The sequence below is a fragment of the Canis lupus genome, chromosome 1, assembly GCF_011100685.1.
Source record: "Canis lupus familiaris isolate Mischka breed German Shepherd chromosome 1, alternate assembly UU_Cfam_GSD_1.0, whole genome shotgun sequence".
Taxonomy (NCBI): Eukaryota; Metazoa; Chordata; class Mammalia; order Carnivora; family Canidae; genus Canis; species Canis lupus.
The window spans coordinates 70,231,812-70,294,385 of record NC_049222.1 but is presented as its reverse complement, the minus strand read 5'-3'; the positions used below and the strand labels follow the sequence as shown (position 1 = coordinate 70,294,385).

The following is a 62,574-nucleotide window of genomic DNA, read 5'->3' as shown; positions in this document are numbered from 1 at the left end:
TTTAATTACTGCCTTTTCAATTGGATTCTGTGAAGTGGTGAGAGTGAGAAGGTGAATCAAGCTATTTAGAGATTAAAAATAGAAATCTTGAATAGAAATTCCAGTATTCATTGAAGTGAAAATCTTAATAGGCAAGATGGTGGAAGAGTAGGGGTCTTCAACTCACCTGGTCCCAGAAATTTACCTAGATGATTTTCAAAACATCCTAACATCCTGAACACCTACAATTTGGCCTGAGATTTAAAGAGAGAAGAGCTGGAATGCTACAGAGGGAAAAGTTTTCCTTCTAACAAGGTAGGAAGGTGGAAAAAAATATATTGAAAAGAATGAAGTGGGAGGGGGCACTGCAACTAGCAGGGCTAAAGTGGAGCAGGGAAAGCCTCCAGGACCGGAAAGCCCAGCACTGGAGAAGCAGGATCCTTAAAAATCCATGTCGGAGTTTTCCCGGATGGAAAATAGCTTAGCATGGAAATCAGGCAAAATCCCAGGAGGGGAAGTGAAGCCTCAAGATTCCTGGAATCACAAGAAGAGTAGGGGCGCCCAGGGGAAAGCTCACCACAAACCACAGGGCAATATCGGTATAGGGCTGGAGAACTGAAGCCCTCCGGTGCATTTGGGACAAGCCAGTCGGTAGGTGGCCTGGCTCCAGAGAGAGGTGGCTGAGCCCTATTCTCTGCAGGAGAGGCAGCCCCGGGAGCACAGGTCCAGCAGCACAGGACCCTGGATACCCAAGGTACCCAAGCAAAGCCTGCAATCCTGCCTTCCCCCTGGGGCAGGCAGAAGCGGGGAGGGCACAGGACAGCAAGAACTCTTCTGCCACTGGGTGCCCCCAAGCTATGCAGATCTGTACACCCGTGCCACCCCGGGAGCACTAGGCCAGTCTGGACTAGGAGACTGCATTAGTTACTAGCAGAGAGCTGACTCCAGAGCTGGAAATCTGGCCACTGCCATTATTGTTTTTCCTCCTGTTTCACCCTGTGCCTGGGAGAGACAGGCTGCCAGGGAACACAGGCCTCACGGGGTAAACAGCTCCCACTGAGCTCAGCAGCTGGCAGGGACAGGGCATTTTCCCCAACCAGCAGGGGTGGGGCAGCTCCGTCCAGTCACACACACCTGAGAATCAGCACAGCAGGCCCTTCCCCCAAACAAACTGCTGGAAGAACAAGGGAAGAACAAGTTTTGGACCAAACAGCTCTGGAAAGCTCCAGGACCCAGGGAAAATTGAGGGAAAATAGGATAATAGAACTAGAGGGTCCCCCACCTTTTTCCCCCTTTTCCATTACAATTGATTTTTATACCAGACTAAATAGTTTCCCATTTTTTCTCTTTTCTCACCATAACTACAATATTTTACCAGCTCTTCATTTTTAAGTTTTTTCCTTTCTGACTTTCGTATTTCTACACTTGCTTTCTTAGATATATTTTTCACTTCTGGATTCCCTTCAACGTATTCAATTTAATTTTGGCAGATGTATGAGATATGGGATTTTATTCTGTGTCTTTTGTTTTTTTATGCCTCATTTTTTTTCTACAATTGTGGAAGTTAGTACCTTCTAAAACATGACCAGCATGCACACAGAATCAAGTGGAACACTGTGCTGGTTCATTCTGTGAGATTATATTCTCTCTTCCTTCCCATTCTGTCCCCCTTTTATCTTGTTTATATTTTGGTGGTCAATGTTGGGGCTTTCTACAAGTATTGCTGATTTATATAAATTTGGGATTGAGCATCTTCTAACATAAAGAACAAAATACACTCACAACCAAAAGGATCAGCCTCTAGGACCACTCAGGTAGACTACATTCTCTCTCCACTACCACCTCTTCACCACCATCATCCAACCCTCCCCTTTTTTCTTATTTCCTCTTTTCTTTACTTTTTTCCCCTCTTTTTCTGTTTTCTTCTTATTTGTGGTTTTTGGCCTTTTATTTTTACTACTTTTTGTTTAAAATTTTTTTCACTTTACTGGCCCTTTTGTTTCATTTTGTTCTGATCTTTTTTCATTTTATAGTCTCTGACCTCTTCAGAATCACCTAGGGTGGATTTTATTTAGGTTGTGGTTGATATTTTTTACTCAACCTGCTCATACAGCCACTCTGCATGGACAAAATGACTAGATGGAAGAATTCACCACAAAAGAAAGAATCAGAAACAGTACTCTCTGCTTTCTTTTGAGGTCCATTTGAATGGTAAATGATTCTCCACCCCCTCATTTTCATTTCATTTAGACCTCATTTAGGTCTAAAATGAGTCTCTTGTAGACAGCAAATAGATGGGTCTTCCTTTTTTATCCAGTCCGATACCCTGTGTCTTTTGATGGAATCATTTAGCCCATTCACGTTCAGAGTAACTACTGAAAGATATGAATTTAGTGTCATCATTACCTATACAGTCCCTGTTTTTGTGTAATTGTTTCTCTGTGCTCCCTCTTTCTTTTACAGGGTCCCCCTTAATATTTCTTGCAGAGCTAGTTTGGTGGTCACATAGTCTTTCAGTTTCTGCCTATCTTGGAAGCTCTTTATCTCTCCTTCTATTCTGAATGATAGCCTTGCTGGATAACATATTCTTGGCGGCATGTTCTTCTCATTTAGTACCCTGTATATACCATGCCAACCCATTATGGCCTGCCAGGTCTCTATGGAGAGGTAGGCTGTTAATCTGATATTTCTCCCCATAAATTATGAATCTCTTGTCTCTCACTGCTTTTAGAGTTTTCTCTTTATCTTTGGAATTTGCAAGTTTCACTATTAAATGTTGAGGTTTTTATTGATTTTGGAGGGGGCCTCTCTATCTCCTGGATCTGTATGCCTGTTTCCTTCCCCAGATTTGGGATGTTCTCAGCTATGATTTGTTCAAATATATTTTGTGGTCCTCTCTCCCTCTCAGCCTCTTATGGAATCCCAATTATACATAAATTCTTCCTTCTCAAGCTATCATTTATTTCCCTAAGCCTTTCCTCATGATCTCTTGATTCCTCCTCTTTTTTCCTCAGCCTCCTTCCTTACCATCAACTTGTCTTCTATGTTGCTCACTCTTTCACAACCTCATTAACCCTAGCAATTAGAGCATCCAGTTGGGATTGCATATTATTTAATTGATTTTTAATTTTGACCTGATTAGGTCTCCATTCTGCAGTAACAAAGTCTCTAGAGTCCTTTATGCCTTTTATGAGAGCCATCAGTGGCTTTATAATTGTGCTTCTGAATTGACTTTCTGACATCGTATTGAAATCCATATTCTGTAACTCTGTGGCAGAGAGTACTGTTTCTGGTTCTTTCTTTTTTTTTTAATTTTTATTTATTTATGATAGTCACAGAGAGAGAGAGAGAGAGAGAGAGAGGCAGAGACACAGGCAGAGGGAGAAGCAGGCTCCATGCACTGGGAGCCCGATGTGGGATTCGATCCCGGGTCTCCAGGATCGCGCCCTGGGCCAAAGGCAGGTGCCAAACCGCTGCGCCACCCAGGGATCCCTGGTTCTTTCTTTTGTGGTGAGTTCTTCCTTCTAGTCATTTTGTTCAGTGCAGAGTGGCTGTATGAGCAGGCTAACCACAACCTAAGTAAAATATTAACCATGACCTAAGTAAAATCCACCCTAGATTATTTTGAAGAGGTCAGAGACCAGAAAACAAAAGAAAAAGAAGATCAACAAAATAGAACAAAATAAAACAAAAGGACCACTAAGGTGAAAATCAAAATTCTAAAACAAAGTAGTAAAAATATAAAGCCAAAAACAAAGAAGAAAAAAGAATTTAAAAAGTAAAGAAAAGAGGAAAAAGAGAAGAAAAAAAGGAGAGATGGTCATGGTGAGGAAATGGTGGTAAAGAGAGAGTGTAGTCTACCTGAGGGGTCCTAGAGGCTGATCCTCTTGGTTCTGAGTGTACTTTGTTCTTTATGTTAGAAGATGCTCAATCCCAAATTTATATAAACCAACAATACTTCAGAAATCCCCAACATTGACCACAAAAACATAAACAAGATAAAAGAGGGGGTAAGAATGGGAAGGAAGGAAGAATATAATCTCACAGAATGAACCAGCACGGTGTTTCACTTGGTTTTGGGTGTATGTTGGTTGTGTTTTAGAAGGTACTAACTTCCACCATTGTAAAACAAAATGAGGGAGAAAAAAAAACAAACAAACAAACCCTAAATCTCATATGTCTCCCAAAATTAAATTGAATATGTTGAAGGGAATCCAGAAGTGAAAAATGTATCTAAGAATGTAAGTGTAGAAATATGAAAGTTAAACTGGAAGAAACTTAAAAATGAAGAGCTTGTATAATATTGTAGTTAAGGTGGGAAAAGAGAAAAAAATTGGAACTTTTAGTCTGATATAAAAACGAGGTGTAATGGAAAAAGGAAACAAAGGGTTAAAAAAAAAAGGACTGTTTATATTTATATCCTATTTTCCCTCGATTTTCCCTGGGTCCTGGAGATTTCCAGCACTGCTTGGTGAAGAACTTGCTCTTTCCCTGTTTTTCCAGCAGTTCATCTGGAAAAATGAACTGGGGGTGGGGCCTGCTGTGCTGATTTTCAAGTGTGTGTGTGCCTGGGCAGAGCTGCCCCGCCCCCTGCCAGGTGCTGGGCTCAGTGGGAGCTGTTTACCCCATGAGGTCTTAGTTCCCTGGCAGCCCTGCCTCTCAGGCACAAGGTGAAACAAGGAGGAAAAACAACAATGGCGGCAGCCAGATTTCCAGCTCTGGAGTCAGCTTTCCGCTAGTAACTAAAGCAGTCTCCCAGTCCACACTGGTCTAGATGCTCCCAGGGCAACATGGGTGCACTGATCTGCACAGCTTGGGGTCACCCAGTGGCAGGAGAGTTCTCGCTGAATTGTGCCCTCCCTGATTCCATGTTTTTGAACTTATCTAGGTAAGTTTGTGAGACCAGGTGAATTGATGACCCCTACTCTTCCGCCATCTTCCCCTCCCCCAGTCTTAGTTGTAAAGTCTAGCTTTTCTGATGTAAGTAGTTCTACTCTGGCTTTCTTTTGACATTCAGTTGAGTGATAAATGTTTCTCCATCTCTGCATTTTCAATCTGTAGATGTCTTAAGATCTAATGAGTCCCTGGCAGGCAGCATATAGATAGGTCTTGTTTTTTATCCATTCTGACACTCTATGTCTTTTAACTCTAGTATTTAGTTCATTTTCATTCAAAGTAATTATTGTGTATATTTAGTGCCATGTTATTACTTGCCATTATTTCTGAGATTTTCTCTGATCCTTTCTTTTCTTTGTCACTTTCGGTCTCTTCTTTCAACTCAAAGAGTTCCCTGTATTATTTCTTACAGGATTGGTTTAGTGGTCATGAACTCTTTTACTTTTTTTTGTTTGTTTGTTTAGGAAACTCTTAATCTTTTCTGTTCTGTAAAATAGCCTAGCATATAGTGTGTTTTTGGCTGCAGGCTTTCCCATTGAGTACTTTGAATATATCATGCCACTCTCTTCTGACTTGTTAAATTTTCATTGAGAACTCTCCTAGCCTTATGGGTTTTCCCTAAGTTAAGAACTTCTTTTATCTTACTTCTTTTATGATTTTTCTTTACCAATATATTTTGCAAATTTAATTACAAGATGTCTTGGTGTTGGCCTGCTTTTGTTCATTTTGATGTGAGTTCTCTGTACCTCCTGGATCTAGATATTTGTTTCCTTCTTTGATTAGGGAAATTTTCAGCTATTATTATTATTATTATTATTATTATTATTATTATTATTACTTCTTCAGATAAATTTTCTGCCCCCTTTTATCTCTCTTCTTCTTCTGGGATTCCTATAAAACAAATGTTAATTACATTTGATGGAGCCACTGAGTTCTCTAAGCCTATTCTCATGTTGTATGATTCTTCTTTCTTTTTTCCAGCTTCCTTACTTGGCATTACTTTTTCTCCAAGTCATTAATTTTTTCCTCTGCCTCTTCCAGCCTGCTTTTCATTGTATCAAACATGTTTCTAGTCTCATTTACTTTACTCTCCATCTGATTTTTTAAAATTCTTATCTCTGTAGTAAGGGTTTCATTGATGCCTTCTATTCTTGTCCCAAACAAATGAGACTCTTTATGATTGTTGCTTTAAATTCTCCATCAGGTGTTACTTATATTTGTTTCACTAAGATCTCTGGCAAAACCTTATTATGGTATTTCATTTGAGATAAATTCCTGTCTTGGCATTTAGTCTACGTCTCTGCCTTCTTTGTGTTACAAAAGCCAGTTTTGTGTCTTGCTTCTGAAAGTAATGGTCTTATGGAAAAGAGATCATGTAGTGTCAGGGCTTGGTGTTTCAGGAACTGTCTCCTGTGTGTGTTGCATGTGCTCTGCTGTTGTGTTTTGGCTGCTCTATCCTTAAAGCCAATCTATAGAGGCTCTCCTTGCCTGCCTTGGGCAGTGTTTGGTCTCTGGCCTGAACTGGCAAGTTTGTTGTTGTTGTTGATGATGATGTTGTTTTTTGTTTGTATATTTTTTTATTGGAGTTTGATTTGCCAACATATAGTGTAACACCCAGTGCTCATCCCATCATGTGCCCCTCTCAGTGTCCAACACCCAGTCACTCCATCCCCCAGCCCACTTCCCCTTCCAACCCCTTGTTCATTGCCAGAGTTCAGAGTCTCTCATCTTCTGTCACCTCTCTGATTTATCCCACTCATTTTCTGTCCTTTCCCCTAGAATCCCTTTCACTATTTTTTTATATTCCCTGAATGAATGAAACCATATAACGTTTGTCCTTCTCTGATTCACTTACTTCACTCAGCATAATACCCTCCAGTACTGTCCACGTTGAAGCAAATGGGGGTATTTGTTGTTTCTAATAGCTGAGTAATATTCCATTGTAAATATATATCACATATTCTTTATCCATTCATCTTTCGATGGATACCTAGGCTCCTTCCACAGTTTGGCTATTGTAGACATTGCTGCCATGAACATTGGGGTGCAGGGTCTGCCATTTCACTGCATCTGTGTCTTTGGGGTAAATCCCCAGTAGTGCAATTGCTGGGTCATAGGTAGCTCTATTTTTTTAACTCTTTGAGGAACCTCCACACAGTTTTCCAGAGTGGCTGTACCAGTTCACATTCCCACCAACAGTGCTAGAGAGTTCCCCTTTCTCCACATCCTCTCCAACATCTGTTATTTCCTGTCTTGGTAATTTTCACCATTCTCACTGGTGTGAGGTGGTATCTCTTGTTGTTTTGATTTGTATTTCCCTGATGGCAAGTGATGCGGAGCATTTTCTCATGTGCTAATAAGCCAATAGGCCATGTGTATGTCTTCTTTGGTGAAATTCCTGTTCCAGTCCTCTGTTCATTTGATGATTGGATTGTTTGTTTCTTGGGTGTTGAGTTTAAAAAGCTCTATAGAATTTGGATACTAGCCCTTCATCAGATCTGTCATTTGCAAACATCTCCATTTCTGTAGGTTGTCTTTTAGTTTTGTTGACTGTTTCTTTTGCTGTGCATAGGCTTTTCATCTTGATTAAGTCCCAATAATTCATTTTTGCTTTTGTTTCCCTTGCCTTCATAGATGTATATTGCAGGTTGCTGTGGCCAAGTTAAAAAAGGGTGTTGCCTGTGTTCTCCTCTAGGATTATGATGGATTCTTGTCTCACATTTAGATCTTTCATCCATTTTGAGTTTATCTTTGGGTATGATATAAGAGAATGGTCTAGTTTCATGCTTCTGCACAAGGCTGTCCAATATTCTCAGGACCATGTATTGAAGAGACTGATCTTTTTCCAGTGGATAGTCTTTTCTGCTTTGTCGAATATTAGTTGACCATAAAGTTAAAGGTCCATTTATGGGTTCTCTATTCTGTTCCATTGATCTATGGGTCTGTTTTTGTGCCAGTACCACACTGTCTTGATGATCACAGCTTTGTAGTACAACTTGAAATCTGGCATTCTGATGCCCCCGGCTCTGGTTTTCTTTTTCAATATTCCCCTGGCTATTCGGAGTCTTTTCTGATTCCACACAAATCTTAAGATTATTTGTTCCAACTCTCTGAAGAAATTCCATGGTATTTTAATAGGGATTGCATTGAAAGTGTAAATTACCATGGGTAGCATACATATTTTCACCATATTAGTTCTTCCAATCCACAAGCATGGAATGTTTTTACATCTCTTTGTGTCTTCCTCAATTTCTTTCAGAAATATTCTGTAGTTTTTAAGGTATAGATCCTTTACCTCTTTGGTTAGGTTTATTCCTAGGTATCTTATGCTTTTGGGTGCAATTGTAAATGGGATGGACTCTTTAATATCTTTTTCTTCAGACTCATTGTTACTGTATAGAAATGCCACTGACTTCTAGGCATTGATTTTGTATCCTGCCACACTGCCGAATTGCTGTGGGAGTTCTACCAATCTTGGGGTGGAGTCTTTTGGGTTTTCTAAGTACAGTATCATGTCATCTGCAAAGAGGGAGAGTTTGATTTCTTCTTTGTCAATTTGAATGACTTTTACTTCTTTTTGTTGTCTGATTGCTGAGGCTAAGACTTCCAGTACCATGTTGAATAGCAGTGGTGAGAGTGAACATCCCTGTCTTGTTCCTGATCTTAGGGGAAAGGCTCCCAGTGTTTCCCCATTGAGAATGGTATTACCTGTGGACTTTTCATAGATGGCTTTTAAGATGCTGAGGAATATTCCCTCTATACCTACACTCTGAAAAAATTTGATCAGGAATGGATGCTGTATTTTGTCAAATGCTTTCTCTGCATCTATTGAGAGGCTCATATGGTTCTTATTTTTTCCTTGTTGATTAGTACTGCCATGTTGATTGCTGAGTGTTCAACCAGCTTTCCATCTTGGGGATAAATCCCACTTGGTCATGGTGAATAATCTACCTAATGTACTGTTGGATCCTATTGGCTAGTATCTTGTTGAGAATTTTGCATCTATGTTCACAGGGATATTGGTCTATAATTCTCCTTTTTGGCGGGGTCTTTGTCTGATTTTGGAAATAAGGGGATGCTGGCTTCATAGAACAAGTTTGGAAGTAATCCGTCCCTTTCTATCTTTCAGAACAGTTAGAATAGAATAGGTATTGTTTCTTCTTTAAACGTTTGATAGAATTCCCCTGGGAAGCCATCTGGCCCTGCACTTTTCTGTCTTGGGAGGATTTTGATGACTGCTTCAATTTCCTCCCTGGTTATTGGCCTGTTCAGGTTTTTTTATTTCTTCCTGTTCCACTTTTGGTAGTTTGTGGTTTTCAGATATGCATCCATTTCTTCTAGATTGCCTAATTTATTGGCGGATAGATGCTCATGTTTTTAAAATTGTTTTTATTTCCTTGGTATTGGTTGTGATCTCTCTTTTTTTCTTTTTTTTCTCTTTTTTTCATTTGTGATTTTATTAATTTAGTCTTTTTTATTTTTAATAAGGCTGGCTAATGGTTTATCTATCTTACTAATTCTTTCAAAGAACCAACTCCTGGTTTTGTTGATCTATTCTACATTTCTTCTGGTCTCCATTTCATTGAGTTCTACTCAAATCCTTATCATCTATCTTCTTCTGTTGGGTGTAGGTTTTATTTGCTGTTCTTTCTCCAGTTTCTTTAGTTCTGAGGTTAGCTTGAGTTTTTTTCCAGTTTTTGAGGGATGCTTGTATTGCGATGTATTTCCCTCTCAGGACTGCTTTTGCTGTATCCCAAAGATTTTGAACAGTTGTATCTTCATTTTCATTAGTTTCCATGAATCTTTTTAATTCTTCTCTAATTTCCTCATTGACCCTTTGATCTTTTAGCAGGATGCTCTTTAACCTCCACGTGTTTGAGTTTCTTCCAAATTTCTTCTTGTGATTGAGTTCTAGTTTCAAAGCATTACGGTCTGAAAATATGCAGGGATAATCCCAATCTTTTGGTATCAGTTGAGACCTGATTTGTGACCAAGTATGTGGTCTATTCTGGAGAAAGTTCCATGTGCACTTGAGAGGAATGTGGTTCTAGAGGGTGATCCTCTTGTTTCTGAGTATATTAAGTTCTGTATATTAGAAGATGTTCAGTCCCAAATTTATTTATATTTATATATGTATACATATACATACATATATGTATGTATACGTATATATATATAAATATAGGGCCCCAACACTGACCACCAAAAAATAAGTGAGATAAAAGACGGGGGCAGAATGGGAATGAGGAATCTCAAAGAATGAACCAGCACAGTATACCACTTGGTTCTGGGTGCATACTGGTCATGTTTTAGAAGGTATTAACTTCTGCCATTGTAGAACAAAATGAGGCACAGAAAACAAAAAGTAGAAAACAAAACAAAACATATCTTGTTTACCTCCCCCAAATGAAGTTGAGTACAGTGAAGGGAATCTAGGAGTGAAAAATATATCTAGGACCTGTAATTGTAGAAATATGAAAGTGAAAAAGGAAGAATCTTAAAAATGAAGAGGTGGTAAAATATTGTAGTTAAGGTGGGAAAAGAGAAAAAAATTGGAAATTTACAGTCTGATATAAAAACGAGTTGTACTGGAAAAAGGAAAGAAAAGAGAAAAAAGGAGGCATACCCTCTGGTACTGTAAATCTGTTGACTTCCCCTGGAGCTTTCCAGCACTGCTGGGTCAAGAGCTGGCTCTTCCCTGTTCTTCCAGCTTGTCTTCTGTAGGAGTGGTCTGCTGTGCTATTCTCAAGTGCGTGCACCTATGGATAGCTGCTCCACCCCTCCACTGGGTGCCAGGCTCAGTGGGAACTGTTTATCCTGTGAGGCCCCAGTTCCTGGAGGCCCTGCTCTGTCCCAGGTACAGGGTGACACAGGGAGGAACAACACTGGCGGGCAGGGCAGGTCTCCAGCTCTAGAGTCAGCTCCCGTAGTAACTACCGCAGAATTCCAGTCTGCACTGGCATAGGTGTTCCAGGGCTGTCAGGGGGTGCTTATCTGCACAGCTTGGGGGTGCCCAGCAGCAGAAGAGTCCTTGCTGTCCTGTGCCCTCCCCGCCTCCGCCTGTCCTAGGGGGGATCAACAGGATCCTGGGCTGTGTCCGCTGGGCTTCCCTGGGATCCAGAGCCTGTGCTGCTGGAATTGTGGTCCTGGGGCTGCGTCTCCCGAAGGCAGCAGGGCGCAGAGCCCTCTGCCCGCACCCCGTCTGACCCACCGGCTTCTCCCTGAGGCCCCACCGCCCGCACTCCAGCCCTTTGCTGAGATTGGCCCACGGTATGTGGCGCGGTCTCCCCGGGGCGGCTTCCTCTATTAGCCTCTGAGAACCTGGAGGTTCCACTGCCCCTCCTGTGATTCTGCCCAAGTTCCCTGCTAAGTGCCTTTCCATCCAGGAAGAATCCAGTGCGGATTTTTCAAGTTCCTGCTTCTCCCGGACTGGGCTTTCCTTCCCAGGAGGCTTTTGCTGCCCAGTCTTAGCCCGGTTCCTCTCGGGGGCCCCTCCCCCATTTGATTCTTTTTAGTTTTTTTTTCCACCTTCCTACCTCGTTAGAAGCAAAAACCCTTCTCTCTGTAGCATTCCAACTGTTCTCTCTTTAAATCTCAGGTCGAATTCGTAGGTTTTCAGGAAGATTTGAAAGTTATCTAGGTAAGTTGGTGGGGACAGATGACTTGGAGACCCTACTCCTCTGCCATCTTGCCCCGCCCCTACTATTATTTTTTTATTTAAAAATAGACATATTGTACTGGGTAACAGAAATTGAAATAAATGAACATTCAGTGTAAGAATTTATAACTAGGAGTTGGGCTGTGCTTAAAATTTGCTCTAACAATAGGCACCAAATGCTTCAAATTCCTGTTATACATGTGTCTCCTCTTGATACTGAGTTTCCCTAATTACTCCTCATCAGAGTCTGTTTTTGCAGCTCTTTCAGTTGTAATCCAGTTGTTATATGATGTTATAATATATATATAATATATATATGTAATATATATATTATATTATGTTGGTATACTCATCTGGTATATGAGAAAGGGAATGCTCCAAACATTCCAATTAAATCTCACTCCTTTATTGGGACTATTTCTCAGAACTGTGACCTTTACAAGTGTTTCTGACCCTTATCCAATGGTACAGCTCTCCCCCCCAACTTCACTTTTTCCCCTTGGTGAATTCTAAATCTATTTAATTAAAGCCTCAACCTCTATTGATTGTTTTTTTCCTCTTTAGGTAATATGACAAGGCTGAAGTGGACTAGAATGGAAATAATTTCCTTCCCTCAGCCAGGATAAGGCTCCCAAAAATCTTTTGTATGACTATGACTTTCTTTGGGGAAGGCTTTAGGTATATTTTATAATGATTCCACTTACTCCCCTCCTCCAGAGCCATGAGGAATATTTCTCAGATTTCCACAAGAACCTGAGGGGGTTCCTGTGAGTAAAGCTTATTAAAATGTAAAACTAAAACTGATGTCAGGACCCAGAAATTTCTCCCTCTCAAAGCAGTGCATATTCAGACTGCAGTAATTAATTAAAATTACCATTTAAGTATTCCTACCAGCTATGGCTCCTATGGCATCTACCTCAGGTAAGCAGATCTCAGCTGTATATTTCTGGAAGTGCCTGTCCCTCTATGTTTTTAGTATGATGGTTTGACCTGTGATCTCAGTTCTCTGATGGGTTCAGAAAAAAAAATCTTTGATTTTTATTTCTTTCAGCTTTTATCATTGTATGGACAGAAGTAACAACTTCTAATCTCTTTCCATGTTGGAATTGAAACAGGAAATCCTATACTAGCTTTCTAAAATTTTCTTGTCTACTAATTCCATCATCTGTTTTTTTCTCTGAGTCTTCTATGGTGATCATTTTTGTCTTCATTATAGGTCACCATTTTGTCCTTCTTTTCATTCCTGGCAATATTTGACTATATAACATATATCTTGAATTTTGGTATCTGGATATCTTATTAAACAGTCTTCATCGACACTATCACAAATAGCATCAAATATTACTGGCTCTGGAAGTAATAAAATGGATATTGACTTGTTACACTTTTGGGTTTGTCTTCAAGTGCCCAATGACTGAAGCTAATGATTCTAATATTATCAAAGGATTGGTACAGGACATATTCTATCACTTTATCCTCCTAGTTTCATTTCTTCAGGTGAAGGTACTCACTTGACTGCCTGTGCAGTCTAACAGTGGAGAAATAAACACCATATTCTCTGTTAACCTCAAAGTAACCATTTAATAAAAAACTGGAATTAGCAATTAAAATACCTGCTTCAATAAGTGGAGGGTGACAAAGGATAGAAGCACTAATCTACAAACTTACAGTATTATGTTTTGCCACTTAACATAAGGAGTCTAACAGTGAGTCTTCATTAGATAAATCACTATGTTTTAGATAGATAAAATGTGATATCTTCATGCTGTTATAACAAAATAACACAGATGTGGTGGCTTAAATAACAAATATCTCTTTCTCACAGTCCTGGAGCCTGGAAGTCTGAGATCAGATTGGCAGCATGGTGGGAGTTCTGGTAAAGGTCCTCATGCTGGTTTACAGATAGCTTCCTTTCATGCAGTATCTTCACACGAATCAGACAAGGAGGGCTCTGGTTTCCTCACCTTACAAGGACATTGACTCTTTATGTGGGTTCTATACTCATGAACTCATCTAAACATAATTACCTCCTAATGCTCCAGACCTCAATACCATCATAAAAGGGGGTTAAACCTTCAAAATATGGATTCTGGATGGAGGACATAAACATTCAGTCCATAACAAAGGAGATGAAAACTAAATTTACATAAAACTCAGCTTTACAATTTTTTTATTTTTAATGCCATATCTGGAAGGCCTTAATGGGGCTAAAATCAAGGTCCAAGAAATATTTCAAAACCAGAAACTATAGGTTAACTTGAAATGGTGAGAACTTTAAGATACTGATGGGATGGACGGTCTTCTCATTATCTTTCACATGGTCGGGCTTGACTATGCAAATGTTTTGTTGCCTAGAGAGTTGAATAGCTGTATTTCTCTGTATTTATCCAATCCAGTTCTGTATGACTAGGAATGGCCCCCCAAATAAGCCCTGGTCATCTCATCTTGTTACCATTACTATCACTGACTTCAAGGAGAAAGGTTTATTTTAAAATTAATGGTAAATGAGGGCAATGTGAGATTGTTACTGAGTGGAAAGGAGCCAACATTCGGGTGTTATAAATGGGGGGAAATCCAAGATAACTTTGGTGCCTTTTGAGAAGCTCAGACAAGTGAATAATATGCTCTTTTAGCTTAGACTCAGATGTCCCTTGGAGCAAAAGACTGCCAAAATTCCTCCACTTTCAAAGAAATGAGGGAGCGGTACAATAGCCAACATAATAAACATACTTCTAGGATTACTTTATGTCCTCCTAATCAATGAACAGATCAGAACTCAATGACTATGTAGGATAATACTAATATGGCTGTCTCTTATGGTTTCCATTTCACAGAATATTATGTCTATGAACTAGAACTGGCCTAAAGATTTAGACTTAAGTGATGACAGACTGATTGGGTTCTTAATTAGATGTATACATAAAGTGCATATAGCTATAGATCAGGCAGGCAAAAACAAAGGGCAAAAATTTAAGAAACAATTTGTGCTGCATTCTAAGATAGTTTAAATGACACAATTCCTTACTCATTATTACAACTCTTTGAAATATGTGTCAGCATTTTGATTGTTTGAATATATGCTGTTGAAAGACATTTACATGATTGCTATCAAACTAAGAGTGAATTTTGTTGTTATAAAATATTTTGACCCAAGATCAGGGTGGTAGACTTTGCTGTAAGGGTTAAATTCTGCAGACCGGGAATACTGAGCTAACATATGCGCACATCATTATCTGTTGGTTAAGGAATGAAATATATTAATAGTTTCTTTGAAACCAGCAGTCCAGGATGCTTGGGGGCAGGTTTTAACAGCTTATCAGCAGTGTTTATTAGTAACAGTGTGATTAATGATTTACATCTGTTTTCTCTGAGACCTTCAGAGTCCTCTGTTGTTAGGGGCTGGTTACATAGTAAGAATATGCTCACATATTTGAAAGGGTGTAAGAAACTCCAACAGTAAATCCATTTTGGTTTTCTGAGTGATTCTGTGCACAGTGGTTCTTTCTGACAGTGAATTATATTCATGTGATAGACAAAAATGGGAGATCATGCCTGGCCCTTTTCCCAACCCCAGTATGAAGCAGCCTTTGGCTGTGATGCAAATCCTTACTTTAATAATGTTGCTATATTTCACCTTTTTTCCTGTAATAAATTTTATATTTATCAGCATTATCATTTTAGGTCCTACGAGTTTTTTTTAGCAATTTAGTTTAGCTGTCAGTGGTTAGTACAGCACAATCTCTGGCAATGTGGCAGTTTGGCATTTTTAGGCCGTCTTCATTTCTCAAAGTATGACTTTTTTCTTTCTCCTGAGTTGTGTATCAAGATGTATAGTCTAGCTCTTTTTCCAGGTTCAGTTTATTCAATGGTCTCTTGTTTCCTTATTTTCAGTACTAATGACTTTCTCACTGTGCTTTCTGGTTTCTGATCTTTCTCTCTCAGATTTACTGCACTCTGGTCATCAACAATTTTCCCTGGCTTCCTGAGTAGTCTAACAAGTAAGATACTTGTTAGAATAAGTATATTCTTAGTATAATAAGTATAATAATAAGATATTCCTGTTTATCTCAATAGAGACATGATTACATGTACCCGCACTGTTGCATTATCTTTTATCAGAGGTATATGCCTCTGTTTGAGAACATGTTTATCAACAAAACTGTTTTCTACATGGACTCCAATCAATATAGTTCTCTCCCAGAAGTGTTGTTGTTATAAGAGTTCCTATTAGATTTTCACTTGCACTGATATCTGACAATATGGATTGTATGTGTGCAATAACATGCCCATGTGTCTTGCTTCACTAGTAACTTGCTTCCTTATAATCCTTCCATAGTTTAGCTATTAAGGTATTATCTGGGAGTGACCATCTGCCCCTACATCTTTATATATCTATGTCATTTACCTATGGATCTAGCTTGTATGTCTAAACTTAGCTTTATAATGGTAACATACCCACTCCTTTTAAGTCTTCTGACTAGTACCATTCAATTTATCAATGTTTTTTTTAAAAATCCTTTACATTTAGCTTTTTAATATTCCACCTTTTAAAATTTTACTTATTTCTCCTATTATCATAGATTTTAGTTATGATGGCTGGTCATTCTTCATATCTCCTATTGTTATCTGGGTTAACATAACAATCTAGGTTGATTAGCTCATGAAATGCAAACAAATTTACTTTCAGTCCTTTTATTATTCAAAGTCCAAACTCTAGGAATTAAATGGAATAGAAGAATTGGGCACCACTATGATGATGAAGTATGAAGATAAAATTCTGAAGCTAAATCCTTGGGGGCAAAGGACAATGATTCATTAATATTCCAATAAACATTAAAAACAAAAATTTTGGACTACATACTGGATCTGTGTGAAGTTTCTAAATTCTAGGTGTTATTTTTAACCTATCTGCATTTATACTTTTTCCAACATTAATATCAGAAACATATAAAAAGGATTCTTAGCTTATGTTTAGTGTGGTAACTTATAAAATAAATTATTACCAGTAGCATACTGCTCACTTACTCATGCTTTTGAGGGATACAAACCTAAATTTTTCATGTTGACAGCATATACCATTAATATGATGAGAATAGCATTTTATTTCTGTGGTCTTCCTACAAAACAAAAACAAAACAAATTTGTAATGCCAGTGCAATCATTAAATATGTGTGTGTGTGTGTGTGTATACATAAAACATATATAAACCCAAATTGAGGGGTATTCTATAAAATTTTTGACAAGTACTCCTCAAAACTGTCAAGGAAACTGAAATATGGAAGATTTAAGAAGTTGTTACAGACCAGTAAAAGATAAGGAGACAAGACTATTAGATGTAATGTGGTATCCTGGATGGGATCTTGAAATACAAAAATATTAGGGAAAGGTGCAACTGGGTGGTTCACTGGGTTAAGCGTTGGACTCCTGGTTTCAGCTCAAGTCTTGATCTCGCATTCATGGAATTGAGCCCAGTGTTGAGGTCTTTACTCAGTACGGAGTCTGCTTCAGATTCTCTCTCCTCCCTCCCTCTCTCTAATAAAATATATTTTTTTTAATTAGGGAAAAACCAGTGTGATCTGAAAAATGTTTACTTAATAATGTATCAGTGTCATTACTTAGGTAAGACAAATATACCAGAATAAGATGTTCGTAAGAGGAACTGGGTGAGTCTGTAAGAACTAGTGTTGGTAATTTTTATTCAAACCTAAAACTATTGTAAATTGAAGTTAATTTTTTGAAAGTACTCCGGGTTTGATAATTTCCTTTTCATACTATAGTTTTCTGAAAAATCAGGCAGGCAGAAAAAAATGTTTTTTCTATCATTTCCTTTTGAACATTGTGCACTAAGCTCAGTTGTATCAAGGTGTCAGAGGTGGAGGTGCACACTTTCTTATCTGCTGGAAGGAACCTCCTTGCTACAAAGAGTGCTGATTCAGGGGCTGGTCTACTAGCCCTGGTGGTATGATATGAAGGTACAGCCTTCATCCAATGCTGAGCTCTCACTACAGGCTCTTTTCTTTAGCAGTGATGCTGCTAAGTGGCAGCAACCTAGTGTAAAAGAAATACCTATTCTCCCATTATATGCCATCATATTCCTCACAGGATATCAGCAGAGGATTGGGAATAGAACTCAGGGAATCAATTGACTTATTGTCTTCATGCTCAATCTACCAGATCACACCTCAGAATGCAATGTGCCCAGAGTTGAGAGACATTTTGTGGTCCAGCTTTTTAAAAATGTGGGCTGCATTTACTTTCTTCTCTATGCTAAGCCATGCAGCCTCAAATGATGACAGACAGACCAATATGTTCTTGACTAAGACTATACAATACTAAATTGTTTTCTCAAAAGTTAGTCTGCCTTTCAATACCAATGTGGTACTTATGACATGAAAGGAGACTTTTTCATTCCAATTCCAAAAACTGCTGTCCAAACAGAATAAAAATAATAATGGTTTGCAATGCTCCAGTGTGAGCACACATTATGAGGTTGGAAAAAGATCCTGTACAAGACGCTTAGACCACATGGCTATGATGTCCTTTATAATTACACAGTACAAAATAAACCACTAGTAGATACAACAAAAGCCAAATAAACATTTAAGAATCATTCAGCCCACCCGCATACCCACAGATACATATACACAAGGTGTCAAAATTTCATTGCATCAACAGCATCAAGCTGAGGGAAGCCAACAGAAGAACATAGACTGGAACTCAAAAAACAAAAGTGGACAGGGTCGAGAGCAGGTTTGACTGCTGCCTTCTACTAGAACTAGTCAGTGGTAATGAATTGTTACATAAACTGATAGAGATGTACCACGTAACTCAGAGACTAGCCACAAACACGTATTGGTATTGTTCACAGAATTTGTTAACTTCCTCCATCTTTAAAACTTCACATTTCACAGTGAGTGTGTGTGTAGGAGAATATTTTACTGTATTTTTTCTATAAAACTTGATGTTACATATGAACCACAAATTTAGGTACAAATTCTAGGTGAAGATTTTATCCTCAATTCTGAAACTGATATGTTTCCTCAGGAAAAAAATTATCTGAAGCAAACTTTCAATATTTAAAAATACGATTTATTAAAATATAAGACTTTGGTCAAATCTTATTTGATGATTTTAAGTTTTTTTTTTAATTTATTTTTTAGAGACAGAGAGAGAGGCAGAGACACAGGCAGACGGAGAAGCAGGCTCCATGCAGGGAGCCTGACATGGGACTCGATCCTGAGTCTCCAGGATCACGCCCTGGGCTGAAGGTGGCGCTAAACCACTAAGCCACCAGGGCTGCCCTTATTTGATGATTAATATGTAGCAAAGGCTTTTGTGTTTTTTTCCCTGAGATTACTCTAGTTTCTAATGAAGACTTCTGATCAGTGAGGATATTGACTGTTTTCTTCCTCATGTGAAGTCTCTGATGCACAGTGACAGGCTGAATTTTATAGGTCTTCTGACATTATATTCATAGGGTTTTGTCCCACTGCAACAGAGTTAACTAAGCTATGTGCATTTAACCGACAGAACAAAATCTTTAAGAGCTCAACAGTACATTTTTAAAAGCCAACCCATGAAGATCTGTTAGAGAATTGTTTCACCCAGTTATTCATATTTCAGCTTATGCTCTAACATGCTTAATACAGAGCACCCAAGTCTAGGTGCTAGAAATCCCTCTATTCCAACATAACATAGGACAGAAAGAATGTAAGGTGATTTTTAAAGGCTAAACTTAGCTTAAATGTAACAGCGGCATATTCCATGACCAGTATCACTTAAATGAATAACAGACTAGGAAATCACTGGAAGAGGAAATATTTAAGTGAAAAAATCTGCCAATCTATGTGATATGAGCTTTTTTACTGTGTGCTATCAATTAAGGTAGGAGTCCCTTTAGGACTTCCCAAATTCACCACAATCAAGGCTTTCCTCTCTGGTGTGGATTCTGGTATGATGTACTCTAAGAGCTGCCTTACGAACAAAAGTTTTCCTGCATTCATTACATTCATAGGGTTTCTCTCCTGTGTGAATTCTCTGGTGTACTCTGAGAGTTGAATTTTGTGCAAAAGCTTTCCCACATTCATTACACTCATAGGGTTTCTCCCCTGTATGAATTCTCTGGTGTGCACTTAGATGTGACTTCTGGGAGAAACTCTTCCCACATTCATTACATTCATAGGATTTTATGCCTGTGTGAGTTCTCTGATGTACTCTGAGGGTTGAATTATGGGCAAAAGGTTTCTCCCTGTATGAATTCTCTGATGTGCAGTAACATAGGATTTCTGGGAGAAAGTTTTCCCACATTCATTACATTCATAGGGTTTCTCCCCTGTTTGAGTCCTCAGATGCTCCTGGAGGTGTGATGCCTTGGAGAAAGTTTTCCCACATTCATTACACTCATAGGGTTTCTCTCCTGTGTGCATTCTCTGATGTGCCCTGAGGGCTGAGTTATCAGCAAATGCTTTCCCACATTCCTTGCATTCATAAGGTTTCTCCCCTGTGTGAATTCTCTGATGTGCACAGAGATGTGTCCTTTGGGAGAAAGTTTTCCCACATTCACTACATTCATAGGGTTTTTCTCCTGTGTGAATTCTTTGATGGACTATGAGGGCTGCCTTACAGACAAAAGTTTTCCCACATTCATTACATTTATAAGGTTTTTTCCCTTTGTGAATTCTTTCATGTCCACTAAGGTATGATTTCTGAGAGAAGGTTTTCCCACACTCACCAATTTATAAGGTTTCTCACCTGTGTGAATTCTCTGATGTGTTCTGAGATGTGTATTCTGTGAAAAAGTCTTTCCACATTCATTACATTCATAGAGTTTCTCCCCTGTGTGAATTTTTTGATGTGCTCTGAGTGCTGAATTATGGGCAAACATTTTTGCACATTCATTACACTCATATGGTTTCTCCTCTGTATGAATTCTCTGATGTACTCTGAGAGCTGAATTATGGGCAAACACTTTTTTACAGTCACTACATTCATAGGGTTTCTCTCTGGTGTGCATTCTCTGATGTGCTCTAAGGGCTGAATTATGCACAAAAGATCTCCCACAGTCATTACACTCATAGGGTTTCTCATTTGTATGAATTTTCTGATGTGCTTTGAGAACAGATAGATGGGCAAAAGACCTCCCACATTCATTACACTCATAGGGTTTCTCCCCTGTGTGAATTTTGATGTGCTCTGAGGTTTGAATTATCAGCAAAAGTTTTCCCACATCCATTACATTTATAGGGTTTCTCCCCCATATGAATTCTCTGGTGTGCACTAAGGTGTGTCTTGTGAGAGAAAGTTTTCCCACATTTAAAACACTTGTAGGGTTTTTCACCTGTATGAATTCTCTGATGTGTTCTGAAATGTGATATCTTAGAGAAAGTTTTCCAACATTCAATACATTTGTAGTATTTCTCCCCTGTGTGAATTCTCTGATGTTCTTTTAGATTTACCATCTTGAAGAATGTTTTCCCATATACATTACTTTGACAGGGTTTCATTACTGTGTGTGTTCTTTGGTGTACTATGAGAGCAGACTTGTAAGATTTCCCACATCCACTGTTTTCATAAGATTTCTCCTTTGTGTGAATTGTTAGATTTTCACAGAGGTTTGACTTCTGACAGAAAGTTTTTCCATATTTATTACATTTATAGAGACCAACTGTCATATCAGTTCCTGGATAATGAATAAGGTGTGAATTTGAACAAAAAGATTCTCCACATTCCTCAGGTTTCTCTCCCGAATGGTTCCTCTGATAATGAATGAGTTCTGCTTTCTGGTAAAAGGATTTCCTGCATTCATGACATTCAAATGACTTCTCTCCAGTTTCACTTTGCTCATGTACACTGAGGGCTGAATTTTGATGGAAGGACCTCCCATATTTACCACACTGGTAGAGTTCTGCTTCTGTGTGAGTTCTCGAACATACTATAAGGTCTAATTTCTGGTAGAAAGCATTTATACATCTATTATTTGTACAAAATTCTTCTCTAGTTTGTGTCTTTTTTCGTACTACACAGGTTGAGCTCTGGCTCAAACTTTCGTCACATTTATTGCTTGCAAAAGCACCCTGTTCTTTAACAGTTCTCTGAGATTGAGTAAGAGATAAGATCCTGCTGAAGTTATTCTCATTTTCATCACATTCTGAGTGTGTCACAGCCATGTGAACCTTACTGTATTTCACAGTGGTGGTTCTGTCACAGGATTTCCCACATTTATTCAGATCAAAGCATTACTCTCTTACGGCAGTTCTCACATACTTAAATAAAGTTGCTTTATCACAGTTTTTCCTAAATTCATCATCCTTATAGGATTCCCCTCCTATAACACAGTCTTATCATATAAAACTTACCCAAATTCATCATATTCAAAAGATTTCTCCAGGGACTGAAGTTTCTGATGATCTTTCCTATAACTGAAAGCTTTCATGTTTTTATTATACCCATAAGACTTCTCTCCAACATGCGTTTTCTCATGCTTCATATCAAACTGCAACTTTGCGCATACATTCATGCAATCAGCCTTCTTTCTCGAAGAGTTTCGATCACAAATAATTAATTCAGAAACAACTGGCAAATTCATTCTACATGAGTCAGATCTACAGGGCAGTTTTTCAGAAGAATTTGGAGTTATGTCCAGATTAAATGGTTTTCCTAAAACTTTCTGCCCTTTATTCAATGTTTTGTTATCAGTGAGTATTACTTGCCACAGAGGTTTCTCTTCTTTTCTTTGGTTCCCCTCAATGTGAATATCAACACTAAAATATCCTAAAATGAGAAAAATTGAAAACATCTTTACCTTTTATATTCCTTATGGAGAGGAACTTATAGCCGTATGTTTGTTACATATTGTATTCTGTTACAAGTCACATTTCCAAAGTTCAATAATACACACACATAGGGAAAAAGGTATACTCTCTTTTTTTTTCTCATCCACGTTGTTTAAAGAAAACAGGTAGTATGGCCAAAATTGAGTAGCTCCTTTCTTCCCAAGTTCTCCTGCTTACAATTAACAAATCCCTGGAAAATCAATATATCTATAGTAAATAAGTAAGATGCTACAAAATGGAAAGTAAACTTTGGGACTCAAAAAATGATGTAGCAGAGGATTCCAAGGCTGTTCTGTTTCCCAGATATCTCATGTGGGGTACTAGAGTGTCGTAAAAACCTACAATCCAAAGTCAACAATATACACAAAAAGAGCTACAAGAAAAGTGTGTTCTTGATTGCCAAATGGCTGAAATGAAACAAAGGTGATCTAACAGAACAGAAAATATTTTTGACAATATCCACCCTGCTCAAGCTAAACAAAAATGGAACATTCCCCTGTGGTTCAGCCAGGTTTAGCAGGGAATGAAAGTTCCACTGTGACAGGTCCTTTATGGACTGGACACTCTTACAAAATTTCTATGAGCCAAAACTAAGAGCTCACTTGAAAGATCATGAAGAATCCTAAGAAAGTTCTATTTATAGGACATTCAGGGATGGTAACAGCAATCACTACCAAAATTCTTCCTGGAACTACATTCCTACCTACCCTATGGAATCTGCAATAGCAAAAGCAATAAATCTGTTGTCTTAGGGTATTTATGGCAACACAGCAGGTAGGGGATGGAAAGAAGGGAAAAGAGGCAGGAATACTACAATATCATAGCTAGAACGAATAGAAAGCATCTGGAATAACAATGCTCTCAAAACCCAAGAATGCAATACATTTAAAAAATCAATTTAATTTATATTATTCTCAAATGCACATGAAACATTCATCATGGAAGACGGCATTCTATACTGCAAGAAAAATCTTCACAAATGTAAAAGAACAGAAATCATATAAAGTGTAATCTCAGGCCATCAAAATTATCCCAGAAATCAATAACACAAAGTTACATGGAAAAACACAACCTATTTGTAAATTAATATAATTAACCCATTGGACAAAGAGAAAATTTCATAGGAAAATCAGATATTTAGAATTGAATGAAAACAAAAAATGTTTAGAATATAATGTAGTTTTTTTTTAATTTTTATTTATTTATGATAGTCACAGAGAGAGAGAGAGAGAGACAGGCAGAGGGAGAAGCAGGCTCCATGCACCGGGAGCCCGATGTTGGATTCGATCCCGGGTCTCCAGGATCGCATCCTGAGCCAAAGGCAGGTGCCAAACCGCTGCGCCACCCAGGGATCCCCAAAATGTTTAGAATATATAGAAATTTGTGAGATGGGGATGCTTGGGTGGCTCAATGGTTAAGCATCTGACTTCAGCTTGGATCATGATCCTGGAGTCCCAGGATCGAGTCCCACATCAGGTTCCCTGCATGGAGCCTGCTTCTCCCTCTGCTTGTGTCTCTGCCTCCCTCTCTCTGTGTCTCTCATGAATAAATAAAATAAAATCTTCAAAGAAAGAAAGAAAAAGAAAGAAAGAAAGAAAGAAAGAGAAAGAAAATAGAATTTACATCACCTCTTCTAGAAAATACAAGATCAATATCTAGAAAGAAAGAAAGAAAAGAAAGAAAGAAAGAAAGAAAGAAAGAAAGAAAGAAAGAAAGAAAGAAAGAGAAAGAAAAAAAGAAAATCAAATTTACATCACCTCTTCTAGAAAATACAAGATCAATATCTCTACAGACTAAAGATGGCGGAAGAGTAGGAGTCCTCAACCACCTGGTCTCACCAACTTACCTTTAGAACATCCTGAACGCCTACGAATTTGACCTGAGATTTAGAGAGAATGGCTGGAATGCTACAGAGAAAAGGGTTTTCGCTTCTAGCAAGGTAGGAAGGTGGCAAAAAATAAGTAAATAAAAAAGAATAATGTAGGGGAGGGGCCCCGTGAGGAGCTGGGCTAAAGTGAGAGCCTCTGGGACAGGAAAGCCCAGAGCTGGAGAAGTGGAAACTTCAAAAATCTGCACTGGCGTTTTCCCGGACGGAAAAGTGCTTAGCAGGGAAATCGGGCAGAACCTCAGGAGGGACAGTAAAGCCTCAAGATTCCTAGAGTCACAGTTAGAGGAAGTGTGCCTGAGGGAATGCTCAGCACAAACTCTGGTCCGATATCTGTAAAGGGCATTTGGGAAAAGCCAGTCGGTTAGGCAGGCCGGCTCTGGACAGACATGGCTGTGTCCCGTTGCCACCAAGAGAGGCGGTCGGTCCACAGGAGCGCAGTTCAAGCAGCACAAGACCCTGGATCCCAGGGTGCCAAAACAGACAAAGCCCACGATCCTGTGTTCTCCCTGGGACAGGAGGAAGCTCCTGCTGCTGAGCGCCCTCAAGCTGTGCAGATTAGTGCACTCACGCCAGGGTGGGGGGGGGGGAGGGGCCCAGGAGCATCTACATCAGTGCAGACTCGGAGGCTGCATTAGTTAGTAGCAGGGAGCTAACTCCAGACTAGAGATCTGGCCGCAACAGAATTGTTGTTCCTCCTTGTTTCACCATGTGCCTGAGAGAGGCAGGGATGCCAGGGAACAGAGGCCTCTCCTGGTAAACAGCTCCCACTGAGCATGGCACCTGGCAGGGGGCAGGGCAGCTCCCTCCAGGCACACACAACTGAGAATCAGCACAGCAGGCCCCTCCACCAGAAGATCAGCTGGAATAACAGAGTAAGAGTTCTTGACCAAGCAGCCCTGGGAAGCTCCAAGAATGAAGGAGAAACAGAAGGAAAATAGTATACAGAACTGGAGGGTTCACCACCACTTTTTTTAATTATTTTTTTTTTCCTTTTTCCATTACAACTCGATTTTATATCACACTAAACATTTCCAATATTTTTTCTCTTTTCCCATCTTAGCCACAATATTGTACCAGCTCTAAATTGTAGTTTCTTCCTTTTTGACTTTCACATTTCTACAATGTGAAAACTGTCTTAGATACATTTTTCACTTCTGGATTCCCTTCAACATATGCAATTTAATTTGGGGAGATATATGAAATACGGGTTTTTGTTTTGTGTTTACTGTTCTCTGCCTCATTTTCTTCTACAATGGTAGAAGTTAATACCTTCTAAAAAATGACCAGCATGCACCCAGAACCAAATGGAATACCGTTCTGGGTTCATTCTATAAGATTATATTCTCCCTTGATTCCCATTTTGCCCCCCTCTTTTTACTCGTTTATGTTTTGGTGGTTAATGTTGGAGCTTTCTATGCAAGTATTGCTGGTTTATATAAATTTGGGACTGAGCATCTTCTAACATAAGGAACAAAATATACTCAGAACCAAGAGAATCACCCTCTAGGATACCTCAGGTAGACTACATTCTATCTCCACTGCCACTTCTTCACCACCGCCATTCCCCCGTAGTACAGCCCTTGATTTTCTTTTTTCTCTTTTTCCTCTTTTCTTTTTCTTTTTTCTTCTCCTTTGGGGCTTTTTGCCTTTTTTATTTTTTATTACTTCGTTTTAAAATTTGTTTTTCACATGAGTGTCCTTTTGTTTAATTTTGTTCAGATCTTCTTTTTCATTTTCTGGTCTCCGACCTTGTTAGAGTCATCTAGGGTGGAATTTACTTAGGTTGTGGTTGATATTTTTGACACAGCCTGCTCATACAGCCACTCTGCACTGAACAAAGTGACTAGAAGGAAAAAATCACCACAAAACAAAGAATCAGAAACAATACTCTCTGTCACAAAGTTACAGAATAAGGATTTCAATTCGATGTCAGAAAGCCAATTCAGAAGCACAATTATAAAGCTACTGTTGGCTCTGGAAAAAAGCATAAAAGACTCTAGAGGCTTTGTTACTCAAGAATGGAGTTCTAAGAAGGGCAAAATTAAAAGCAAATGAAATGAGATACAATCCAAAGTGGATGTCCTAATGACTAGGGTTAATGAGGTGGAAGAAAGTGTGAGTAACATAGAAAACAAGTTGATGGTAAGAAAGGAAGCTGAGGAAAAAAGAGAAAAACAATGAAGAGACCATGAGGAAAGGTTAAGGGAAATAAATGATAGCCTCAGAAGGAAGAATCTACATACAATTGGGATTCCAGAAGAGTCTGAGAGGGAGAGTGGGCTACAAAGTATATCTGAACAAATCATAGCTGAGAACTTCCCTAATTTGGGGAGGGAAACAGGCATTCAGATCCAGGAGGTACATAGGTTGCCCCCAAAATCAATAAAAACTGTTCAAATCTCGACATTTAACAGTGACACTTGCAAATTCCGAAGATAAACAGAAAATCTTTAAGGCAGCGAGAGAAAAGAGATTAACTTATATGGGGAGAAGTATCAGATTAACAGCAGACCTCTCCACAGAGACCTGGCAGGCCAGAAAAGGTTGGCAGGATATAGTCAGGGTACTAAATAGAAAGAACACACAGCCAAGAATACTTTATCCAACAAGGCTATCATTCAGAATGGAAGAAGAGATAATGAGCTTCCAAGATAAGCAGAAACTGAAAGAATATGTGACCACCAAACCAGCTCTGCAAGAAATATTAAGGGGGACTCTGTAAAAGAAAGAGGGAACCCAAGAAATAAAACAGGGACTGAATAGGTATTATGACGACACAAAATTCATAGTTTTCAATAGTAACTGTGAACGTGAATGGGCTAAATGACTCCATCAAAAGACACAGGGTTTCAGGGCTGGATAAAAAAGCAAGACTGATCTATTTGCTGTCTACAAGAGACTCATTTTATACCCAAGGACACCTATAGCCTGAAAATGAAGGAGTGGAAAACGATTTACTATTCAAATGGACCTCAAAAGGAAGCTGTGGTAGCCATTCTCGTATCAGATAAATTAAGGTTTATCCCAAAGACTGTAGTAAGGATGAAAAGGGGCAATATATCATACTTAGAAGATCTATCCAACAAGAAGACCTAACAATCATGAATATTTATGTCCCTAATGTGGGAGCTGCCAAGTATATCAAGCAATTAATAACCTAAGTAAAGAGATACATAGTAATAATACACTAATAGAAGGAGGTTTCAACACAGCACTTTCTGCAAATGACAGATATTCTAAGCACAACATCACCAAAGAAACAAGGGCTTTAAATGATACACTGGACCAGATGGATTTCACAGAACTTTCCATCCAAATGCAACTGAATACACATTCTTCTCAAGTGCACATGGAACTTTCTCTAGAATAGACCACATACTGGATCACAAATCAGGTCTCAACTGATACCAAAAGATTAGGATTAACCCCTATATATTTTCAGACCACAATGATTTGACACCAGAATTCAATCCCAAGAAGAAATTTGGAAGAAACTCAAACAATGGAGGTTAAAGACCATCCTACTAAAAGATGAATAGGTCAACCAGGAAATTAGAGAAGAATTAAAAAGAGTCATAGAAACCAATGACAATGAAGATATAAGCATTCAAAATCTTTTGGATACAGGAAAAGCAGTCCTAGGAGGGAAATACACAGCAATACAAACCTCCCTCAAAAAACTGGAAAAAACTCAAATACCCAAAGCTAACCTCACACCTAAAAAAACTGGAGAAAGAACAGCAAGTAAAACCTACAGGAAGCAGAAAAAGGGAGATAATAAAGATTCAAGCAGAACTCAATGACATAGAGACCACAAGAACTGTACAGATCAACAGAACCAGGAGTTGGTTTTTTGAAAGAATTCATAAGATAGATAAACCCCTAGCCAGCTTTACTTAAAAAGAAAAAAGACTAAAATTAATAAAATCATGTATGAAACAGGAGAGATCACAACCAATACCAAGAAAACACAAACTAATTTAAAAATGTATTATGAGCAGCTATATGCCAACAAATTGAGCAATCTACAAGAAATGGATGCATTTCTGGAAATGCACAAATTACCAAAACTGGAACAGGAAGAAACAGAAAACCTGAACAGGCTAATAAACAGCGAGGAAACTGAAGCAGTCATCACGACACAAAAGTCCAGGGCCAGGTGGCTTCTCAGGATAATTCTATCAAATGTTTAAAGAAGAAATAACACCTATTCTGCTAAAGTTGTTCTGAAGGATAGAAAGGGAGGGAATACTTCCAAACTTGTTTTATGAGGCCAGCATTACCTTGATTCCAAAACCAAACAAAGACCCCACCAAAAAGGAGAATTATAGACCAATATCCCTGATGAACACAGATACAAAAATTCTCAACAAGATATTAGCTATAGGATCCAACAATACATTAAGAGGATCATTCACTATGACCAAGTAGGATTTATCCCCGGGATGCAAGGTTGGTTCAACCCTCATAAAAGAATCAACATTATAGATCACATCAACAAGAGAAAAAACAAGAACTACATAATCCTCTCAGTAGATGCAGAGAAAGCATTTGACAAAATATAGCATCCATTCCTGATCAAAACTCTTCAGAGTGTAGGTATAGAGGATACATTCCTCAGCATTTTAAAAGCCATCTATGAAAAGCCCACAGGTAATACCATTCTCAATGGTGTAAAACTGAAAGCCTTTCCCCTAAGATCAGGAACACAACAGGGATGTTCACTCTCACCACTGTTATTCAACATACTACTAGAAGTCCTAGCCTCAGCAATCAGACAACAAAAAGAAATAAAACACATTCAAATTGGCAAAGAAGTCCATCTCTCCCTCTTCACAGATGATATGATACTGTATATAGAAAATGCAAAGACTCCACCCCAAGATTGCTAGAACTCATACAGCAATTTGGCAATGTGTCAGGATACAAATCAATGCACAGGTATAAGTGGCATTTCTGTACACTAACAAAGAGACTGAAGAAAGAGAATTAAGGAATCAATCCCATTAACAATTGCATTAAAAAGCATAAGATACCTACAAATAAACATAACCAAAGAGGTAAAGGATTTATACCCTAAAAACTACAGAATATTTCTGAAAGGAATTGAGGGGCAGCCCGGGTGGCTCAGCAGTTTATCACCACCTTCAGCCCAGGGTGTGATCCTGGAGACCCGGGATTGAGTCCCACATCGGGCTCCCTCCTCTCTCTCTCTATGTCTCTCATGAATAAATAAATTAAATCTTTAAAAAAAAAAAAGAAATTGAGGAAGACAGAAAGATGGAAAAACATTCCATGCTCATCGATGGAAGAATTAATATTGCGAACACGTCTATGCTACCAGGGCAATTTACACATTCAATGCAATCCCTATCAAAATTCCATGGACTTTCTTCAGATAGTTGCAAGAACTTAAGTTGTCCAACTTAAGTTGTCTGTCCCCTTCAGATAGTTGGAACATCTTAAGATTTGTGTGGAATCAGAAAAGACCACGAATAGCCAGGGAAATACTGAAAAAGAAAACCAGAGCCAGGGGCATCACAATGCCAGATTTTTTGTATTACAAAGCTGCGTTCATCAAGACAGTTTGGTAGTGGCACAAAAACAGACCCACAGATCAATGGAACAGAATAGAGGACCCAGAAATGCGCCCTCAACTCTATGGTCAACTAATATTCGACAAAGCAGGAACGAATATCCCCTGGAAAAAGTACAGTCTCTTCAATACATGGTGCTGGGAAAATTGGACAGCCACATGCAGAAGAATGAAACTAGACCATTCTCTTACCTCAGACCCAAAGATAACCTCAAAATGGATGAAAGATCTAAATGTCCATCAAAATCCTAGAGGAGAACATAGGCAACACCCTTTTTGAACTTGGCTACAGCAACTTCTTGCAAGATACATCTATGAAGGCAAGGGAAACAAAAGCAAAAATGAACTATTGGGACTTAAGATAAAAAGCTTCTGCACAGCAAAAGAAACAGTCAACAAAACTAAAAGACAACCTACAGAATGGGAGTAGATATTTGCAAATGACACATCAGATAAAGGGCTATATCCAAGATCTATAAAGAGCTTATTAAACTCGACACCCAAGAAACAAACAATCCAATCATCAAATGGGCAAAGGACTAGAACAGGAATTTACCAAAGAAGACATACACATGGCCAACAAGCACATGAAAAAATGCTCCACATCCCTTGCCATCAGCGAAACACATATCAAAACAACAATGAGATACCATCTCACACCAATGAGAATGGTGAAAATTAACGAGACAAGAAATAACAGATGTTGGAAAGGATGTGGAGAAAGGGGGACCCTCTTGCACTGTTGGTGGGAATGTGAACTGGTGCAGCCACTCTTGGAAAACTGTGTGGAGGTTCCTCAAAGAGTTAAAAATAGAGCTACCCTACTACCCAGCAATTGCACTGTTAGGGATTTACCCCAAAGATACAATTGTAGCGAAATGCTGGGACACCTGACCCCAATGTTCACAGCAGCAATATCTATAATAGCCAAATTGTGGAAAGAGCTATGGTGTCCTTTAACAGATGGATGGATAGAGAAGATGTGGTCAATATAGACAATGGAATATTACTCAGCCATTAGAAACGATGAATACCCCCCATATGCTTCGATGTGGATGGAACTGGAGGGTACTATGCTGAGTGAAGTAAGTCAATTGGAGAAGGACAATCATTATATGGTTTCACTTATACAGGGAATATAAAAAGTAGTGAAAATATTATAGGGGAAAGGAGAGAAAATGATTGGGAAAAATTAGAGAGGGAGACAAACCATGAGAAGCTCTTAACTCTGAAACAAACAAGGGGTAGTGGAAGGGGAGGTGACCAGGGGCATAGGGGGACTGGGTGATAGGCAGTGAGGAGGGCACTTGATGGGATGAGCACTGGGTGTTATACTATATGTTGGCAAATCGAATTTCAGTTTAAAAAAAAAAAGGCAAAAAAAAAAAAAAATCTCTGCAGACCAGTATCTCCCATGATAGAAATGTAAATATCCTCAAAAAAATAGCATCAAAAAGAACAATGCAATATATAAAAAGAAATGATATATTAGATCAAGGGGGATTCATCCCAAGAATACACACTGTTGTGATATTTAAAACTCAATGTTATCCATCATATTAATCATTTATTGAATTAAAACCATACAATCACATAATTTAAGACAAATACTACTTCACAAAATTCAGAATGGATCCATTAACCTATTGTAAAGGGAATCTATAAACAGCCTAGAACTAACACTGTACTTAAGAGAGAGAATACTTAAACCCTAAGATCAGAAAAAGTCAAGAATGTCTACCGTCAGTGCCTCTATTCCAGACTGTACTGGAAGTTCTAACCAATAGCAATATGGCAAGAACAGAAATAAAAGATACAAAATATACATTGAGAACCACAGAAACATCTTCAGAAAAGTTCCTTAGTATTTTCAGCAAGGGAAAACTACAAAGCCAATACTAAAGCCAATCATACACAAACAATTACTATTAGATTTTTAAGTCAAACAAAGAATATAATTTACCATGATGCTGAAAACAAAAAACAAAAATACTTGGTATCTGTATGCTGAAAACTACTGATCAAAGAAATCATAAGTAAAAGGAGGTATTTTTTTGTGGTTGTAAAGCAATGGTCTTTATTTTTTTAATTTAAATTCAAGTTGCCAACATACAGTATAACACCCAGTGCTCATCCCATCAAGTGCCCTCCTCAGTGCCTGTCACCCAATTACCCACCCCCACCCACCTCCCATTCCACAACCTTTTGTTTCCCAGAGTCAGGAGTCTCTCATAGTTCGTCTCCCTCTCTAATTGTCCCACTTAATTGATGTATATGTCCTTTATGGATTGGAAGACTCCAATCTTTTTAAGATGTTAAACCTCTGTGATTTATAAATTCAATACATGCCCAATTGAAAAACTGGCATGCTTTTTGTAAATATCAAAAAGCTTGTTTTAGGGGAACCTGGGTGGCTCAGTGGTTGAGCGTCTGCCTTTAGCTCATGCTATGATTCTGGGGTCCTGGGATCAAGTCCTGCATTGGGCTCCCTTTGGGGAGCCTGCCTTTCCCTCTTCCTATGTCTCTGCCTCTCTCTGTGTCTCTCATGAATAAATAAAAAAATTTTTTTAAATGCTTGTTTTAAAATATATACAGAAGAAATTTGGTGGACTTACATTACCTGATTTCAAGACCTAATTAAGAATCTAGAATGGTGGTGATCCCTGGGTGTGGCTCAGTGGTTTAGCGCCCAGGATCGAGTCCCACGTCAGGCTCCCTGCATGGAGACTGCTTCTCCCTCTGCCTGTGTCTCTGCTTCTCTCTCTCTTTCTGTGTCTCTCATGAACAAATAAATAAATAATCTATATATAAAAAAAAAGAATCTAGAATAGTAACAATGTGGTACTGGCATAAGGATATGAAGATGAATAAATAAAAAAAGAGATACCACAGAAATAGTCTTAAATGTACAGAATATAAGTACAATCATATACGCATAAACTTATGTACCATATACAAAATATACATTTATCCATTTTTTCAGAACAAGGGAAATGCTAGTCAGTAGGGAAAGGATAATCTTTTCGATAAATGGCACTAGAATAACTATTCTCATTTTTAAAAATTTAAACTTGACACATATCCTGTCTATGAAAACTAACACCAAATGAATTACAAAACATAAAATATGAAATTTAAAAATTTCTAGAAGAAAACATGAATAAATCTGTCTTTACTTTGAGTTTGGATATTTCTAGACAGAACAAATATAAGATCCTTAAGAGAAAATCAAAGAGTTGAATATTCAATTTTAGCCAACCTCCTCTGAAACCATGCCAACAAAAGAAGTAGAATGCAGTTTCACTATTGCCAAATGTGGACAGAAGTCCATGCTCACCACTAACCCTCCACTGACACCTTTGGGAGGTAGAGGAGTAGGCTGTCACATTAATGATGTGGGGGTTGAGATATCAGGGTCCCCACCAGCCTTTCCCTAACACTAAACGTCCTGTATTTAATTATGTGCCAATGTTCCTAGCTCACCTTGTTTTATAAAATCTTTCAGAATACTACATTTGTTCTATGTGTATATATCATATATTTGTAGATATATACACACACACGTATTTAGATATATATATACACAGACATACCTATATACATATATATACACAAACAGATATACATAAACACACATATATAAGTATATATACATATGTATATAGATATATACAGATATACACATATATGCACACATATACATACATACAGATATATACACACAGATAAAGATATATAGATATATACACATATACACCTATACATAGGTATACACACGTATATAGACATATTTACACAGATATACATATACACACATATATACACACATATACATGCAGATATACATATATATAGATACACATACATATATATACAGATACTCATATATATACACATATATACACACATAGATATATAGGTATATATACACATATATAGATACGTAGGTATATATACATGTATACATATATGTATATATACATATATACACATAGATATATACACAGATATACATGTATATATACACATATATATACACACAGATATATACACAGATTTCCATGTATACATATACATGTATAGATACACACACATACACCACACACACATACACATACATATTCAGCTGTACTTAGCAGGCAGAGTAAAATAGGATATATTTACTGCAACTTTCCCCTGGTTAATACTTTTTATATCTTATTAATCCCTTTCCTAAGCAGAGTCATGAACACATTTTCATTATTATAATATAGAATATTTCTAGTTTTAGGGCCTCTGGGTGGTTCAGTCTGTTAAGTGTCTGCCTTCGGCTCAGGTCATGATCCTAGAATAGGCCCCACACGGGGCTCCTTGCTCAACAGGGAGTCTGAGCTTCTCTCCTCTCTCTCTGCTCCCCCTGCCACTGCTCACTCTCTCTCTCAAATAAATAAAATCTTAAAAAAAAAAAAAAGAATATTTCTAGTTTTGCTTTAAAAAGAAATCAGGCCTTTAAGCCACCTGAATCTCATTTTTCATTTCATAAGGTTACTCCGGGATTCTTTCTCCCCACTGTTCTATAGGGATAGTGCCATCTGTCAAAGACCAATTATCTATGAAGCATATACTTTTTTCTTGAGTTTTCTTTTCTGTTTCACTAATTTATTAAACTATCCTACTTCCAGTTCCACACAACTCTCAGAGCTTTACATATGTGATGGGGCCAATCCTACCACAACCTTCCTATGAATGAGATTTACTTTGAATATTGCATTAGATGTTTATAATATTGAATTTATTATATGAGTGCTTCTTTTCTTTTGTCTTTGTTAGGGTTAGCTAAAATTCATTCATTTTACTCTCTTCTATTCTAAGAAACATTCTATAATTTCTCAGTCTTCTAGGTTATTAATTTTTAATTTCACTTTTAAATTCTGCGTGTTAGTATACCTGCTATTGTTCTTGCTTAATTTATTACTAGGACTACCAATTTACCTGTTCATTAATTTAGCTATATCCTAAGGTTTATAATATGCACAATTATTTTGTATATGTCATGCAATTTTGGGTTTGATATCGTTTTTTAAATTTTTTTTTTAAATAGATCTGCCCTACGACCCAGCAATTGCAATGCTGGGGATTTACCCCAAAGATACAGATGCAATGAAATGCCAGGACACCTGCACCCCGATGTTTCTAGCAGCAATGTCCACATAGCAGCCAAACTGTGGAAGGAGCGTTGGTGTCCATCGAAAGATGAATGGATAAAGAAGATGTGGTTTATGTATACAATGGAATATTAGTCATTAGAAACGACAAATACCCATCATTTGCTTCGATGTGGATGGAACTGGAGGGTATTATGCTGAGTGAAATAAGTCAATCAGAGAAAGACAAACATTATATGGTCTCATTCATTTGGGGAATATAAAAAATAGTGAAAGGGAATAAAGGGGAAAGGAGAAAAAATAAGTGGGAAATATCAGAAAGGGAGACAGAACATGAGAGACTCCTAACTTTGGGAAACGAACTAGGGGTGGTGGAAGGGGAGGTGGGTGGGGGGTGGGGGTGACTGGGTGACGGGCACTGAGGTGGGCACTTGACGGGATGAGCACTGGGTGTTATTCTGTATGTTGACAAATTGAACACCAATAAAAAATAAATTTATTTTAAAAAAAGATAATTTTTTAAATATCCATGTTAAGAGTTTTTTTATCTCATTAACTTCTATATTTATCAAATTATGTTGAGAATATTACTAATGGGATTCTAATTTATTGGATTTATTGAGGTTTTCTTTCTACAGTAATATTGTATTTTCACTATCATGATTAATCTATGGGAATGTCAAAGGCTTCTTTGATTTTAGGATACACATACAAATATATGATTCACTTTTTTTTTTTTTTTTAAGATTTTATTTCTTTGAGAGAGCCAGGGAAAGAACAAGCATGGGGAAGGGGCAGACAGAGGGAGAGGCACATTCCCCACTGAGCAGGGAGCCTGTCATGAGACTGGATCCCAGGACCCCAAGATCATGACCCGAACCAGAGGCAGATGCTTAACCTATTGAGGCCATCCAGGCACCCCTGGTTGACTTTAATATAAATATCATTTATATCCCATATAGACATACTTATTTAATGTTCATAGTATCTCTAATCAGATGAGGTACACCATTATCTCCTAATCCTGGTGAGTTTTAAATTCTTAGAACCCCATCATTTTGTGTTTTATGATAGCTGGTATGATATTGCTTGGTGCAGTTACTCAAATGCTTAAGGGTTTACTTTGACCTGTGCTCTTGATCAGAGGGTCTTCTTTTAAGTTAATGAATTTATTTATTTATCTATTTATTTAAAAATTTTATGTATTTATTTGAGAGAGAGGGAGTGAAAGAACACAAGTGGAGTGTGGGGCAGAGGGAGCAGCAGACTCTCCCACTGATTAGAGAGCCCAATACAGAGTTTAACCCCAGGACTCTGAGATCATGACCTGAGCTGAAGGCAGACACCTAACTTACTTGAGCCACCTAGGCACCCCTAAGTTAATTCACTTACTGCCTAAACCTGAATAATAACACAAAACCCTAAATTATTTCATTTTTTTACTTAATAGCTTTACTATTCTTTTACTGCAATATTTCAAAGATACTTATTTCAGGGTATCTTCTTTAGCCAACAATATGATCATATCATTTACAACTAGTGACTGGGAAATATGCCTGATCTAAAAATTATGTCAATCTTCATGTTATGTTGTCTGACTGAAAGCTTTACAATAAGAACTTTCAGTAAACACTTAGGATGATTTTACTCCTTTGCTCTAAGAACTATATTGAAACTATAATTTTTGAAGTTTCTGCAATTGTTTACTAGTTTACACAAATACCAATAAGCACATGGAAAAATGCTTGACATCACCAGTGATCAGGTAAATTGTTAGGGACTGAATTCTATCTCCCTTCAAATTCATACCGTTGAAGCTCTGATCCTTAAGTAACTGTATTTGGTGATAAGGCCTTTGTGGAAATAATTAAGGCTAAATGAAGTCATAAGGGTAGAGCTCAAATTCTTAGGGGGTAGGTGTCCTTATAATAACAGGAAGAGACATCAAAGCTCTCTCTCCCTGAAAGCAAAGGGGAAAGGCTATATGAGGACACAATCTGAAGGCAGTCATCTGCAAGCCAGGAAGAAGCCTCACCAGAAATTAATTATGTTGGCACCTGGATGTTGGACTTTCAGCTTCTAGAACTGAAATAAATTTCTGTTGTTTAGGCCATCCAGGCTATGGTATTTATTATGCCAGGCCAAATGACTAGTACAGAAATGCACATCAAAATTTCAGAAATATACCACTTCACATCTACTAGGATGGCTAGAATAAAAAAGTCAGATAATAACAAGTGTTGATGAAGATGTGGAAAAATTAGAACCCTCATATGCTATTATTAGGAATGAAAAATAGTACAGGCACTGTGGAAAATAGTCTGGAAGTTCCTGAAACAGTTACCACACAACCCAGCAATTTAACTGTCAAGTATAACTCAATAAGAGAAATAAAAGCATCATGTCCCCTCACTGCCCCTCAAAAATGTACATCTATGAAAAACTTGTAAATGAATGTTTCTATCAGATTATTCAATAGTCAAAAGGCAGAATCCCAAATGTAAATTGAATGAATGGGCAAACAAATGTGGCAAAAACATACCATGAAACATTATTTTGCCATAGGAAGGATCAATAAAGTACATATAAACCTTTTAATTCTATGTGAAAGAAACCCAATCAAAAAAGATCACATAATGTATGATTGCATGGTACATGAAATGTCTGCAATAGTCACATCTAGACAAAAAGTAGATTAGTGATTGCTTGGACAGAAGGCCAGGGAGGAATAGCTAGAGTATGAGATTTCTTTTTTTTTTTTTTTTTAAGATTTTATTTATTCATGAGAGATACAGAGAGAGACAGAGAGAGAGAGAGAGAGAAAGAGAGAGAGAGAGGCAGAGACACAGGCAGAGGGAGAAGCAGGCTCCCCAAAAGGAGCTGATGTGGGACTTTAATTTTTATTGATTGATTGATTGATTGATTGATTGATGTGGGACTTTATCCTGGGCCCCAGGATCACGACCTGAGCTGAAGGCAGATGCTCAACTGCTGAGCCTCCCAGGCATCCTAAGAGTATGAGGTTTCTTTTTGAAATGATGAAAATGGACTGTGGTGTTGTTTACACATATCTATGATTATATGAATAGGCACTGAATTGTACCCTTTACATTGGTGGATTATACGATATGTAAATAGTACCTCAGCAGAGCTATTTAAAGGGGTAAAAGAACCAACGAACCAAACAAAACTTTCAAAGGTATTCCCCTAAAAGTTTAACTACTCTAAGTGTTTCCTTCCATCAGTGCTCACCCACCTAGGTACCTCTGGTTTAGGAATTCTTCCCCTAAGGACCAGGGCTCTTCTCCTTGCTCCAACTTGAAGATCATCTTGGGTTTGGTAGTGCAATATCCTATAAAAATGACAATTGAGAGTATATATAGATCAGATCCATGGGCTTTTTGATACAGCAGCATGAGTACCAAAATAAATGTGCTCATTTGAAATTTTCCATTGTTTCTGTTTCCTCAAGTCTTCAGGTATCTTTGACCTCTTACTCAAAAGCCTGTATTACACTAATCTCTACAAAGAATCCATGTGTCTTGATAACTTTTAAAAAAAGGAAATTTAATTTAGAGTAAGTCACATAATAAGGTATGCTTACCCACTGAGATGAGGTGGCTATAGTTCTCTAGCATCACATCTCTGTACAGAGTCCTTTGTGCAGGGCTCACATACTGCCATTCATCCTGGGTAAATACCACAATCACATCTTCAAATGACATGGATCTCTGTAACAACATGTTTTGTTTAAAGATTCAGAATTATGTTCAGAAAATATCTTTGAGAATTACTACTTTCCCTGTTTACTCTTAAGCTCTAAAAGACATGCTTATCAAAGATGCCTATTTCTGACCTAATTTTGTCTTTAACTGTGGAGTTACTCAGTTAAAAAGGTTTTTAACTTATAATTCATTTATCTATTTATGAATTATAGATTTTTTAAGACAAAAAATTTTAATGTAAAGAGATTTCCTATAACTCTTACTCTTCATCCTGAGGGATTACTGTGGGTATTCTAGAGAATTCTAAAATGTTCATTCTCTCCTTAGACATCATCATTGTAAATAATGGGAGACAAAGAAGGTACATGCAAGCTGTAGAGATGTCTTACATGATTAAATTTAGGTATAAATACAGATATAAAGATATATAAATTTAGAGCTCATGAAGAGCAAAGAACAACTTACCAAGGATTTGGAGTCACAGAGACCAATATAAGTGAATGTTGTTTACACAGAAGTAACAGCAATGAATATAAGGATAAGCATATAGTCACAGAGCAGAAGCAGCAACCAATTTGATAACTACTTTCTTATACAACCACCCAGTCTAACTGTACGAGCAGCTCCTGGAAGGCTAGTGCCAAACACTGACATTTAGGAAACAACAGGAAAAAGAAATGTTAGAAGTTTTAGTGAGACAGACCTATTCATGTTGTTCCTAAAGAGTCTGTGAACATAAAGCTGGAACTATTCTTTAAATTAGTATATATGTGGTTTTAGAATATAGAAAGGAAGTCTAAGATGAAGACGATCACTTAGGAGTTACTAGCAATTTAGGTGGTTAACTAAAATTATAAGAGGCAAACAGCAACTTGAGCTATATGCTATACATCCTATATGGGACTGAGAAAAGAAAAACACCAAATAGCATTTAGGGAAGCATGAATATTAAAGAGGCTGGCATACAAAGTATAGGCCACAAAAGCCAAAGAAAAAGCTTTCTGAAAAGTAGTAAGAGTCAGGAAATGGTAGAATCTCGCAAAATGAGAAAAAGGAAAATTTCCATAACAAAAGACTTCAAAGGGGCTGGGGAGGAATCGGAGTTGCTATTCAACAGGTATTTAGTTTTAGTTATGCAAAATTATTAAGTTCCACCTAAAAATGTGCTGAGGGTAGATCGCATGTTAAATGTTCTTATAGTAATTAAAAGTAGAAATGAAAGGGAAGACTAAGAGATCATAGGACAGAAAGAATTTTTTTCTCCCCCCAGTGTTATGTATCCAATTATTTGTTCATTCGTGTCTTCAGTATTACTAAGTGAGTACCTCCTGCATGTGAAACTCAGTAGTAGTAGCAGCTGGTAACTAAAACAAATAAATAACAGGAATATCTCTTAAAAATTTTGATCTAAAAAAAAGGGAAAATTTAATTATATTCTCCAAAACTAAAAAAAAAAAAAAATAGGGAAAAAAGTGGCACTACTTTCATTTTTGCCAATCTCTTTAATATCTGACTTAATAAAATCACTTGGATTAAAAAATATAAGCTAACAAGTGACAAAATAGTGAAGTAAAGGATCCAAGCAAATTCTCTCCTTCATAAAAACTATGCAAAAACTAGCAAAAATTAGGGCACCTGGGTAGCTCAGTTGGTTAAATGTCCAACTCTTGATTTCAGCTCGCGTAATGATCTCAGGATTGTGGGATTGAACCCGTCAGCCTCCACACTCAGCACAGAGTCTGCATGAAATTCTCCCTCTGTTTCTCTCCTGCCCCTTCCTCTCACTCATGCTCTCTCTTGCTCTCTCAATAAATAAATAAAATCCTTTAAAAAAAAACTGGCAAAAGTTATAAAAATTAACAAAGGCTATCTTCAAAACATTTGTAAAAAATAAACAAAAACAAAACAGGTGAATCACAGTAAGAATGTGACCTTTTAACTTACCCTGTTCTCATCCCTCTCCTTCCAAGTCCAAAATAGTTTGATAACCAGCAGCATGGCCACCACAACACCACCAAAAGTAGGCTAGAGATCCATCAAAGCCTCATTCACAAAAAATTGTCATTATTTGGCCTGTTTGGTGGTTTCCTGAAAGACTCTACTTAAAGGATGCCTTTATTTGAGCTAACTCAGAGCTCAGTGTGTAAAATATTGTCCTCACTTGTCATTCATCAAAAACTGAAGGCATTTCTTTAAATTAATTGGCTACCCAAAGTGGTAGATAACAGCTGAGGCAAACAATGGCTTAACCAATAAGCTTGAAAGGAATAGCTGGATAATAAGAAGTCCATAAATGTTTTTGAAAAGCTCTGATATATTCCTGAGAATCCAGGAGGCCTCATACTTGCAAAGAGCTATGCATATGCTTAAGGCTGTGAGCATACTGAGGAAAAATGTGAGAAGGCCCTGAGCTGTCGCTTATAGGTGCCCCAGAGGCGTGGCATTAGAAAAGTCTAGGCTAATGCAGTTATAAGGTATCTAACTGTTGGAAAAATTCTGTGACATGCAGAGAGCCCCTTAGCAAAGACTGGAAGACCTACTCGTTTTAGGCATTTAACGAAATTTCTGTAGACACTTCAACCGCCTCAGATACAAGATACACAGGCTCTACAGAATTTTTTAAAAAGTCACTGAACAAATAAATTTCAACAATGATCCCGATGGAGGAGAGAAATTCTAATTATCTAATTGCCACATTCTTTTATTTAAAATGTCCTATTTTCAACAACAACAAAAAATTAGTAAACAAGGAAAGAAACAAAGGAAGGCCCATATACAGAAAAGGTATAATCAACAGAAATTGCTCTTAAGGAAGCAGACATTGAACTTACTAGACAATGACCTTAAATCAGCTATATTAAATATGGTCAAATACCTAGCAAAAACAATGTCCAAAGACTTAAGGAAAAGAAAAGAAAAACATTTCACTGAATAAAGAATATCAATAAAAAGAGAAATTTTAACAACAAATAGAAATTATATAGAAACTCAAGAGTTGAAAAATACAATAACTAAATCAAAATTTCACCAGAGGGATTCTCTAGCAGATTTGAGCAGGTAAAAGAAAGAATGAACAGACTGGACAATATGCTCATTGAAATTACATACTGTGAAAAACAGAAAGAAAAATGATAAAAAATGAACTATGGGATAGCATCAAGCTTACCAACATATGCATCAGTAAGTCTGAAAGAATATTTGAAGAAATAATGGCCAAGAACTCTCCAAATTTCATGATAAACATTAATCTACAAATCCAAGAAGCTCAATAAACTTCAATAAGGATAAATCTGGAGTAAGAGATCCACACTTAGACACATGATAATCAAATTGTCAAAAAATAAAGACAAAGAGACAATACTGAAAGCAGCAAGAAAGAAGTGATTCATCACGTACAACAGTATTAAAAGCAGATTACTAATCAGAAACCATGGAGGACAGAAAGCAGTGAAATGATGTATGACAAGTGCTGAAAGAAAAAAGTTGTCAACCAAGAAAATTGTATATTCAGCAAAAATAGAAAAAATTAAAACCTTCCCAGATAAACAAAAACAAAATTTGCCATAGGCAGAACTGCCATACAGGAATAATACCGGGTTAGCAAATCTATACAGACAGAAAATAGATTAGTGGTTGCTTGGGGTTTGGGGAAATGAGTAGATGAGAGGGGATAAAATATGGAGTTACTTTTTAAGGTGATGAAAATGTTCTAAAATTGACTGTGGTGATATTTGCAGAAATCTGTAAGTATACTAAAACATCACTGAATTCTACATTTTAAATGGGTCAAAGGCATAGTACGTGAATTGAATCTCAATAAAGCTTATAAAGAAAATAAAGAGAATGAAACTATTCCAAGAATAATAGAGCAGATTAAAGGGCCAACATCCTAAACTGGAAATGAGGAACATGAAAGGAAAGAGAAAGAAGATAAAGAAATAAGCCCTGGAAGGATGGAGTCAATGGATGGTGTCATGGATATTATTAACAAAGAAACCTTCCACAATGAGTGAAAAGTAGAAGCAAATGCTACAGAAAAATCAGATAAGGAAAGGATTGGACAAGACCCAATAGATTTGAGTATAATCAAGTCTCTGGTCACTAGATATGACAGGCAAGTGGGGAGAGAAACCAAAGCATCATGTAGAGGTTTGAAGTGTGAATACAACAGGTTGAAATGTTTGAAAGAAAACACAATTTTAAACTGTCTGCTGAGCAACCTGAATATCATGGGTACTCAAAATATTTATGGAGAGTAATTTTAAGGGATATTCAGTTGATTCATTAGAACAATGTCAAATTCAACCCCTGTATTTGAGCTTCTGGAAAACAGAATTGACCAAGTTCACATTTAGCATTATGTCTCCTACTTTTATTGAAGAACAAGTAGAGACCATGTTCTATATTACTTTAGTAACTACTGAAAAGTTAACTAAATCATCCACTAGAAAAATGAAGATTTTTAAAAATCTATAAATGTTTTAACATTCCATGTGGTATCAGTTTGCTTAACCTTCTCACTAATGTCAACCTTTAAAGCAGCACTGTTTGACACCCTGACAAGGCTACCAAAACTCAGAAATAAATTTGGAGCTCCAATTTGGTAAATTTGTAATGTAAGAGGACCTGCATATCCATATGCCACCTTTATTCTGCTACTCATCTGTATTTCCATCTCTGAATGCATCTGATCTGTTTCTATTTCTACTTTTTCATGTTAATGGACACTTAAGTCCTGATAAAATCCACCGTAAACAAACAGGTTATTAAAAAAGAACTCACCTGCACTATGTTCATTTTCTGCTGCTCCTCAAAGAATGTAAAGAAATTAAAAGGTTCAGCTGGGAAAGAGGAACAAGAAATAGGGTCAGCAGAAACCTGGTCTGCCTTACAACTATTTTCATTTACCTAAAAATCTCATAACACCAGCTGGAAAGAAAGGTTTCCCTATAGAAGAATGTCCTTTTGACATTTTTAAGAGGAACAGGAAGGACCACACAGAGGTAGGACCTGAACATGTGCATCTCCGATATGATTATGTGGATTTAACCTTGCATCATTTTCACTGCTGTGAAACTCAGAAGTCAATGAATTAACAATTTCTGTCCCCTTCTAAGTAGGAACAACAAAAAACACAAAATAAAACAAGAGGATAGTGGTTAAACAAATTCAGGTATACAAAGGTAAAATTTTGCACCTTCACTTAAACTAATACTTTAAAAACCTATTTAGATGGGATTGTTAATCAAATTTGTATTGTCTTTACACCTTGAATTAGAGCTTCCCCAGAGAACTCCAAAATAAAGATGGGATGCTTTATGCAAGAAATATTTTTTCTAACTTTGTTTTCTAAATTGGTTGCAAATTCTAAAACAAATTTTTTAGTAAGATGCTTATAGTACTGACCTGTGTAAATAAACAGCACTGTGCTTAAGTTCTTGATTCTGCCTGGGTGTCTTTACAAAAATCATTCATTTCAGGGCCAATATTTTGAGCTTCCAAAAGTGTCTAATATAGAAAACCTTTTTTCCACTATCCTTTTGTCATTCCCTACACTCAGGAAAAAGGGAGTACCAGCATAACTCTAGATGCCACATGTGGTGATGAGTATGCTATGAAGGCAGCTCATAATCTGGAAAGAAGGGAGAATGAAGAAACTGGGTGCTATTTAGCATTTCGTCAGTTCTGTCTCGTTAAACCTTCCCTGGGCATCAAGTCCTTACCAGCCATCCAGTGAAGTGCCTTTTCCTGTACAGTCTGACAGTCACCTATCCCTCTCAATCTCAGGTTACCACCTTCTGCAAGCTAGTCCAGTGCCCACTGTCACGCATCTGTGATGGCTTCTGCGCGTGATGCTATCACCAAATCTAATTCATGCTATACAGAGATCAAGAATTGCTTCTGGTGGAGGGAATCAGGACCCGTGCTTGAAACTTCTGCTTCTGCTCTGAAGCTCCAGTGAGGAACCTGTCAGGACAGCTGTTCTTCTAAGTGACAGTTGTTCCTAGGGCTCTCTTTTTCCAGTCTTAAGAGTTACTTTACTACAGGGTAGCCCCGGTGGCACAGCGGTTTAGCGCCTCCTGCAGCCTGGGGTGTGATCCTGGAGACCCAGGATCAAGTCCCACGTTGGGTGTCCTGTATGGAGCCTGCTTCTCCCTCTGCCCGTGTCTCTGCCTCTCTCTGTCTCTATGAATAAATAAAATCTTTAATAAGATTTTAATAAAATCTAAAGATTTAAAATCTTAAAAAAAAAAAAAGAGTTACTTTACTACAAAGGGGCTGGGATCTGGGGCTGAGAAACAAAAACAAATTTGATGTATTTGAAACCTCCACTTAACACTCTATACCTGACTTTGGAATCAACTACTACAAATGAACTATCCAATAACGTGGCCATCAGCTGCATGCAACTACTACACCTGAAGTGTGTGTGGCTAGTGCCACAAATCAAAATAACAATTTGGATATACTGAGTTAAACACATCAGGTTTATTAATTTCATCTCTTTTTATTGTTGCTAGTGAAAAATTTTAAATTACATTTAGTTTCCATTTTCTATTGGCCAGCACTGCATTAGATTATCAGACTGTGCCTTTGAGGATGGAAATACCTTAGATGCTGCAGGAAGGCTCAAGACTCTCAGGGGCTCTTAAAAGAATCCACAAATCCCAGGATATATTTACCACATTGTAAGACTCTGTCCATATTCACTTCACAATCATATCTCTGCAAATTTGGGGACAGGCTATTCTGCTAAAAGCTCAAAGGTTGCAACTCTTGGTTTGGGGCAGGAAAGATATTGGAAGAGCAACGTATAGAGGGACTAAACCCGTACTTGTATTTACATCCAACCTCTCCCACCTACTATCTTGTACCCGGGGGTATATCATTTGGCTTCCAGTAAATTCCTTTCACCTTTTAAAATGGCATATTTATAAGGGCAATTGTGAGGCTTAAATGAAATACCAAAGGAAACAAAGGGTCTTGTGATAGCAACTTACACACCAATTACTGGAAGTCCCAGGACCTGCCGCTCTCAGACGCCCCACACAAACCTACCCGACCTGGAAGGCCCCGGGCCTCCCGGAGCCGTGACCCCAGTGCTCTCAGCCCAGTGGGAGGCCTCTGCTCCCGCAGAGACCCAAAGAAGGCGAAGTCCGGTCCTTTTCGACCAGAGAAGATGGTCACAAGGGGCGAGGCTGACTGCGCTGCGCTGAAAGCGCCCGGAACACCGTTCCCAGAGGCTGCGCGGTAGGCTCTTGACATTTAAGACTACATTTCCCATAAAACTTTGAGACCGCAGGAAGTAATTTTAGAGGCCTTTCCTCCTCTGCGAGTTGGGACGTGACAGTGGGACCTGACCCTTGGAGACTTTAGTCGAATCCCTAGATAGTGTAGATTAGGCTTGAACTCTATGACAGGACAACATATTGCGAAGCGTGGCTCTAGATTGGATCCTAGTTGGAAAAACACAACAGCTGCAAGAGACTACAATTGGAGAGACGATTATAGACTAGATATTATAAATACAAAGGAGAATTATCATTACTTTGGCTAGTGTGATTAATATTTGGACGATGTAGGAAATTGTTCTTATTTTTAAAGATGCATCCGTGGAGTTTGAGGAGCAAGACAGATGAACATAGGGGAAGGAAAAAAAATGAGAGAAGGGGCAGACCCTTGGAGGCTCTTGAATGTGGACAGCAGACTGGGAATTCCTGAGTGGAGGGGGAGGTGGGTGGGAATGGGCTGGATGGGTGATGGGCATTGGAGAGAACGCCTGTGTGGCATGCGTGTGTGTGATGACACACTAAATTCTCCTAAAACCAGAACTGCACTATGTGTTCACTAACTGGAATTTAAATAAAAATTTGAAACATTAAAAGAAGAAATATTCGATTGTTAAATCATATATGTGACTATATAATATAAAATTTACTTTCTAAAATTCAGCAAAACAATTAGAAAAAGAAAATATGGTTAAGGATTGTTAAATGTGTGTAATATGCATATGATGTTCATTTTACTATTTCTAGTATTCATTCTGAATCTATGAATTAATTTTTAATACATAGTAAAAATGGAAGCAGGGAGGCAGTGGTGGTGGTGGTGGTGGTGGTAGGAGGATGATTAGGGAGAGTCTACTGCCCCTCCAGAAGTACACCTTTTAAAATAAATTTCCCTGGATACACACAAGTATCTTTTATGAATACTGCTGTGCAATATAACAAATACTAGAAAATGGAACAAGAATTAACCTAAGAGTTGTATCTTGGCAGGGTGTATCTGGGGGGTGGAGATGGGGTAAGCTAGCTGCTCAAAATACATAGAACCCAAAATAAGAAAATTATTATTATCAATTATTATTATTATTATCAATTTTGCATTTCCACCAGTAAATTTTCTTTCAAAATTAATGCATGGATACATCAGACATTTTTAACAAATTAGAGACCTAAGGACATGAAAACAAATTCTGAGTGGACCTTTTTAGAGTAGTGTTAGATTTATAAAATAATTGAGCAGAAAGTAGAGTTCCCATATATCCCTTCTCATCACTCCACACACCATATCCCCTATTTTTAGTATCTTACATTAATGTAGTACATTTTTACAATTAACAAAAGAAATAGTATTACTACCTAAAGCCCATAGTTGACATCAGCACTCTTTGTGTTGTACAGTTCAATGGGTTTTGCCAATTTAATAATGTCATCCACTGTAATATCCACTATTACATTATCATAGAGAGCAGTCTCACAGACCTAAAATATAAAGAACATTTTTACTGCCCTAGAATCTGTGCTGTATCTACTCAACCTCTCCCCTTTGAATTTCCCCTTTGAACTCCTGACATCCATTTATCTTTTTCATTATCTCAATAGTTTTGCCTTTTCCAGAATGTCACATAGTTAAAATCGTATAGTAAGTAGTCTTTTTAGATTGGCTTATTTCAGTTAGGAGATGAATTGAAGCTCTCTCCCTGTCTTTTTCTGGCTTAATACCTCACTTCTTTTTTATTGCTGAATAAAATTCCATTATATTGATTTACATAGTTTGTTTTTACACTCTTCTATTGAAAAGCATCTGATTTAAAATGTTTACAATCACAAAATAAAATTTTTTGTGTATGTGTATGTGTACCTTTTTAAAAAAAGATTTTATTTATTTATTCATGAGAGACACACAGAGAGAGGTAGAGGGAGAAGCAGGCTCCATGCAGGGAGCCGGATGTGGGACTTCCTGTGCAGAAGCCAGATGCTCAACTACTGACCCATTGAGGCATCCCATGTGTGTAGGCTTTTGTATGAACAGAAGATTTCAAAACAATTCAGTAAATAGCAAGGAGAGCAATTGCTGGATTCTATAGTGGAAACTGTTTAAATTTATAAGAAACTGCCAAACTGTCTCCCAAAAGTGAATATCATTTTGCATTCTCACCAGCAATAACTGAGAGTTTCCCTACTCCATATCCTCACCAGCATTAGGTGTAGTCAGTGCATTGGATTTGGATTTGTTCTATTAACTTGTTGGTTGATTCTTTCTCCAACATCACACTAGTTTGATCACATGCCAATTTTTGGCATTAGGTAGGGTCAGTCTTCTGACTTGGTTCTTTAATCATGGGTTGGCTATACTGGACATTTTTACTTCTATACAAATTTTATAATCAATTTGATGGTATTTAAAAAGTAAATTTCTGTGATTTTGATTGAGACTGAGTGAATCTATTGATTAAATTAGTTGGAAATGACATCTTAACAATATTAAGAATTATATTCATTACCATGGAATATCCCCATCTATTTTGTTCTTCTTTGATTTGTTTCGTCTGAATATTGTAGGTGCCTCATATAGATTCTGTAAATATTTCCTTAAATTTATTCTTAACTATTTCATTGTAAATGGTATTGTGTGTATTTGTTTGTTGTTTTAGAGGAGGGTGCAGAGGGGCAGAGGGAGAGGAATAGAGAGAATCAGAAGTGGTGCCCAAAGTGGGGCTCAATCTCATGACCCTAAGCTGAAATCAAGAGTCGTACATTTCACTGAGGAGCCGCCTAGGCAGAACTGTGTTTTTCACTTCATTTTTTAAAATATATATACATATCTTTTATTGGAGTCCGATTTGACAACATAAAGTAAAACACGCAGTGCTCATCCCATCAAGTGCCCTCCTCAACTGCCCATCACCTAGTCCCCTATGCCCCCGGCCACTTCCCCTTCCACTACCCCTTGTTCGTTTGAAAGAGTTAAGAGTTTCTCATGGTTTGTCTCTCTCTCTAATTTTTCCCAATCATTTTCTCTCCTTTCCCCTATAATATTTTCACTACTTTTTATATTCCCCATTTAAGTGAAACCATATAATAATTGTCCTTCTCCAATTTACTTCCTTCACTCAACAAAATACCCTCTAGTTCCATCCACATTGAAGCACATGGGGGGGAACCTGTCCTTTCTGATGGCTGAGTAATATTCCATTGAATATATAAACCACAACTTCTCTATCCGTCCAACTGTTGAAGAACACCGGGGCTCCTTCCACAATTTGGCTATTGTGGACATTGCTGCTATAAACATTGGGGGGCAAGTGTCCTGGCATTTCACTACACTTGTATCTTTGGAGTAAATCCCCAGCAGTGCAATTGCTGGGTCGTAGGGCAGATCTATTTTTAACTCTTTGAGGAACCTCCACACAGTTTTCCAGAGTGGCTGCACCAGTTCACATTCCCACCAACAGTGGAGTCCGATTTGAAAACAAAAGTAAAACACGCAGTGCTCATCCCATCAAGTGCCCTCCTCACTCATCACCTAGTCCCCTATGCCCCCAGCCACTTCCCCTTCCACTACCCCTTGTTCATTTGAAAGAGTTAAGAGTTTCTCATGGTTTGTCTCTCTCTCTAATTTTTCCCAATCATTTTCTCTCCTTTCCCCTATAATATTTTCACTACTTTTTGTATTCCCCATATAAGTGAAACCATATAATAATTGTCTTTCTCCAATTTACTTCCTTCACTCAACATAATACCCTCTAGTTCCATCCACATTGAAGCACATGGGGGGAACCTGTCCTTTCTGATGGCTGAGTAATATATTCCATTGAATATATAAACCACAACTTCTCTATCCGTCCAACTGTTGAAGAACACCGGGGCTCCTTCCACAATTTGGCTATTGTGGACATTGCTGCTATAAACATTGGGGTGCAGGTGTCCCGGCGTTTCACTGCATCTGTATCTTTGGGGTAAATCCCCAGCAGTACAATTGCTAGGTCATAGGGTAGCTCTGTTTTTAACTCTTTGAGGAACCTCCACACAGTTTTCCCGAGTGGCTGTACCAGTTCACATTCCCACGAACAGTGCAAGAGGGTCCCCCTTTCTCCACATCCTCTCCAACATCTGTTATTTCTTGTCTCGTTAATTTTCACCATTCTCACTGGTGTGAGGTGGTATCTCATTGTGGCTTTGATGTGTATTTCCCTGATGGCAAGTGATGCGGGGCATTTTCTCATGTGCTTATTGGCATAACAAGATCTGTTTGTACAGAATTCTCATTCTCATGCTCACTTCCTGTCCTTGAAGATAAGAATGTCATTCACTCCCCTCCTGGCACTCCCCTCCAAATCACCTTCCAGGGGCATGGGAGAAGGTGTGCTTCTCGGAAGGAAAAGGAGGGGAGTCAGCACACCCTCCTTCCACCTGCTGGGGGGAGGGGGTGTGTTTTGTGTGTGTTTCTTTGCTGCTACAGCTACTTTTTAAAAGTATCTATAGGGGACGCTTGGGTGGCTCAGCGTTTAAGCATTTGCCTTTGGCACGTGGCATGCTCCTGGCACAGGGCGTGGTCCTGGAGCTCTGGGATTGAGTCCTGCATGGGGCTCCCTGCATGGAGCCTGCTTCTCCCTCTCCCTGTCTCTCTCTCTCTCTCTCTCTCTCTCTCTCTGTGTCTCTCATGAATGGATAAATTAAATCTTAAAAAAATAAATAAAAGTGTCTATAGTTCAAAAAAGTATTCTGGTTTCCTTTCTATCCAAGTCTTATCTCAGATTTGACTTTCGACAGGAGGAGGGAGGGTGGGCCATATTTTCTTCCGCCACGATGGAGAAGGATAAGATGGGTGCAGACCTGTGCATATTCTTTTCTGTCTTCTGGGTGAGCAGAGGATTCGGATTCAGCTATTGCAGGATGGGATCTAATTTCTCCGTGAACAATCAGGCAAAATATCAGGTGAACAGAGGGCGAGGAAAGGTTAGAAGAACATTGACAAGATCGGCTATAGATGCTAGAGTTTCCAGAGCAATGATTTCATCAGAGGCATGTGAATGTCAAAGATTTCCGGGACCATGTTTAGAGATGCCTTGGCATGTAGGTCCTTTGAAATTGACAGTGCTACCATCCAGTCACTTTAGCATATTGTCTCCAGCTCACGTGAGAAGTGTGGTCATGCAATTATATGGGCCTGATGGGGGATGGAATTGTGCCAGAGAAAGGGAGATAGCATCAAGTCATTGAGCCTAAGGCATATCTAAGAGAGTGACTCTCTACAGTAGATTGAGGCAGAAGGAGGCCAGCTGGATTTTTGTTTTGTTGGTTGGATATCTGTGGCAATGGGTGGCTGTTGTTTGTTTGTTTTCTGGACGGGGTGAAAGAACTCTTCAAGTGGAAGTATTTGCACAGGGGGTCTGGCGGGATGGGAGGGTGTGGATCAGTCCATTCGCCCGAGAAAACAGGAGAAATCAGGCTTTTTAAGAACTAGGCAATGGGGGGATCCCTGGGTGTCTCAGCAGTTCAGTGCTTGCCTTCGGCCCAGGGCATGATTCTGGAGTCCAGGGATCGAGACCCACATCGGACTCCCTGCACAGGAGCCTGCTTCTCCCTCTGCCTGTGTCTCTGCCTCTCTTTAAAAAAAAAAAAAAAAAAAGAACTAGGCAATGGGAGGAGTTTAGCTTTGCTCATCACAGCAAGTGGCAACTCAGCAGAAACAACAAAACGTTCCCAGAATGAATTGAGTTGCGGGAGCCAGTTTGAGCTTGCCCCACTAATCTCAGCACACACACACACACACACACACACACACACACACACACACGGGCTTCCATTCCCAAATCCACTGGAGGATTCAGGGTTGGGGGGACGGGGGTAGTGGGGGGCTGAAGAGAGGTTCAGGGTGATCCATTCCAATGGGCCTCATTCAATCATTTAATTCAAATGCTCAAGGCTGTCTGAAAAGTCAGAGCCTTGGACTTATTCTCCATTGAATGGCTTTCTCCCTCAACCCTCAGGCTGCAACTTCCAAAGTGTGGGGGAAGAGAGGGGAGGGGAGGGGAAGGGAGGGTAAAGAGAGGGGAGAGGAGAGGAGGGGAAGGGAAGGGTAGGGGAGGAGAGGGTAGGGAAGGAGAGAGAGGGAAAAAGAAAGGAAAAGAGAAAGGGAAGGGGAAAGAGGATGTCTGAAGAACTCACCTTGTCTGGGGGCCAAAAGAGTCCCCTCCTGGTTTCCTAACCCAGGAAACCCCAATAAACCCTTTGGGAATCCTGGATGTGGAGGATGACATCTCACTCTAATGCCTTCCAGGGGTGGGGGTGCATCTGGGAGGGCATGGCCTGCTGAGTCTGAGGGGCACCTAAACACATGACGGTGGTGTCTTAGGGTTCAAGGCCAAACACGGGCATGGAGTGATAAGGGTGAAAGACTAAGGGAGGCCTGACAGGGGACAGTTCTGACCCATTCACCCTCGGTGAGGGCCCAGCAAGCACACTCTTTCCTCTAAAGCAATGCCAACAGTTTACTGGTTCTCCATCCACCTGTCCTCCCTCTTGCACCCACTTCCCAAGGGAAATCTTCAGTCTCATTCGACATAGTCACTGGCTGTTTCACAAGACACCTTCTGTCTACTAAAAGGAGGAAGGAAGATGAACAAACATGAACCAGCCTGACAGATGTCACCTCTTCATGGAGGGGTGGAAGGTGGGAGGGCCTCACTGGACAAATGGTGACACTGAGCCATGATCCCAGGGTTCTTGAAAAAATGAAATGGAAGGAGCACCTGGCCAGCTCAGTCAGAAGAGCACTCAACTCTTGATCTCAGTCAGGGTGGTGATTTCCAGCCCTATATTGGGTCTAGAGATAATGAAACATGAATGAACAAACTTTTAAAAAATTAAGTATGTATGGGTTTCCTGGGTGGCTCAGCGATTGGGCCCTGGGGGGTGGGGGCGCATCATCCCAGGGTCTTTGGATCCATGGAGTCCCGAGTCGGGTTCCCTGAGGGGAGCCTACTTCTCCCTCTGCCTGTGTCTCTGCCTCTCGCTCTCTCTCTCTCTCTGTATCTCTAATGAATTAAAGAAATAACATTTTTAAAATATATAAAAATTAAAATTTTAAAAATGAAATGGAAAGATAACGTGGTGAGGAGGATGTGACGTACCTAATACTGCTGAACTCTAGGCTTACAAATGGCTAATATGCCCCATTGTAGATGATGTCTACTTTTAACCACAACTTAAAAACAAAACAAGACCCCCTTTCCTTGGCTCAGAGTAAGGGAGTTCCTGTGTCAGGTTGGAGGGGGTTTGGTCATCCGCAGTGTGGAAAACCAGGTTCCAGCAATCTGGAATATTTTCTTCCTCTCCAAGTAGACAGACATAGTCACTGACGTCATCCCTGTAAAGGCAAGACAAAAAGGAAGAACTACAGCATTTCAAAGCACCTTTAGGGGCACCTGGGAGGCTTGGTCTGATTAAGCATCTGATTCTTGCTTTCATCTGCCAGGAGGTGCCACTCTTGACTCACCTGGTAAGGCTGTGGGGAATTCTGTAAGGAAGGTATCAGGCCAACATTTTCCAAGGGGTTTTATTGGCTCCAGAAAGTCGATCTGATTTTCTTAAAGCTGTGTTGATCCTATCTGAGTCTATGCATGTGTCTTAAGGATGAGATTCCAGGGGCACCTGGCCTGCTCAGTCAGTAGAGAGCATGACTCTTGACATCAAGCTTGTGAGTTTGAGCCCTACCTTGGGAGTAGAGATTATTTATAGATAAAACTGGGGTGGGGGTGGGGGAGAAAAAGAAAAACCGATGCCATTCTAGTCAAGGCCTTGGTAATATAACCAATCCTTCCAACAGTGTCTGGTTACAATGAGAACAGATTCCCACCCAAACTATGCAGATGATTTACAATTGCCATACAAGAAAGAATACTCACTGAGAGTTTCTGAACTCTGGAGGGTTACAGGTAGGGAGAAAAGATAAATATTTTAATTTGTTTACAAAACAACATTTTCATAAAATTTCTGTAAGTCATAGATATCTCTAGAGACAAATTTGCCTTCAATCTGGAGTAGCAAACATAAGAGGATCAACAATGTTGTGAATAAGAGTCATTAAAAACAGTCATCATTGTCCTTAACCCATTCAGTGCCATGTTGTTTCTTTTTGTTCTGTTTAAATGTAGCTTTTCCATTAGTTCTGGAAATTCATACTTTAGTTTTACGATCTCAGGGTGACCAGAGACCGGTATTTGTCAAAAGTCCTTTTCGTAACTCGTCTTGAACCTGGATCATATTTTTGATAGACCATCATAACAATACCTATAAATGACAGGGCAGACAAAAAATGGACATGGTTAAAGACCTGATGAGAGTTCCTTATAATGCAGTCGGTAAGAAACTTTGATTATTTTTTGTAACACATAGCATTTTAACAATTAGAGTGTCGAGTGATGGCACTGTACCAGGACATGTTACAACTTTTGGAATTTCATTTCATTTTTGGAACATTGACAGCATTCACGCACCCAATATAATCTAAGAGGGCTTATCGTTGTTTGACAATGCTTCTCATGTGACTTTGCATAGCAGGTAAACTATATTAATTAGTCAAGAGACTCTATTTAGGGTTTGACTTTCTCGGAATCTGCTGAAAATCAATGAACAAATGAACAAACCAGAGAACAGTGAGTCAGCCAGCTGGCCCGCCGGCCGGCCAGCCAAACCAACCAACCATCCAACCAACCAAGCAACCAAGATCTCAGAAGTTTTCAAGGCACGTGCCTACAAATGATCATGGATCATTACAAGACTGAAAACTTCAGTATCTGTTTCTCCAAGGTGTCCCTAGGAGATTCTACAGGAATTATAGAGTCACCAAAATGTAGCTCCTTTAATACTGAGAAGTTTTCACTCTCTTACTTAGGTAAAGACCAGATAAAAACGAATATAAAAACCTTGTTGTAACGAGCAGGTAAAGAAAAAAAAAGCCTTTTCTTTGTTCATAATCTCTTATCAAGAATAGACTAACAATGCAAAAAAACCTTGTTGTTTTAACAGTGAGAAGAGCCAAGTCTCAATGTTATACCAGTGTACTTGTAAAACTCACTTCTCCCAATCTCAGTCAGTCCTGACCATGCAGACAATTCCTTTTCAAAAAGTCTCCTTCAGAAACACCTTCTACAATGTCCCTTTGCATTTGGAATCAGTCTTAAGTTTTCTTTCTCTAGCTAGCCAGGCTCTGGGAAGTGTGGGTAGCTCAGTGGTTGAGCTGAGCATCTGCCTTAGGCTCAGGGCATGATCTCAGAGTCCCAGGATCCAGTCCCATATCAGGATCCTTGCCAGTAGTCTGCTTCTGCTGTCTTTGAGGCCTCTCTCTCTGCCTCCCTCTGTGTCTCTCATGAATAAGTAAATAAAATCTTAAAAAAAAAAAAATAGGGGTGCCTGGGTGGCTCAGTGGTTGGGCCTCTGCCTTAGGCTCAGAGCTTGATCCCAGAGTTCTGGGACCTAGTCCCACATTGGGCTCCCTGCAGGGAGCCTGCTTTTCCCTCTGCCTATATCTCTTGCCTTCTCTCTGTGTCTCTCATTAATAAATAAATAAAATCTTTAAAAAATGTTTAAAAAGATAGCCAGGCTCATTTCAGGACAAAATTATTTTATTTTTCCTCAACAACAAAAAAAATGTATTCTCATGTCTTGTACCTCTTCTACACGTCTTCTAACTTCTCACACATGGAGTTGTTTTCCTTATCGTTTTTCAGCAGTCTCGATTCCATGTGGCAGACTTTTTTAAAAAAATTGTATTTATCCCGTCAAGTGCCCCCCTCAGTGCCCGCCACCCAGGCACTTGACGGGATGAGCACTGGGTGTTATTCTGTATGTTGGCAAATTGAACACCAATAAAAAATAAATTTACTATTTAAAAAAATTGTATTTATCTACATTTGTTAGAGACCAAGCACTTGTGTGGAGGGGGAAGGGGGAGGGAGGGAGACAGAGAGAGAGAGAGAGAGATGAGAAAAAGAGGTGAGAAAATCTTTCTTTTTTTTTTTTTCTTTTTAAGATTTTGTTTATTTATTCATGAGAGACAGAGAGAGAAAGAGCCAGAGACACAGGCAGATGCAGGCTCCCTGCAAGGAGCCGGATGTGCTACTCAATCCTGGACCCAGTGATCACACCATGAGCCAAAGGCAGATGCTCAACCTGAGCCACCCAGGAGGCCCCCATATGGCAGACTTTAAAATAAATAAATAAATAAATAAATAAACAAACAAACTCCTAGGAACCCCAGTCTCTGGTGAAAAGTCAGTAGGAACCAATGGCGCACTGTCTATTGTACCAGAATTCTTTAGATTGGCAAATGTATGAATACATGTCACAGCTTTTAGAGACACAGTGTGTGTGTGTGTGTGTGTTCATAATACAATTTTTAAGAAAGCATGAACATGTTTACTAACACACCCAAGTATCTGCAGTTTTCCTGACTAAGACAAAAGATAAAAAGAAAACAGGGAGGGAGGAGAAAATGGGAGGGGCAGGGGTGGGGGAGGAAGGAAACACAATGAAACAAAACAAAAAACCACCTTGGGTGTCTTAGTGATTCATTCATGCTTTAGTATTTTACCTTATGTTGAAAAGACGTAGGTATCGGATGAATTCAACCCAATTTGTCAATTAACCTAGCACAACTTCAAAGTTTCAGGTCACTAAAGATTTTGAAAACTATTGTAAAGGTTTACCTATAAACCTTTTTCTTTCATTTTACCTATTGGCTCTTAACAATGAAAAGTATATGAGACAAAATTGACCATTTTAAGTAGTTTCTGTGGACAAATCACAAGTACAATTTAGCTAATCCATTGAGTTAACAGCAAAGTTGAATAGGGCCCTCCCTCGGGCCTGGACCCTCCAGCGTCCGGGTTAGTACGGGTGAAATCAGAAATCAGAGCATAAGTAGTTCTTATTTCCTTTTTTGTGCCTGTTGTATAACAAGACAGCAAATGTGGTTTCTTTGTATAAAGGTACGGAAGGGTCTATTTCAATTACCACCATTCCAGGCTCACAAAAAGTGACAGGAGTGCAGCACATCCCACTGCCCACCCCAAGGGCTTGTAAGGCAGACAGAACTGAAAATCAATGGATTTTACAACTCGACGGGGCAGGGGGGCGGGAGGGGAGATAAAGTTGGTTATCTGTATGACATGTGACATTGATAGCTCCAAAGACACGTCTTTTTAAAATACAACAACCTTGTATTGGCTTGAAAGCCATATATGTCGCCCCTGTGTCCACTAAAAATTCAGTAGATTTTTTCCCCCACTCCCACTGTCAGGCTCCCGTGAGAAAGTCTGAAGTAGGTGGTTTAGGTCCAGGGGAGCTCTCCGGCCCCTTCCTGCCTTCTGATTTGGGAGGTACTCCAATGTGAACCTCAGAAGGAGGTGACCCAATAGCTTGGGGTGATTTTTGCTCCTTGGTAGGGGTGGGGAGGTGGGGAGGAGATGGCGCTGGAGGCACCTGGGATGGCAGAGGGGCCGACCACTCCAGCCAAGGGAGTGGTGCAGAAACAGGGGGAAGGGAGGGGAAGTGGGAGACAAGGGACGGAGATTGGGAGGGAGAGGTAGAGGCCTCAGGAGAACCACCAGCAAGGCCTGAGGCAGATTTAAGATTTTGTGTTTTTTTTTTTTTAAGATTTATTTATATATTCATGAGAGACACAGAGAGAGGCAGAGACACAGGCAGAGGGAGAAGCAGGCTCTTCCGCGGTCAGCCCCATGTGGGACTGGACCCCAGGACACCCCCCCAAGCCCCCTCCATCTAGCATTGCACCCTCAACCACTGAGCCACCCAGGCCTCCCTCTTTCCCTTTTTCTTATCTTTCACCTTGCACCCTTCTGCCTACACCTCCACCTGTTCCTTCATCTCGGTCTCCTGTCTTTTCCTTCTGCAATACAGGCTTCGTCTGTGGTTGCCTTTCAGCCCTCTGAAAGAGGTGGAAGAGCAGGCAGTGTGGGTTGGGCATCGGTTCTGGTGCTTGTGCTTGGGGAGGAAGAGTGGATTTCGGATTTCTGGCGTCTGCCTGGCCTGCAGATTCTTCATGATTTTGACTATTGGGAAGTGGAGGGTTGGGTCAGGTGTCTAAAATTTTCGTCTATCCTTATCTCTTTGGATCACCTCTTGGGTCCCGTCTTGCAAGGGGTGAGCTGGAAGTCCAAATGTAGAGAATTTCTTTTCTCTTTTCCCCTTTTTTAAAAAAATTTTATTTATATATTTTAAATATATAAATAAATTTTATTTATATATTTATTCATGAGAGAGAGAGAGACAGATAGACAGACACAGACAGAGGGAGAAGCAGGCTGCATGCAAGGAGCCTTATGTGGGACTCGATCCTAGATCCTGGGATCACACCCTGAGCCAGAGGCAGATGCTCAGCTGCTGAGCCACACAGATGTTACAAATGTAGGGAATTTCATCCCAGATCATGGGAACTTGTAAAACATTGAGGCTCGTCTTTAACTTTCTGAGCTGTACGGTGCCCAATTTTTACCCACGCCTGCCTTTCAACTCATGAGCTAGAGTTCCTTTACAAACAGATTTTAGCAATAGGATCCAGAGGCGAAAGAAACCTCTCCCACAGAGAACACATACGGACACGTAGACACCAGCAAGATGCCAACGAACTCTATCCTTTGTATCACTCCTATTTGTGGAGAGGTCTTGAAAGGCCTGATGTTCCAATATCCCCCTTTTACGAAAACAACTCCAGACACCAGGTAACTTGACCACATGTGGATCCCATCCATCCATTGTTTTCAATTTCAAATCAGAACAGGGCTGGTTTCCTGCAAAGGTACCAAAAGCTGCAACAGCAAATCAACCAAAGACCAGAGTATCTCCCCAAGGGAACCGAGCATCGATTCCTCCCCAAAAGTCAGGGCATTCCTGATGGAACCACATGTCAGAGGCTAGTTGAAAGCAGCATTCAAGGAATGCTTGTTTCTGAGAGTTAAGCACTGTCCATTTCCATTGCATCCCCACACCTACTTCAGATAGGTTCTTAACCAGTATGTGAGAGGCTACCGGAAATCGCATACAAGGAAGGACAGATTCTTAGAGTTAAGAAAGGGTCTTTCCATTGCGCCTCCTAGTAAGATACTTCCTAACTCTCTAATGTGAGAAGCTAGTTGAAAGCTGCATTCAGAGAATGTTTCTTCTTTTTCTTAGAGGCAAGTTGACAGCTGCCTTCAAGGCATCCCTGTTTCTTGGAGCTATGGACAGTGCATTTCCATGGGCTTCAACAACAACTGTTGACATAGATTCTAACTCCCTTATGTGAGAGGTTTGTTAGAAGGTGCTTTCAAGGAATGCTTGTTTTTCAGAGTTAAGTATATCGCAATTCCGAGGAACCTCCACAGGTTCTTTTGATAGAGGTTCTAAAACTGGTAGGTGAGAGGGTAGTGAAAAGCTGCACCAAGGAACACTAGTTGCTCAGAGTACACTACACAGCATTCCCATGGCCACACCATTCCTGTGGAGATAGATTGATTCTATCTCCCTTAGTTGAGAGGCCAGGGAAAGGCTGCAGGGAAGGAAATCTTGTGTCTCAGAGTTCAGTACAGCTCATTTCCATGGCACCTCCTCACTTCCAGTGGAGCCATAGGTGAGAGGCTAGTTGAAAGTGTCATTCAAGGACTGGTTCTTTCTGAGAGTTGAGCACAAGGCCTTTCCATTGAGTCTCCACACAGACTGTGGAAATAGGTTCTAATACCTTATGTTACAGGCTTGTCAGAAGCTGCCTGCAAGGAACGCTTGTTTCTCAGAGTTTAGTAGGCTGCATGTCACTCGATCCTCCACAGGTGCTTTTGATATACGTTCTAAGGCAGTAGGGAAGCGGGTAGTGGAAAGATGCTCTCCAGGAAAGCAAGTTGCTCATGGTTCACTACATAGAATTTCCAAGGAACCTCCACTCTTGTGGAGATAGCTTCTAATTCCTTTATTTGAGAGACGAGTTGAAAGCTGCATTCAAGGAATGCTTCTTTCTGAGAATTAAGTAAAGGGCCTTTCCATTGGGCCTCCACACAAACTGTGGACATAGGTTCTAACTGCCTTATTTTAGAGGATTGTAAGAAGCTGCCTGCAAGGAACGCAGGTGTCACGGGGTCGGTAGTCCGCATTGCCCTCGAACTACCACAGGTGCTTTTGATCTAGGTTCTAATGCCAGTAGGTGAGATGGTAGTGGAAAACTGCACCAAGGAACACTGGTTGCTCAGAGTTCACTATGTAGAATTTCCATGGCCTCTCCACTCTTGTGGAGATAACTTCGACCCACTTTAGGTGAAAGGCTAGTGGAAAGCCTCAGGGCCACAATGCTTGTGTCTCAGAGTTCAGTATAGCACCTTTCCAAGGCACCTCCTCACCTACAATGGAGCTAGCTTCAAATTCGCATGGTTGAGGATAGTTGAATGCTGCATTCAAGGAATGCTTCTTTCTGAGAGATGAGCACAGGGCCTTTCCATTGGGTCTCCACACCTACTGTGGACATAGCTTCTAAATCCCTTATGTGAGCAACTTATCGGTAGGTGCCCGCAGGGAACACTTGTTTCTCAGAACTCAGCAGGCTGCATTTCACTCGAGCCTCCACAGGTGCCCTTGGTGTAGGTTCTAAGGCTGGTAGGTGAGGGCTAGTGGAAAAACTGCTCTCCAGGAACGCTGGTTGCTCACAGTTCAGCACATAGTGTTTCCATGGGCCCTCCACCCCTGTGGAGCTAGCCTGTACCTCCCGTGGGTGAGAGGCTAGTGGCAAGCTGCAGGCCCAGAATACTTGTGTCTCAGAGTTCAGTACAGCGCCTTTCCATGGCATCTCCTCACCCAGAGTGGAGCTAGCCTCTAACTCCCATAGGTGAGAGGCTAGTCAAAAGCTACATTCAAGAAATGCTTCTTTCTGAGAGTTGTGCACAGGGCCTGTGCCTTGGGCCTCCACACCTACTGTGGACTTGGCTTTTAACTCCCTTATGGTAGAGGCTTGTCAGAAGCTGCCTGCAAGGAACGCTTGTTTCTCAGAGTGCAGTAGGCCGCATTTCACGAGAGACTCCACGGGTGCTTTTGATCTCAATTCTAAGGCTGGTAGGTGACAGAGTAGTGAAAAGCTGCTCTCCAGGAAGGCTGGTTACTCACAGTTCAATACATAGCATTTCCATGGGCCCTCCACTCCTGTGGAATTAGCTCATACCTCCCATGGGTGAGAGGCTAGTGGCAAGTTACAAGCCCAGAATGCTTGTCTCAGAGTTCAGTACAGGGCCTTTCCATGCTACCTCCTCACCTAGAGTGGAGCTACCTTCTAACTCCCATAGGTGAGAGGCTAGTTGAAAGCTGCATTCAAGGAATGCTTCTTTCTGAGGGTTGAGCACAGAGCCTGTACCTTGGGCCTCCACACATACTATACTGTGGACATAGCTTCTAACTCCCTTATGTTAGAGGCTTGTCAGAAGAGGCCAGAAAGGAACGCTTGTTTCTCAGAATGCATTAGGTGACATTTCCCGTGAGCCTCCATAGGTGCTTTTGATCAAGGTTCTAAGGCTGGTAGGTCAGAGGGTAGTGGAAAGCTGTTCTCCAGAACGCTGGCTCACAGTTTACCACAAAGCATTTCCTTTGTCCTTCACTCCTGTGTAGTTAGCTTGTATCTCCTGTGAGTGAGAGGCTAGTGGAAAGCTGCAGGGCAGGAATACTTGTTTCTCAGAGTTCAGTACATCGCATTTCCAGGACACCTCTTCACCTACGATGAGCTAGTTTCTAACTCCCATATATTTAGTTGAAATAATAATACCTTGTACCTCCTGTGAGTGAGAGGCTAGTTGAAAGCTGCATTCATGAAATGCCTTTCTAAGAATTAAGCACAGTGCCTTTCCTTGTGTCCCCTCACCTACTGTTCTGAAATGTTCTTAACCACTACGTGTGAGGCTAGTGGAAATCGCATACAAGGAACGACCGATTCTCACAGTTAAGACAGGGCCTTTCCATTGCGCCTCTTGTTAAGATACTTCCTAAACTCGCTTATGTGAGAGCTAGTTGAAAGCTGCATTCAGAGAATGCTTTCTCAGACTTTAAGTGCTGCTCACTTTAGTGCTCCTGCGCCACCTACTGTGGAGATAGAGTAACGCTTCTTTTTCTTAGAGGCAAATTGACAGCTGCCTTCAAGGAACCCCTGTTTCTTGGAGTTATGTACAGTGTATTTCCATGGGCTTCCACACCAACTCTTAACATAGATTCTTTTTTTGTGTGTGTATTTTTTATTGGAGTTCGCTTTGCCAACATATAACACCCAGTGCTCATCCCATCAAGTGCCCCCCTCAGTGCCCATAACCCAGTCACCCCATCCCCCGCTGCCCACCTCCCCTTCCACTAACCCTTGTTTGTTTCTCAGAGTTACCAGTCTCTCATGTTCTGTCACCCTCGCTGATATTTCCCACTCATTTTCTCTTCTTTCCCCTTAAATCCCTTTCACTATTTTTTATATTCCTCCTGAATAAATGAAACCATACAATGTTTGTCCTTCTCCGATTGACTTACTTCACTCAGCATAATACCCTCCAGTTCTATCCAC

General features: G+C 39.4%; 1 protein-coding gene across 1 annotated transcript; it reads right to left on the bottom strand.

Annotated features, from left to right (window-relative positions):
• Positions 1-18,600: 18,600 nt before the first annotated feature.
• Positions 18,601-45,972, bottom strand: LOC491382 (zinc finger protein 658). Its single transcript, XM_038526800.1, is given in 9 exon segments — positions 18,601-19,779; positions 19,782-20,267; positions 20,270-20,715; positions 20,717-21,863; positions 21,866-22,303; positions 38,250-38,345; positions 38,598-38,724; positions 43,501-43,559; positions 45,778-45,972. Coding segments are annotated over 8 exon segments (3,105 nt in total). The 5' UTR covers positions 43,516-43,559; positions 45,778-45,972; the 3' UTR covers positions 18,601-19,429.
• Between the last annotated feature and the right edge of the window lie 16,602 nt (positions 45,973-62,574).